The sequence below is a fragment of the Canis lupus genome, chromosome 1 (genome assembly GCF_048164855.1).
Source record: "Canis lupus baileyi chromosome 1, mCanLup2.hap1, whole genome shotgun sequence".
Taxonomy (NCBI): Eukaryota; Metazoa; Chordata; class Mammalia; order Carnivora; family Canidae; genus Canis; species Canis lupus.
In genome coordinates, this window is record NC_132838.1 from 23730287 (window position 1) to 23802375 (window position 72089).

The 72089-nt window shown below is 37.8% G+C and overlaps 1 long non-coding RNA gene across 1 annotated transcript; it reads right to left on the minus strand.

Moving 5' to 3' along the window:
- Nucleotides 1-8976: 8976 nt before the first annotated feature.
- LOC140613203 (uncharacterized) lies at nucleotides 8977-39825 on the minus strand. Its single transcript, XR_012014386.1, has 5 exons — nucleotides 39486-39825; nucleotides 11871-11996; nucleotides 9458-9599; nucleotides 9291-9324; nucleotides 8977-9118 (listed from the first exon to the last, which is right to left on the minus strand). It is a non-coding gene; the product is annotated as an uncharacterized lncRNA (long non-coding RNA).
- Nucleotides 39826-72089: the final 32264 nt, after the last annotated feature.

The following is a 72089-nucleotide window of genomic DNA, read 5'->3' on the forward strand; positions in this document are numbered from 1 at the left end:
GATAACTATTAGTTTGTTCTTTATAGTTAAGAGTCTGTTTCTCGGTTTCTCTATCTCTCTCTCTTTTTCTTTACTCATTTGTTTTGTTTCTTAAATGCAATACAATAACTATTCACAATTGATGGATATTGAGTTGTTTCTAGTTTGGGGCAACTATAGGTAAAATTGCTACAAAATTCATATATAGGTTCCACGTACATATAAATGTACATTTCTATTGAGTATTTCCAGATTATATATAAGTGATTTATTAAATTTTAAAGAAATTACCCAACTATTTGCTAAAATGGCTATATCATTTTGAATTTGCGCCAGCAATTTATGAGAGCTCCAGATGTTCCATATGCCTTTGTCAATTTTTTTTTCTCACCGTATTGCACTGGCTAGAAATACAGCAAATATTGAATAGAATGGAGACAACAGAAACACTTCCCTGGTTCTCAATCTTAAAAGCAAAAACTTTCAGTCTTTCACTGTCAGGTGAAAGGTGGTTTTTAGGATATCCTTTGAGTGAGAAAGTTCCCTTACATTTGTATGTTGCTGAGAGTGATCATAAATCGGTGTTTAATTTTGTCAATTTCTTTAAGCATCTGTTGAGATGATCACATGTGTACATGTATATTTACTTTGTGGATATAAGAGAAATCCACTGATTTTCAAAAATTGATACCAACTTTGTATTCCTGTTATAAATACCACATGGTCATGATGTATTAACTTTTTTATATGTTGCTGGATTTTAATTGATAATATATTATAAAGGATTTTTGTTTGCATCTAGGCTTGTGAGCAAAGATCTTCTGTGGATTTATTTTTTTAAGCTTTTTTTTTTTTTTTTTTGATAGAGAGAATGAGAGCAAGAAGGAGGGGCAGAGGGAGAGACAGCCTTAAGCAGACTGCACGCTGAGCAAGGAGCCTAATGCGGAGCCCAATCTCATAATCCTGAGTCCATAACCTAAGCCAAAACCTAGAGCTAGATGTTCAACTGACTGTGCCACTCAGGCACCCTGTTCTGTGAATTTCTGTTCTTGTAATGTGTTTGACGGGTTTGGAGTTAAAAAATGTTTCTTCTCTTCTGTTTTCTGGAAGAGTTTGGATAAAACTGTATTATTTTCCCCTGAAATGTTTGGTTTAATTTGGTAGTGAAGCCATCTGGGCCTGGAGTTTTCTATGTAGGAAGAGTTTTAACTACATTTCTATAATAGCTTCTTTCTTTTTGAATGAGCTTTAGAAATTTGTGTCTTTCAAGTAATTCAACCATTTCATCTCTATCACAATTTTTATTGACAGAAAGTTATTAATAGTATCTTCTTCATATATATTTTCTGTAGGTTCTGTGTTGTTTCCTCTTACAGATAAATTGTATCTCTCCCACTTCCCACTTTTCGATTTTGATTGTTCTGCCTAGAGGTTCATCAACTCATCAATCATTTCAAAAAGCAAGTTTTTTTTTATTTCATTAATTTAAAAATTCCTATTCAGTTTAAAATGTTACTGATTTCTGATTACATATTTCCTTCTTTCTTCACTCTTTGAATTAACTTTCTCTAGTTTAAGGTGCTACCTGAACAATTAATTTTAGATTTTAAGATTTTTAATAAGTATAAAATTCCTCTAAACTGGCTTTCACCATATTCCACAAATTTTAATGTTTTGCATTTCATTTGTATTCAAAATATTTTTATTTTGATCCATGGGCTAAGTCGAAATGTTATGTTTAACTTCCAAATTCTTGAGGGCTTTTCAAGGATCTTTCTATTACTATTTTCAATTTTAACTTCATTGTAAGCATAAAACATATTTATATGATTTTTTGAAATTGGTGAGATTTTTGTTATGGTCTAAAATATGGTCTATTTCGGTGAATGTTCCCTGTGCATTTGAGAAGATGCAATTCTGTTATTGTGTGGAGTGTCATATAAAGGCCATTTATCAAATTTGTCTGACAGTATTGTTCATGTCTTTTATACTTAATGATTTTCTATTTGTTCCCTCAGCTACTGAGAAAGCAATATTGAAGTCTCCAACTATAGTCGTGGAGTTTTTTTTCTTTCAGATTTCCTTTTCTTTATGTATTTTGAAGTACTCTAAAGCATGTTTATTGTCTGCATACCTATTTAAGACAGTTATGTATTTTTTGATACATGGATACTTTACACATTATTCCTCTTTAACCCAAATAATGTTTCTTATTTTGAAACCTATTTCAGTGATATTAATAAGACATTTCCACTTTATTTAACATTTACAAAGTAGATCTTTTTTCTATTCTTTTACTTTTAATTTAATTATGTCTTTAAAGTGTTGGAGACTCTTTTAATACTGTAGAATTGTCTTGCATTTCTATCTAATCTGACAATCTTTGCCTTTTATTTGCGGTTTTGGCTATTTACAGTTAATGTAATTATTGCTATCTTTTGATTTAAATTTCTGATCTTGCTTGTTGCTTTGTTCTACCTACCCTCGCTTTCCTTTTTTCCTGACTTGTTTTAGTTTTGGGGTCTTGATTTTTTGTTTGTTTATTTAGATGATTCTAATATTGGAATTATTACTTTAGTGGTTGCTCTAGAGTTTACAATGCAATTGTAACTCATCAAAATCTACCTTCAAATAGCACTCTACCTCTTCACATATATTAAAATATTTTAATAGTGTACTCTTTTATTTTGTGCTACTGGATACACACATTTTACCCTGACATTTATTATAAATCACAAACACAATGTTACATTTTTTTGGCTTTAAATACTCAACTTTTCAAAAGATTAAAAATAAAGAATCTACATGTCTTATTCTCATAGCTACCATTCTCTGTACTCTATTTCTTTTATACTTCTATTTCAGGTTCAAATTTCCATCTGGTACCATACTTTTTCTTCCTGAAGGCCTTCCTTTTTAAATATTTCTTTTAGTGTAGGTATGCTGGAATTAAATCTTAGATTTTAATTGTTTCAGAATATCTTTGTCTTTATTGTTAAGGATATCCTGAACAAAAGTGGAAATTTTGATCTGTATTAGATACACAAAGTATCATCAAATTTAAGAGCCTTAAAAGGCCCTTAAAATCCTCTATGACAGTGGTTGTCAGGCATTTCATGTCAGTAGAATGCTAGAATTTGTGAAAACATGCTTGAAAGGAATAAGAAGTGAACAGGAATTTTAAAAATCAAGCTTAGAAACAATGAATGAATCTTTGAAAGTTATTATGCTATTTATTACTTACTCTTTATCGCTGGTTAGCTATTTATATTAAACTGTTTACCACCCTAAGTATTCCATTTTAAATACTGAAAAGGCAAAGTGGTCACACGTTCCAATAAACACAAATTCTACCTTGGACTATGACTTCACACTGAACCATGTCCTTCACTCACAGTAAATTATCCTCCATTGTGGGCTGTGTCAAAAGTCCTGTCAAGCTCAAATTCATACCATTTGTATTAACGTAAGGTGCACATACTCATCAAAATCTAGCAGTGCAGTTCTGACGGATTCTAGTGACCTGACATGCCAGAGTATTCACTATTCTGGTCCATACAATTTATAAATACATAAACAAAAGGCAGGTTAATATTATATTATAATAGAACCAAGACTAAAATTCAGGCCTCATGATTCTAGTGCCATTGGTTTATAAAGCCAGTGTTGTATAGGAGTTAATAGATAGTATCTTTGTTTTTTATTCTGTTCAAAATTTATTGAGTTACTTCTGAAAATGCTATGATGTTTAATTGAAAAGCAGTTAGCCATGAGGCACTAATTATCAACACGTATGTTAACATATGTATTACATATTTCACTATGTTTTTATTTCTTAATTCTACTTCTCTGGAAAAATGGGACTGAATGGAGAATGAGAAAATTAATATGGCATATTAAACAAGCCAACTCAGAAAAAAGTTTATTTTTGTTATTATTCTATTATTATTTTGTCATTTTTCTATCTATAATCAGTCTGTAGATTTAATGAAAACAGGAGACATGTTATCAGCTCTTTTTTCCTTGCATTTCCCAATGAGCCTAGAATATTGTTCACATCAGAACTTAAAAGCAAACATGCTAAACTAGATTAATTTTTATCAAATTAACATAGACCAATTGTATCATGCATAATATGTGCAAGAAGATACATATCCACATATGTTCATTTTCATATCAGTGTTTTGTTAGCACCATCCAACAGAGTTTGAGGATTCTATCCCATTTTGTTTTGTATGTGGGAATCAGAGTGTGACTCTGATCTTAATCAAAGGAAGCAAAGTCTGTGCCTTTGCAAGTATCTGTACGAAACACACTATATTATCAGGTAATTACTTCATATACATCATTTTTAATGATTTAGCACTGACTTAAGCATCCACTAGCTAATAACTCAATCATTACTAAAAAAATAAGGACTGGTTAATTTGGGGCAAAACCTACTTTCATAGATTCATCCCTGACACAAGTATGGTTTTGTCTTATAGTATGAAGTGATGACTTATAATTCCCAGAGAGGATAAACAGTAGCAGGATAGGATACTTTCGACCCCCTCTGCAGTTGTCACAAAGAAAAATCTTGGCCAAGATGCATACTGCCGGGGATTACCTCACACCTCTGCCAAGTGTGGATTATAAAGAACTAACAAAGGAATAAAGTTACAAAAATCACCTCCATTCCTTTTACTAAATACAACTACCACAAATTACTGGAAATCTTTCCAATTATGGCTCTAAAATTGAGCATTCAATTGCAAACTAACAAAGCCTACTCTACTGCTAATCCTTAGATAATTACAAAAATTCTAAATTGCCTGTCATGTGATTGAAGTAGACACTTATAAGGCAACAGGGTGGTCTTGGTCACTAAAGGGATGGAAATTCACATGAAGGATGTGACACTGTGGGTGTTAACAAATGCTTAAAAAAAAGACACCTCTCTTTTTCTGTGCCTATTGACCTTTTTGCTTCAAATGTTTCATTTCTGAGGTTAAACTCATTTACATTTTTTGCCATCTTTTTTGGATTTTGTCTGAGAAATCTTCCTCCTATATGTTCCTCTACTGTCCATGCATCTCCAAGATCAGCAGACTTGATCCTTAAAAAGACTACCAACATTGGCTCAATTCTCCTTACTAATTTTTAAAATATTTTATTTATTTATTTGGTAGAGAGAAAGAGACCACAGAGGGAAAGTGAGAGGGAGAAGCAGATTCCCTGCTGAGCAGAGAGGCTGATCCAGGGTTTGATCCCAGGATCCTGAGATCATTACCTGAGGTTGAAGGCAGGCACTTAACCTACTGAGCCACCCAGGTGCCCTCGATTTCCCTATTTTAAAGATTTACAATCATTGGATAATTATTTCCAAATTTCACTTTAGCAGATGTTAAAAAGAGCACCATGAACTATACATAGGGAGGATTTTATACAGATAAAATAATTATAAAATAACAAACTCATAGAATATGGATCTTACATATCTGATATTCCCACTTGATAAGATATTTACAGAAGCATTACAAGTCAACCAGTTCATACTTCCAGTGCTAAAGACATGAAAACCAGGGCCAAAGAAGAGTTATCCATGGTTACATAGTACATCACTCAGAGTCCAGCCGAAAATAGAATATTTCTATGCATTTTAAACAACAAGAATGTCATATATAAAATTGATTACACTGGTGAAAAAAAGCTGAGAAACCAAACAGGGGATGATTAATTAATCCAGAGATTAACTGTAACAAAAGACTGCTTTCCCCCAAAGGGTGGAGACACACAGGGATGAAATGAGAGGGAGACACGTCCGGACTTCTCGCCCACCCACACTCACCAGTTCTCTACTTGTGTCTGGCACTGGCTGAAGCTAACTGGAAGCTTGTCAGCAAGGCTGTCTGTTAAATTGAGTGTGTAAGGTCTTAGGGCAATCAAGCAGTGATTCACTCACATGGTTAGTGACATAAACAGCCCTGGCTAAGACTGTGATCAGGACACCACAGATCTTCCACAGCTCTTTCAGACTACCAGTATTTCTCTTCTGCCTGACATTCTACCCTTGCAATTCCTATAACTCCAGGACCTTGATGAATCAACTCAAGCAAACATGAGTTTGCTTCTCCTATGGTCCTACTTACAAAAAAGAGTCATTCTAAAATTTCCTTTCCATCCTTTTAATCATACCCATAAAAACTTTCAAAGGTTCTATGTTTCCAGTGTTATCAGTCCTCTTTCAGGCCTACAAAGCCATCCATAGGCTGTCCCCAACCTAATGGTCCAGCAACTTTTACCCTGTACTTCATTGGTAAATCTCTGATACTTCTGACTTCATAAAAAATGTCCTTGTATCCACGCTTACACCATCCCCATCCAAAGTTTCTATATCTCAGAGATAGCCATACCACTTCTGTGAAGGCATCTATGATTTCTCCAGCCTTCTTGGTCTCCTTTCTTGGGAATTCATACAACACCTTAGAATTAGCCACACTATTTAGCAGCTCATCACTTGTTATTACGTAATTATTTTCTAATTGTTTCATATACATTATTCTCGGTACCCCAACACACTTGTAAGCTCTTGATGAAAATGACTATACCTCATTCCACTCCTTATGCCCCGTACTTTTTGAATTTATGTTGATCAGATAACAGGCACTGAATTCTAACTTATTTTCCTCTATTTGTATGTGTCCGCAGCACCTAAAAGAAACATGCTGTCATTTTCACTGTCCCATCAACTGTACTTGAAGAACCTTCACCCCCTTTGTCATGCTGGACTCTCTAATTCTACAAGGTTTAACTCAGTCATCTTCTTAATATCCCAGAGTCACAAGATGTCATATAAGTTCCAGCATTAAGCCAGTGCACCCTTATATTGCCTTATGGATGCAATCTCTTTCTTCTCTTGGTCTATACATCATCTTTAAGGCAGGAAACATATCTTAAGCCACTGCTATATCCCCACATTGCCTAGAACGCCTGAGCTCTTATGAGAATACTCATTGAATTTTACTATTTTTCTGTGTCCTGCACCCAAAGACAGATGGGTTGAAACAATTTAAAAATATTATTCTTTATTAAAAATGTAGATGTAAGAATCAACTCAGTTTTCAAGATAGTGTGGAAATGATAAACACAATCTACTGATAAGTTACTTATACTGCGGTAACCTGATTTTGGTTGGCGGTTTCAAATTCTTTCCTTATCAAAACTCTAAAGGGTTTAAAATTAGCAAACTATATCAATTTCCATTTTTTTTCCCCAGGCTTCATTTTGGGGACTCTCTGGAGATCTCCTTTGAGGAAGTATGGAGAGCAGAGAAATATCTAAAATGCAGGAAACCAGTGTAGCAGGAGGAGAAACAAGAGCCTGGACAATGTACACAGTAGCTAACCACATAACACATGAGATTTTCAAATCCATGTTTTAAGCAGAGTCACTCTTATGGTTAGAAGAGGTACAATTGTTTTTCACTACAAGATCTGTCACTTTCTCCCCATTCTGCTCCCACATATCTGCAAATTAGTCTTTGTGAGATCAGCATTACTCCCAAATGGTAAACAGTGAACAGACAGGAGGCACATGAGAATTTAGAGTTGGCTCTCTCTGGAAGAGAGGAGGATTATGGTGGGAAGGAATGCAAGGGAAGAAGATGCGGAAGAGGAGAAAGAGTGCAAAAATGGGAAATGTGATGCAGCCGGAGTTAAGTGTCGCCAATCTCACAACAGTGTGGCAGAGGCCTTTGTATATGTATTGACATGGCTCAAAATGTCCTCTTTATGACATTTTAAGAAAAAGGAATCTTATTACTTCTTCCAATATAGAATACCTGTGAGGCAAAGACTGGATATAATATCACAGAAGCCATTTATGCTTAGAATATGCTTATATACCAGCAAATCAGCTTCACACTTGGCAAGGAAATCATGAGATGATACACACACAGCACTTAGGAAACCAAAGACATGCCACTTGCCTTTGTTCTGCCACCAGTGGAGCTCTGCTCCCTGGAGGCCTGTCTCCAAACAGCCCCATTTCCCCCCATCTGGACGTTCCAGGGTCTCACTGGGTCCATGGGAACTGCTGATCTCCTGTGGCCTTGTGGAATAAAGCATGCTTCCTTTCTTTAAACAGCCACATGTTCCACCTGTGTTTTACTCTACATTATGGATACATTCACATGTGGCTGACTTCAGCTAATACCTTGTTTCCTTTTTCTTTCCTCAAAACTAAATGATTTTGACCTTTTGGGATCACTTAATCTGGGCCCCCCAAAAAACTCTAAATTCACTCCTACAGAGTCTAGTTGACTTTTGCTGGTGTAAATCATCATGAATTTGTCCTCAACTTCAATGTTTACTTGGGAGCATTTTGATAAAGACTCCAGTCCACAGAGAAAAGCCCCTAACTCTAATAATTCATAATTTGTGGCTCCCATCTTAGACCAAGTCAAAAAAAGAAACCTGTTTAATAAGTGTTCAAAACTCTGGGGGTACATTCTTTTCCTTAAGAAACCACAACTTCATTTAACCACGTCAGTAAGGACTTGAAAGTCAGTGGGTTCTTACTTTGGAGTTTTGAGTGAACTTAAAAGAGATGCTGTAAGAAGTTTATTCCTTGTTACTGAAAAAACTGAAAGTATGTCAGAGTTCATCTATTCCAAACTCCTAAATGAATGCTAGAACTATTTTTATAAATATCCTGATAAATTTTCATGTAAGCTCAAACTCTGTTATTTACACTGTCAGAGGAGGTCATGACCTCAAAAACAAACAAACAAACAAAAAATCTACCCAGCTTTAACTGCTCTCTTTTTGAGGATATTTGCCCTTTGCATTGAAAAGAAATCTGCTTCCCTGAAATCTCCACTCATTACTTCACATCTATGGAATAACACCTACTAAGTCTAATCTTGGTCCTAAATGGCTACCTTCAAAAGATAGGAAGCGCTCTCCCCTTAAATACTTTATCTTCAGTTTATACATTTCTAGTTCCTTTACCGTAGCTTCCAGGCGAGAGAACACCCTCAGCAATCAATACCTCTGGATGAATTGAAATTTGAAAGCACAACTTTAAAATACAACCTTGAAACAGAGTTCAGTAAACACATCAGTTGACTTCTGCCTTCCATGTAGGACACAGAAAGCTGAAAAGAACAAGAGTCTTATTTACCAAAACAACAAGAGAATACACACACACACACGTAGACAATCTGCAAATTGACAATTGCCTTTATTCTATCAGAAAACTGCTGCTAGAGCGCAATTCAAGGCAAACATCACCCAGTAAGGAGAGGAAGGATGCACACATGCGCTTACCTGGAATTGATGATCCTGGACCCTGTACACACCCCTAAAGAGAAACAATCCAAAAGTTTGAATAAATTGCTAAAGGCTGAATGTGGGATAGTATGAGAGTATAATACCCCGGTAGCCACAGACCCAAGGAAAATGTGCACCCACTCACAGGTCCCTTCTCCACGTACCTTAGGGTATGCAGGAGGCAGGTTGAAGTAGTGGATGGAAAGGGAGAAGGCTCACTGCTAGAGCAGAGCAGAACCTCTCCTGAACACTTTCCTACAGAAGAAATGCCTTAAGCCACTGGAGGAAGGGCTGCAAATCCTGTCACTGGAGACATAGAAGAAGACTGAGTCTGGACAAGGAAACAAAAACTGCTCCCCTGGAGGGGCAGGTACATGCTTTGGGTCTTTGGAGATCTCTTGCCATGGGCACTAGAACAAGATCACAGGAATGAGAAACCCCGGGATTTGCAGTCAGGGAACTGTTTATGCTCTCATCATCGAACCATCATTCTCATTACTTGTATTTGTCACCCCAATAAAGAACATTCACCTTCTGATATCATTACTGAATCCTAGGAAATTTTTCTAAGAACTCATTCTTGGTTTTCCCCTAGTCATGCTACAAGATGAAGGGTTTTTGAATGACTGCCAATGAATGGGGTTTAGACAATCTCTTTACTCCGGGGCTCTGAAAATAGATAATAAATAGAGAAGGGGGAGAAAAGTGTTAGGCGATAACAAATTTAACAGCCCACAGCAGCTTGGCTGTTCTTTTCTTTATGCCAGGCTTCCTCTAAATCTACTTTTTGAATATTGAGATGATTGAGACAGAACAGAATAACAAAGAACGTGGAAGAAAGTGCCTCAATCTTCAATAATCTTCCCCCTTCCCAGGTTCTTAGCTGACAGGCAAAGAAGTACAAGGAGGGTAAGGAAAATGCTAGTTTCCCTTCTGCTGTGGAGGCATGCACTGGAGGGGTAAGCTTTCTCCACTGAAACGCTGGTGATTGAGTCTCTAATGAGGGGGGCACAGCCCCAGCTTCCTGCATTGCTCTCATCCTTCCGAATCAGCCCCACCTTGCTATTCCTCATCTACTGATTGACAGAGACTTGAGGGTTTTGTTGTTGCAGTTGTTGTCTCAATCAATCCTGCAAGCTTCTTTTAATCTTGCTTTCCATCCTCCATCCCTCGTTGCTGCAAACTGCAGAGGGATTTTCATGGTGCAAGGCAGACACTACTCCACATGCACTGCACTGCATTGAATGAGGGTAATGACTCTTCTAGAGCCCCATAGGAATGAAAAAAAAGGAAGGAGATAATTATGGTACTGTTAAATGTGTTCGGTTTTCATCTATCTAATCCTCAATGCTTCCTAAGCATGCAAACCCCAAGAGAAGAGGTTTTGAAAGTCACTTAAGAAAAAAGACCAATGTGGAGAAGACAGGTTGAGGGGTCACATCATCAGGGAACACTCCTCTCTAATGGTCTAATCATGCTTAGGCTGTTTGCCAGGGATTTGGGGTTATTTTGTTTTATTTCCTTCTTTCCCCTTATTACTAGATTTCATGTCAGTGTTCCAAGAGTTTGCAGTAGCATCTTTTTTTTTTTTTTAAAGAACAGAAGAAGATCATAAAGTTGATCTACAGTTAGAATCAGAAGCTTTAGTTTGATTTAATAACCAAGAGACATCATTCTCTTCCTCTTTCTCACTCTTTCTTTCCCCTTTTCTTCCTGTTTCCCTCCTTTCTTCTTTCACCAGTTATGTGTATACTGAACACCTCTGTGTGCGAAACAAGTCTTTACCCTTCTACCAATGGTTTATTAATGCTATAAAAATCAATAACAGAAAATGTCATTAAATAGAGTTGGGAGGTTTCAGCAGAGGGAGCTCTCATGCTCACTCATAGTCAGTTGGAGACCCAACAGGATGCGACCTTACGAGAACTTGCACGTGGATACTACTACTCAGCTGGAGGAAGAGACTCTGTCCTTATTCTCCCAAACGCCAGCTCACCCAGCAAGAAGTCACCATACTTTGAACTCCCAGTTTACTCCAGTGGACTTCCAGTTCACGACAGTATTCCTACCTTACCCGTTTTACTCCTCAAAAAAGTGTACTTCTCCTTTGTTGCCCAGACTTGCTATGGTCTTGCCGCAGATTGTCCAAAAGTACATTCTCTTTTGTTCCTGAATAAATCCATCCTTTGCTGGTAAAATAACTGGCAGTTTTTACTTTTAAGGTTAACAATACAAAAGTGAATAAAACACAAATCCTTACCTTTTGTAGCTTGAGAACTAGTCATGTAGCCCCAGAACGGATGCGATCAGCAAAGCTCCACTGAAGCACAATCGTTTTCAGTGCACTAAAGCCCCAAGAGGACAAGTGCCAGAATCTGAGTGCTTACCATGCTAATTCACCGTGCTAGCACAGTGCTTGGCAGAAACCAGACTCCATAAATGTTTGTTGAACTGAGTGGACATATGTTAAAACATCCCATTCACATTTTCTGTCACCAGAACTGTGTTCCTCCAAGTCAACCATGCTAATAACAATCTGCATTCTGAGATTAGACACATGGAAACCTGTTCACTCACCTCCACAAGCACCAAAGAGGATTATTCGGTTCCTGGAGAGTTTTGGAAACTCTCCAAATCATGGTACAACAAAGAGAAGTCACCACATTACAGGTAGAACCACTGTTCTTGAAATATGAACAAACCCTGTGGAAAAAAAGAAGAGAAGACTATTATTTACACAGCATGGGAGTATGTACAGATGTGTTTGCCAGTTTGCAGGGATTGAGATTTGTCTATGAAGTCCTTCCAGAAATGGTAACATTTGAGCTAGTTCTCAAAAGTTGGGTGTAAAAAAAAAAAAAAAAGTTGGGTGTAGTTCGGCTAGAAAGAGGTAGAGAGAGGAAAGTGAATTTCAGCAGGACCCTAAAGCACAGAGAGGTGGCAACGCATTAGAGTGTTTGGAGAATGCACTGCTATGGGGAATAGAAAGTAACAACGGGAGACAGAAGAAAGGATGAGTCCACCCAGATTGAATGACTGGTTGCCACACAGAAAAGTGTACTTGCTACAGTAGGTGAAGTGTGTATGGAAGGATTTTAAATAGAGGAGTAACAGGCTCCAGGGTAGGTTCTTGAAGGGTAATTTTAGGGTGCTAGAGGACTCGGGTGAAGGAAAAAAAGACACATGGATATAAAGCTTCTGTAAGAGTCCAAATGTTTTGTGGGTTATCAGAATGATTGGTTAAAAAATCTCAGCCCCACTTCACACGAGCAAATTCCTCTCCATTAATCTATATTTCCCACTGAAATGATGAAGTTATGGTAAAGGATTGTTATAATCTTCATTGATTCTAATTTACTTCCCAAATAAACATGAAAACCACAAATAGCTTCTAAAGCCCAGATGGTCTAAGCCATCTCTCTACTTGTACTTGACATTCCTCAGCAGCAGTTTTTCCACCTGAGTTCAGGTAATTCTTACATTATGCAAATTATCTTGACCTCCAAAACAATGTGCTGTTGTAATAATGTGTTTGGGAATATCGTGGTTTTCAAGTCTCTCATTAGCATAGAATGATAGCCCCGTGTATCACGGACATGTCTTCTGGTGAAGATATTTGAGTCAGGCAATGGGGCCAAACAGAAGACAAATATGACTCAAAAGAGGAGAATATCACTATTTCCTTGGGAAAACAATTAAGTCATAACTATACTCCACCTATGTACATGGCTTACTTTTTGAAAAAAAAGTTTTAATCCTGGAATATTTATCTTTGAGAGTTGGGCTTAATTCAGAGGTTGATAACCTAGTGTGAACAGGGAAGAGCAACCCAGCAATCAGTCCAAGGCCGTATCAGTTCTCCACTCCCTTGCCAGCCCTTCCCCTCCATACACTAGGAGGCAAGACTGGTTAAGGGTGCAGACAGTGGAGGCTATCAGGATTGAAATCCATCTCTACTACTTTTGTGATCTCATTGACCTTTTTATGTTTTCTCTTTTTAAATTTGTTGTGGTTTTTTTTGGGGGGGTTGGATCTACAAAAATGGCTGTACCTATTTCACAGGGTATATTTATCTGTTGAGAATCAGATGAATTTCTAGGCTTAACATACCATTCGATAACACAAAGATTGCTGTCTTTTTGTTGTTTACATCCTGGCAGAAGGGCAAGACAGTGAACATATCAACCCAACTGATATGGAAACATATGATTGTGAGCCAATGATTAGTACTATGGTAATGCAGAAGCAGCAGAGCATGGTAAAAGGGATGGGGAACACCAGGTAGCTGGAGGGGCAAAGGTAGCATTGAACATGGTAGGTAGGGCAGCCTCATGAGGAGGTAACATTTGGGGAAATACTTTGAGGGAAGGAAATTACCCAAGTAAGTACCTTCCATAAATACCCTGAGACCCTTGCTTCTAAGCCTCTTAGAAGCAAGTGTGATGGTGCACTGGAAGAAGAAGAGGGTTTGAGGTCCGACAGTGTAAGGACAGGTCATGAGAACCTTCTAGGCCATTTTATAACCTTTGGTCTCTTGGATTTATTTTTTATTTTTATTTTTTAAATATTTTATTTTTATTTATTCATGAGAGACACAGGGAGAGAGAGGTAGAGACACAGGCAGAGGGAGAAGTAGGCTCTATGCAGGGAGCCTGACCTGGGACTCAATCCCAGGTCTCCAGGATCATGCTCTGGGCTGAAGGCGGTGCTAAACCGCTGAACCACCCAGGCCGCCCGGTCTCTTAGATTTAATTGGGCTGAACAAAGGAATGACAAGGTCTGATTTACATTTTAAAGGGTGCTCTGGATAAAAGGTTAGTATCCAAAATATATTAAGGACTTATAAAACTCAAGACCCAATAAACAAATAATCTAGTTTATAAGATGGGTAGACGACATGAAGAGACATTTTTCTAAAAAAGGCATCCGGGGGGGATCCCTGGATGGCTCAGCGGTTTAGCGCCTGCCTTTGGCCCAGGATGTGATCCTGGAGACCAGGGATCGAGTCCCGTGTCAGGCTCCTGGTATGGAGCCTGCTTCTCCCTCCGCCTGTGTCTCTGACTCTCTCTCTCTCTCTCTGTGTGTCTATCATGAATAAATAAATCAGATCTCTTAAAAAAAAAAAAAAAAGAAGGCATCCGGATGGCTGACACATGGAAAGATGTTCAACATCGCTCATCATCAGGGAAATACAAATCAAAACTACAGTAAGATAATACCTCACACCTCTCAGAATGGCTAAAATTACCAACACAAGAAATAACAGGTGTTGGCGAGGATGTGGAGAAAAATGAACTCTCCTGTGCTGCTGGTGGGAATGCAAACTCTTCCAGCCACTCTGGAAAAAGTATGGAGGTTCTGCAAAAAGTTAAGAAATAGAACTACCTTATGACCCAGCAATTGCACTACTAGGTATTTTCCCAAATGATTAAAAAATACGGATTTGAAGGGAAACATGCACCCTGATGTTTACAGCAGCAATGTCCACAACAGCCAAACTATGGAAACAGCCCAAATGTCCATAAACTGATGAATGGATAAAGAAGATGTGGTGTGTGTATGTGCATGTATGTATTTGTGTGTATAATGGAATATCACTCAGCCATAAAAAATGAAATCTTGATGTTTGCAATGACATGGATGGAGCTCGAGTGCAGTATGCTAAGTGGAGTAAGTCAGTCAGAGAAAGACAAGTACCATATGTTTCACTCATATGTGAAACTTCAGAAACAAAACAGATGAATACAGGAGGAAAAAAGAGAGAGGCAAACTAGAAAACAGACTCTTAACTATAGAGAACAAACTGAGGGTTCCTGGAAGAGAGGTGGGTGGGGGATGCGTTAAATGCGTGATGAATATCAAGGAGTACACTTGTCGTGAACCAGTAGTTTCTACACCTAAAACTGATGTTACAGTGCATGTTAACTAAATGAAACTTAAATAAAACTTGAGAAAAACAAAAAAGCTGCTGTGTTAAAATCCACCACAGGGGAGCAAAGCAGCAGCAGAGAGGCCTTTGAGGCTTCTGATACAATCCAGGTGAAAGATGGTGATGGACATGCGCAAGGTAGTAGCTGTAAAACCTGTAAAACGTGACCAAATTCTGTACATGTTTTGAAAGGTCAGGATTCTCTAATAGACAGGATGAGTCTTATATTCTTGGGGTGAACAACTACAAAGATAAAGTTGCCACTAACTGAGAAGTCTATGGGTGGAGAAGGTTTAGAAAACAAGATCCAGAGTTCAGTTGTGATGATGTTGAGTTTGAGTGGCCTCTTCATTATCCAAGTGATGCAAGTCACCCAGGAGATACTGAGAAGACACTTACGTGGGATCCTGAAGCTCCAGAGAAAGGAGAAAAGAAATTGGGCTTCGTATGAATACAGATTATACTTAAGACCAGAGACTGAGCTGCAATCAAGGGAGGGAATAAACAGGTCCACCACCACTACTCCTCCAAAAAAAAAAAAAAAAGAGGAGAGAGAGAGAACAAATTGGTTTAAGCTCTGAACCCTGGCACATAGGGATGCTGGAAGATCTGATACTCTATTTTTTATTTTTTTTTTTAAAGGGGGAGAGGGGCAGAAGGAAAGACAGAGAATCTCAAACAGGCTTCATGCCCAGCATGGAGCCCAACGCAGGGCTTGAACTCATGACCCCAAGATCAAGATCTGAGCCAAAATCAAGAGTGAGATGTCTAGCCCACTGAGGCACCCCAATATATGGTACTTTAGAATGTCTGTCATCAGAGGCAGCTTGCTCAAGAAGCTAATAAAGCTTGAGCTCTAGGGCCTGTCCAATAGGCCTAGTAAGCTTAATAATATGTTCACACAGATCTATATTTTTGTAAAATTTTCAACTTAAATGTTTTAATCATGCCTCCATTAAGGGCACTGTCTCTTTCCTGTACAAACTCTACCCCTTGCATGAGGCCTTCCCTTGTGACAAAGTGTCCCTTATTTGGATCCTCTAAGGGAAGGCAATATTGGGATATATTTGGTTCAAGTTTATTGGCTCTATTATATGATTTGTAGTCACCTGATATATAATTATTTGCTACCTGTCACAGTCCAGGAATGGCTTCTAAAAGGAGTCCTAACTCCCATGGTGCCAAATCAGCTGTGGTCATGACACCAAGGTGCAGGGTCAGCTCTCAGTACTGGATGCTAACAGATAATTAAAAAAAGAAATCAAGGTTCTACCAAAACACAGGGAAGTTCCACCAATCATCAAATGTGTGAACTGGAAGTGGAAGATTTAATTCTCTTGGATACCAATTCAAAATAGAAGTTCTAGCTTGTGAAAATATTCTAGAAAATGCAAAGTGCATATAATTATAAATACCTCAGACATTTTCTTTCTTTTTTCATGGGAATTGGGATGAACAAAATTTATCAGAATTCCCGTGGTTGTACAAACTTGTAGCAGTATCACAAACACTGAGCACATCTGTAATACCTTATTTCTAAATGAAACGTGATAGAGGTTTTGCCAAGTTTGGCAACAATCCTAAATTCATAACAATTTGTACAACTGAAAAGACAAATTTTAGAGGAAAAATATTCTTGAGGAAAGAATTACTTTGCTATTCTCTTTATAGAAAATAATATTGCAAAATCACTTCAACCAAATAGGTGATCAAAAATATGCAGCCAAAAATATATAACTTAAAAAAGGATTATAATGGTTTGCCTGGAAGGTAATAAATACTCATTTATGTTTTTTCCCCTAAATTTGTATCTTTATGATATTTGTTGCTTTTATATGTTTACAGTTTGTTGTAATTTTTTCTAATTTCAAATAAATATTTAGTTTTTTACTTACTTATGTATTTACTGTTTTGTATTCTTATTCTTAGAAACCCCTAAATCATATAAGCTTCAAGCACCACAAAAATCTGAATCCATTCCTTCCTGGCAGAGAGAAAGCACACTACAAACTAGACATTTGTCACTTTGTTCACAGCCAACCCTCCTCACAACCCAGAGCTGAAAACTTGTCTTTCCTTCTTTCCCACATGTCTCCTTGGTGGCTATTGGTCAGCCAGACTGATGAGGATGTTGATCTTTGCACCACTCTCAGTTCTTCCCCTTTCTGTTGTCTTTCCTTCAAACATAACCTGTTCTTCAAGGTAACACTACCTTCTACGCCATGAAGTTGACAAGTTAGCATCCATGGGGGTGTTGGGGGTGAAGAAGGAAGGAAGGAAGGGAGAAGGCAAGGGTAGTGGGGCTTCTCTCAATTCAATAATGGCTTCTAAGACGCTAAAAATATACATCTTGTCTCACCATGGCAATATATAGGCTATTTCCCCTTTGTGGACCCAAGATTAAATCCACCACATTTTTTTTTACGTATTTGTATTTGCACTATTTGAATGCCAGTCTGCCCTTAAATGCTGCGCATTCGTTGCTGCAGAAACAAGCACGTGTCCTTTGTGTGGCACAGGGCTGTTTACATTGCAGGCACACACAATAAACACTTCCTGAGGATGAAACCGCAGGTCAAAGTTCTCTAGAAATCAATTACCATAGCAAAGGAAAATATGTCTACTCAACGCTATGAATAAGCTATGTTTAGCAAATAAAAAATGGCATTTTGAAAATCATGATACACTTGCAAGACCTTTGTTTTGCTACATTTTTCAGATGTTGCAGATATAATGAGTAAAAAATTACTAAACACCTGAATAGGCAGTAAGTGAAATCATTTACGAACTCTATGAAATATGTAATCTTTCCCAGTCCTCATTACTTCAGAAACCTTAAAAACCAAACAAACAAACCAAACCTTGATCTAAGTTTTAGCCATCCAAGATGAGCCTGAAAAGAACAACATAAGTATAAAAACTACACAGCATATTGGGTCATCAGACACACATCTCTCTGAGAGTACAGTGATACATTCACAATTTTGAAGGGTGTTAGATCTAAAATGGGACATCTGGGGAGCCTTCTGCAATCTTCCTCTCTGATGCTTTAGGTAAAGAGATCCATGTCTTTTAAAGGCAAAAGGAGGGCAAGATGGAAGTCCACTTGAGAGCACAATGATGAGTAAATTGAGTTTAAATCCATGCTCTGGGGTGAAGAAATACAGGACTTTCAAAGGGAGGGGGGGGATAACTTGAAGACAGCAGGAGATGTTTTTGTTTATTTTGTATAATCTCTACCTGAGGATGTTGTGTTATCTTCCCTCACAAAAGGTGACCTGAACTAGAGATTGCCTTTAGCTTAATAAGATGTTAAGCTTCATTAGAATTTATCAAGAATTTGGGAGAATAGTGATGTGAGAAACAAAGGCAAAGAAAAATTATCAAATTTCCTACTACTTACAGCCCACTGACAAGTTCCTGAAACAGGCAGAGGGGCATTCCTCGAGGGCCTCAGCTGCCTCGATGTTATACTTTGCTAAGGGCAAAAGGCAACCTGAGCCTGACCCCCCCAGGATATTTTAAGTCTACTTTAATGTATACAAATTCTTTTGGAAACTCCCTCTAGCTCTCAGGAAACATGTTGGCAATCATCCCCCAAGCATACAACCCACCCGTATACATCCGAAGTATCTCATGACTAAGACAGTCATAAATGACCTTTCCTCAACAGTAGCTTGGCCCTTCAAGGTCTTGGCAATCTTGCTTCCAAATTCCTCAGAGACATACATCACCCCACGCCTCCACCAACTTGAAAGTATACAATGGGCCACACCTCATGAGCCTTGTGCAGCTTTCTGCCCACTGGTCCTGTCCCTGTGCTTTAATAAAACCACCTTCTTGCACCAAAAATGTCTCAGGAATTCTTTCCTGGCCATTGGCTCCAAACCCTAATATCTTTTCTATATCAGTAGTATTTTGAACCCTGGGTTCCAGTCTTGAATTTCCAAGTACTATGTGGCTTTGGAGTTGGACTTTAACTTCTTTGAGCTTCAGTTCCTTTTTCCATAAAATAAAGGGATTGGATTTCATCAAGAGTTCTCAACCTCAGATCTCAGATTCCCTAAGAGGTTTAAGAATGATATTCAGGGAATCTGACTCCCTGAGAACTATTTGTGGGTTTCTGCATGTCTGTGAATCTTCCTTGTTAAGCTCAAATTTTCAGATCTTCCAAGCATATATTTTATGAATAAAAAGGAAATTAGATGATATCTGAGGGTTGTTTCGATATACATACCTAGAGTTCTTTTTATGACACTGTATTTTACGTGTTATGGTCAAGTATTGTATCAGCAGGGTTTTAGGCACTATGTTAATTATCAATACTGATAAACTGACTTTACCCAATTCTTACTCTGCACCAGGAGACATTGTGCTCTTTTCATAGATTAAGAAAGAGTCCACTAAAGACGGAGCAAGGCAATGAGAAACAAAGAAAGGAGATCATGCTGACTCAGCTATTTGCTCCACCTTCGAGCTCAAGTGATCTTTTCTCATTTTCTGGACCTCTTGGGATGAGCCTCTCAATCACCCTCCTTCCCATCTGAGCCTCCACTTCCTCTTAGATCTATGCATTTAACAAGTCACCTTCCTATTGTGACTATGTATTGCTTTCATAAACTCACATTTCCTAAATGATCTTCCTGAAACCAGTCCAGCTCCTCTTTCCTACTCTAAGGGCAAAGTCACCTACTAAGCACAGACTGGATCACGAATGTGTCTGATCATTCCCCTTCCCGGTGGCTTTTCAAATCTCACTCCAATCAAGTTCATGTCCTTATTGCTTATTAAACCCAACACTCCAAATTTGCCCCCCACACTCTAGGCATCCATAATAGATTTTTAGTACCTCAAATATCCCGAGCACTCCCCAGTCCTTTCACTTTCCCACGGATGCTCATTACTTATACCGTCTCCTTCCGTGTCTACTACTCATGGCCTTCTCCTGCTCATTCCTCAAGGATCAGCTCAGGTGTCATTTTCTCCAAAAGGCCTTCTTATAAAATCCACCAATTTGTTTTCTTACAGCATTCCTTTCATAGTCCTTTCCACAACACATTATGATTAATTATACCCCACACCTCCCAGGACTCTAGAAAAGGAACGATTGTTTGTGTATAGATCCGTGGTGTTTAGTATAGTGTCTGGCACATCATACTTCTGTAATAAATAAATGTGTCAAATAAAAGGAATTCCAGCTCTCTTGCCTATCATCCAGATTTCCCTTCTGCTTAACCCCCAAGAACTCCACAATCCTACTCCTAGTTTGCTATCCTGATTCATGTCAGCTTATCCTGCCACGGCTGCTTATGCACAGACTAGACAAGAATGACCTACCAGGCAGTGACCTCTACTCTGATTCCTGTCCTTCAGATGCCTGTCTAAGGCATTCCAGCCAGAGCTATTCACAGAACACGTTCAACCCGAAACTCCTTATATCCTGTCATGAAACCCTATACCCAATCCTTGTTCTAGAAGACTTTACTGAATCTTCTAATAATAACCAAGGCCTTAATCACTGAAAAACAAATACTTGCTCAGCATTAATGAACTGAGAAGTATCTACTGCAGCCCTCATGCGTGCTAAATTTTTGTGTTAGATGCTGAAGATGCAGTGATGAGCAGAAAGAGTTCTTCCCCTACAGGAGTTTCTAGCTTAGTCAAGAGAATGGCATTAATCAAGTAAGTGCATTAATAAAAGTTTAATTATAAATATTGAAAAGTACCTTCAATGAAATAAAGATAATTCTCTGCTAATTTCAAAGAACTGTACTTAGGAGTGGAGGGGAGAAAGGTTGATGAGGTGGAGGTGAGGGCATTAAAGAAGCATCTGAAGAATGAATAGATACTAACTTGATGGGAAAAGGTGCAATAATGAGAGAAGGAGGAAGGGAGAACACTGAGACAGAGGTAATATTACGTGGAAAGACCCTAGGATAGAAGCACCACCCTACGGTAGAAGGGCTTTCCCCAGACTTCCAAGATGGTGAGGAGGCTCAGAGAACTGGAACACATTTATGACGAGAATGGAGAGGTGACGAGTAGACTTCCTGGTGGACCCCAGTGAAATACATGGATCTGCAGAACAATGAGAACTTGAGGCACTTTCAGGAGATGGGGGTTCAAGGGGGCAAGCACGAGTCCAGTAATTGCCAGACACAAGGAAGACTACCCACGACATGATCTGTAACTTCAATGAGCTTAGAACTTAAAATTTATATATCTCAACACACAAAAATGTAGGTATCAAGTAACGGCTGAACAGTGTGTTAATGATTCAAGGAGCAACAGGAATTTAGAGATGGGCCAAATCCTTCTCTTCCTCTGAAGTTTGAAGCCTGGCGAGTATCAGAATGGTTAAGACTTCTAATAAGAAAATGCACTTTATTTCAACTGTATGTTCATCTCCCCAGGAGATCTTTCATGGGTATTTTTCTTGAATTAATAAATAAATGAAAGAGTTCTAAATGGGAAGTGGGGAATTCTCTGAAAGGAATCATAAAATAGAATGTGTCCCACTCTGAAAAGCCCAAACAGGATTTTTTACAGAAAGATTATGTCTAATTAGCTCCCAATTTGCTTCTAGTAACAGAAGGGATTTAACAGTTTATGGTAATAGTATGCAAAAGGTTGAGATGCTCTTGAAACATATGCCAGAACCTGCCACTGAACAGAGTATGAGAAGATGCTGGCATTATTGATGCACAAGGGGAGTGCAAGAGTGCCCTGCTCTCCTCAAGTCTCCAGAAGGTCATCTGGCAGTGACCTTTAGGGCTCTCTGCCTAGACAAAGGGAGATGACTGTCCATAGTCAGGCTTCTCTGTCCTTGGTGGAAATATCCTATAGCCATGGCCAGGCTCTGCAGGTGAGGATACAATTTTTAAATACACTAAATAATTGTAATAATAACTAATAACTAATGAATGCTAATTATATACCTGGATGTGCTCTGCACAGTTTATATGTATTAAGACATTTAATTCTCAGGAAAATTGTACAGGGTAAGTGTTATTAGCTTCATTTTATAAATGAGGAAACTGAGACACAGAGGGATTAAATAACTTTCTAAAGGTCTCATAATTAGTTAGAGGAGCTAGGATTAGAGCCCAGGCAATCACCCTCCATTGTCCACACTCCTTATAATCACTCGACAGTATTCTCATTCGTGTCCCTACTTCAAATGGCTAATTCCAGAATTAACTGTGTTTATGTGTATAAGGATCTCAGGGCAGTTCCGGGGTATAACAGGACCCAGTCTGCTCTCCAATTCTTTCCATCTCTTCCTTCTGCTCGGGTCGCCTTTCAGTCCAACTGACTCCCAGTAATCACAACATAATCAGTTAATGTTTGTCAACCAGCTGCTTTTTGTCTGATTCTTCCAGACGACTGTGAGGACAGGAAGGAGGAGGAGCAGGAATTTGTCAGCGTGCTAATGATGGAAGACTCATAGGAGTGAACACTTGTGAAAACACAAAAACTCCACATAGCAGCCAACCCCAGGATGGTGCTGTATGGACAGGGAACACCGCAAAAAAGCAAGAAGCTTGAAAGTGTCAAATCCCCACGGGTCACAGACAGGAGTTCCTATACTATTTCCCAGTGGTGGGGGCTCAGGCAGCTAAGATGGCTAGACAGGTACCACAGCATACGAGATGCGGGTTAATGAAGAGGCAATTCAGAGATGTGGGAAGAGAAATCAGAAGCAGGCGTGGGGCAGGTTCACGCCATGACACCATCACCATACAGTTGATGAAAAGGCTGTGGTATGGGTGACAGATGAGGCTGCGACATATTGACTTGAGGACCACGACTTGAAGGCAGGGGATGGTTATCTAACCAGGCTGGATTCCAGGAGGAATGAAATGATCATCTCTCAAATTCAGATACCTGGCTTTGATTTCTCTCTGCCAAGAACCAATTAGTTCAGAGCAACAAACTGCAAGTACAGCTGCTAGAGGTGGGTAACAAAGGATACCTTGGAGACTTGGGATGAGGTCTTCTGAGCCGTGGGGGCCGAGACCTTGGGAAGCCTAGAGTTCTGGGGATAGTTTTTAATAGATTGCCACAGTGCTTTTGTGCCATGTGAGGACAGATTGGTATTCGGCAACGGACCCTGTTGGACACGCAGCTGGAGAAGAAACAGCAGCCAAAACTAATAATAGAGCTGCCTGGAGTACAAGCACAATGGCTGTGGAAGCCGTGGTGAGTGACACAAACCCACAGGGAAGACGTGATTATCACTCCTCATGCCTCTTCGTTCTCTCTCCCGCCCTGATTAGCTGAGATGGCCGTGATCAGCATTCCAGGGAGTTCAGATACTGCAGAGAGAGCTGAAGTGGATCCCTGGCCCAGGTGCACCTCCGCTCCAGCACTTGCAGGAAGGCTCTCACCGTATCTCCTCATAACCTTTTCTAAAAGTGAGAAATCCCATCAGCTAGCATTTATTACGCCCTTACTATGCAGTCGGTACTTTGCATTTCATATCTCCATTTATCTTCCACAATCTAACGTGGAACTCTTTCTTAAGAACACTTCCATCTTATCCATAAATAAGTGGAGATTATGAGAAAAACAAAACAAAACAAAACAAAAAACAGAGACTCCACCATGTCACACAGAACTATAATTGAAATCGAGTCCTATTTGATTCTGAAACGGGAACTCTTGTCCTCTCTGCTCTATTGTTTCTTGGATGGATGTTTTGAATAATGAGTGTGTTGGGGTAGCAGATTTTCTAATCTAGTCTCTCACCAAAGAACGTATAGTCATAATTCTATTCCATCAACGGTTTCTACCCCTGCCCTTTGTATACCACAGTATGTAAATGTTTGCAAACATTTGTAAGCTTACAACCCTCTAGAGAGTAAAATATAAATTTGAGCAGGATTATGCTAGCTAGATCCTATCCAAAGTGACTTATTTTTACCCTCCCGAGGATGATCTCCCTGGACAATTCAGTATTTATTAAAAGCCTACTATTTGCTTGCTGTTGTGCTGGGAGCTGCAGATAAATGACTAACAAGCCATAGAACTTGGACATCATCAGAAGACTAATGTTGCTTAATCACAAACCTTCTTTTAACGCAAATACTTCCCCTCCCACAGCCTCGCCTCAAGAGAGACTGCTGGAGCTTTCTTAACTTTCCCTGCTCCCACTGGGGACACTCAGAATCTTCATTCCTTCACTTATGAAACACAAGGTATCTAAGGCTTGGGGATTGAGCCCCCCAACACTTCCTCTCCTCCTTTCTTCCCTTCAGTCACCCATATCCCTAGGATCTCAGATGCCGTTAACCTCCACTGTGACCTGGTACAAAGGAGAGGAGTTATGCTGGGAATGGGTATGCTCATGAAATGTGACGCTGGAAAATTTAAATGGGTTCTATAAAGAAATAGCATTGTGAAGGAGAAAACAGTTTTTTTTTAAATTTAATTTTATTTATTTATGATAGGCACACAGTGAAAGAGAGAGAGAGAGAGGCAGAGACATAGGCAGAGGGAGAAGCAGGCTCCATGCACCGGGAGCCCGATGTGGGATTCGATCCCGGGTCTCCAGGATCGCGCCCTGGGCCAAAGGCGGGCGCCAAACCGCTGCGCCACCCAGGGATCCCGGAGAAAACAGTTTTAAACAGATTTTAATATTCATTGACATTCTCTAGAGAACCAAAATGGTCTAAATTAATAACCTGCCTGTGCTTTATAATATTTTTCCGTGGGAAAATAAATTTTGAATTCCTAACAACTGACTTCAAGACAAAATAAGTGAGGCTCCTTCATTAATTGTGGACTAGCTACACATGTTACATTTTTGAAAATTTATTTATCCTGTGATAGTACACAATGCCTGAAAGTGGTATAAATAGCCAATTAGAGAATCTAATAGAAAACTAAAACAAAGTTCAGCAAGAATAAGCAAGTTGTCTCGCATCACTGGGAGTCAGGACTGTTTATATCAGGATGAAGTTAGCTTTGTCAGTGGAGCAATGCTCGGGCCCCCATCTTCTACTCTGCAAAAGACACCAAAGCACAGTGCAGCAATTTATGAAGGTCAGCAAAAATGATAAAATGAGCAATGTCTTGTAGCTATTTCTAGAACATCCTCCCTTATTTGCAAAATACAAAATTACTAAGTCAGATTCATTAGGTTGGGATCATTATGCAGTTATTCAAGAGAACTACTTTTCTTTCCACCTTAATTTCTACTCAAATACTGGCCAAAGAGGCCATGAAAATATTTGGTTAGAAGGCTTTGTCAAAGTGATCCTGACACCTCTCCTTTTCAATTAGCAGAAAAGTTGGAATCAGGAGTCCATCTCTTGATTACTTTTTCTTGATGGACAGGAACAAGGTTAATTTGTTTTTTGTTTTGTTTTGTTTTTTGTTTTGGAAAATAAATCATGACAGTACCCAGCACATGATGACTAGGGCCAATCCTCTATAAGAGACAGCAACGGTCTGCTTAAATCCCTAGGATCTCTCCAGAACAAAGGTGATTTAATCCCCTTTCAGTGGATTTGTTCCAGCCTCCTTACTAAAGAATTACATAACAAAATCAGCAAGAACACAATGTCCACCAAAATTCCAAATCATGCAGAGTAGAGAGAAAGGGGTGACAGGTGTGACAATGTGAGAGGAAATAATAAGATAATTTATGTAAAGTGCCCAGGATTCCTCGGGTACTTTAGTCCTCACAACAATCCTGTAAAACAGATATTTTCAAACCCATTTTAAAGGGGAAGTTGAGAGAAGTTCTGAAACTTGTGATAAATCATAAAATTAAGTGCTGGAGCTAAGACTTGAACTCAGATCTTTTTATCTCAAAATCCTAATCTTCCTACAATATCACAGAGAACAATCCAAAGATGCTTGGAGACTTTTGAGTTCCCTACTGGAACTTTATGGTAAAGTTCACTAAGACTCTAATGACAGAAACTGGAAATGCCTCCTCCTGGTCTTTTTCTGTAAAGAGACAAATAGTTTTGGCTTTCCAGGACAGAAGATCTCCATGCCAATTATTGCCATTGTATCATGAAAGCTACCACAGACAAGAGATAAAAGAAATGGGCATGGTTGCATGCCAAAAAAACTTGCTTACAACAGGCAGCCAAGGCGATTGAGCCAGTGAGATGTAGTGTGCAAACCCTGTCCTAGTATATAGTACGTGAAAAAAGAAATTGGAGATGTTTTTCTAAATCAAGGCTTCCGAATAAAGACAGTGAAATGAATGCACTAATTTTCTCAGAAGCAGTGCTAGCAGAAAGAAAATCTCAGGCCAGCCTATGTTCAAGCTGACTAGCCTTTTTCTGACTCTGAGCCTAAGATGTCAACTATTTTGTTCTAACGCCTTAACGGGGGCATAAGAGCAAGAGAGGAGGAAAATCGGATTATAACCATGAACTCTTACCCGTGTGAAGTTACTTTTAGGTGATCTAAAAGAACCTATGGGCAAGAAAATGCTATCCTTCCAGAATTGGCAATGGAAAATGAGTGTTGTGAGTATATATCCGTTTACCAGCACTTTGTACATTTTTACCCTCTGGCTTGTTTTAAACACTTGAAATCACTAGTTTACTTGTATTTTGTTTTCTATCTTCTTTCTATTTTGTATAAATAGGACTCTGAGCTCTAGAAGTCAGGATTTTGTTCACTATCTGCAAACTAAGCGCTCTTCTGAAGAAATGATGTTTCTTGAAAAAAAAAATCTGTCTTATTGCTTCCTCAAAGCTTGTTTTACCCTATGTCTATGCTTCTCCCACATATTGGCTAAAATCTGTCTATCCTCTGATATGCCTGCATAGATTCACATTATTTCCAGACCGTCTTGGTAAGAGATCTCTGAAATAAACTGGTCCTGCTCAGAGTCTAGGCAGTACCCAAACAAATTCCATTTTACAACAAAAAGTCTTATCTTTGACCATGGGATTATCCTCACACAGAGTGCAAGCCAGTAGTACCGAATTATAAAGCCACCTGATGCAACCTAATGAAATTATGATAGTTTGAATTCAGACATCAATGTTGGACTTGAAATAGGAAACACACACCTGAGTTTTTTAAATGTCTTAAAATGATACTTCTGCTCAGGAGAGTAGGAACAAGCCCCAACATGACTGTTAGCTCTTGATATGATAGACAATCTTGACCTAAGCTTGACTAAGAAGAGGCAATTCTATACCCAAATGATCCCATAAGAGGGAGAACCTGAGAAGCATTACTCAGGAGGGCTGAAGGCAACAGTTGCTCATTGTCAGCACAGATTTGCTTTCTCTTCTGGAAATCTATTTCTCCTCTAGTCAAGAAAAGCCCCAGTTTCCTTAAGGACTTGCAGGTTATTGAGATATATTTGCCTGACCATTTCTGCCATTAGAACAAACACCGTACCCCTCCTGGAGTGGGGAAAAAACTCCTCTTTGACAAAGGATCCTTGTGTTTTTCTCCTCACTGAATCTTTAAGGGCTAAGGTGATAATACATTGTACATGCACATTTTCTGTGAGGCTGGCTGACTGTGTCCCACTCTACTAGTGAAAAAAAATCTCCTTATAACTTTATCCTTGTAAATGGAAATGTGATACATAATCAGACTAAAGCAAAGCCCTTCCAATTAATTAGATGCCCCATGTTAACTCCTCCTGGCATAAACTGACCTGCTCTATTAAGTCATGGTATATACGCTAATGGAATCAATGAAACAATCATAAAAGAAAGATATTTTAAAACTTTGTTTGAAAAGAAGAGGGGAGGGATTTAACTAGAAGTTGAGTATTTTACTGCCTGGAGACTGTCTTAGGATTCTTAATCTCCTTCTTATATTGATTATAACTTTGCATTTCATCCTATCACCTTTTCTTTGTTCTACGTATTGGGTAGGTATGTGTTTCATCTTTGGTGAAGAACTTTATATATTCTTGGCACACACATATGAGGAGTACATAATTTCAGGTAATTTCCTAGACAGTTGATTGGCTGAAGCTCCATATCGCATAGACATACTAAAGGAAACGAAGATCTTCCCCTCCTGCCTCCTGTAATAATGGTCCCATGAGTTATCATGAGACAGGAGTCTGACTTGAATCTAGAAGCATCTTGAATCTGCTTTCAATGTGAAAGAGATCTGGACTATACAAATGTTGTGATGGAATCCTTCTAGGAGTGTCTTCCAACTGTTGTAATGGCTACTCATGGGATGCTGATGTCATGGGATCCAGATCCACCTGTTAACCTGAAAGCCAAGTCACTCTCGACCTATTTTTTCTGGCCCTAGAGAAGCCAGGCTTACTGAAAGTATGATCCTAATACCTACAGGTCATGGCACTATACTTCTGGTACCAGGTGGTAACTTAGAAAAAAAGAAACAAAAACAAAAAGGAATGGTGAAGTTAGGAGTTATTTTCCTTCCTTCTGTTTTCAGTATTTCCTTATACTGTCATATTACGGAGTGAATATTTACAAAACATCAAGATCATTGCTCAGAGGGTGTCCATCTGCTCCAGCACCTTATTTCCCACCTGAACTCCTGATCTCCCTATAGTGACGTCACAGGCATTTCCGCCTGGAGCCAGTTATAATTAGGGCTCCAGGTAAAAAATTAACAGCAGAAGCAGATGGGCCTGTAAGAGGTAGAGTCTGTTCAGATGTAAATTTCATCAGTACTGGAAGATTGAAGAAAACTATAGAACATAGCAAAGCACTGTCCCCAAATGAGATTTTCTGCATGATGTGGAGTTGCTGGTGTCACATTCCCTTTCTTGGGCTATCAGGGAACACTCTCCTTCCTATTCATAGGGGAAGGTGGGCTGGGGAAAAACACAACAACTGGGCCATTACAATTTAGAGCTTTGGGTTTTGAGCACAGGGATCTAGATAGATACAGCACTGCCTAGGCATAAAGAAGTGGGTGTTCACTTGTTTACCTCAAGGGAAGAGCAGCAGCCAGGCGCTGTCAATCTCCATTAGCTCCTTTCAAGAACTTTTGTGTGTGACATAAAATAAAAATGATATAGTAGTGTGAAGTAGAAGGAGGCAGTAATTTCAGATTCTTCTCAATGGGTGTTTTGTGTTATTAAGGCCCTGTATTACTGAAATCACTGCATTACTAGTTAAGTGTAAAAAATATATGGTCTTTTATTTGTTAATTTATATGGTTCCAGGAAGCCTGTGGAATCACCTCAAGACTTGTAGGAATGGGAGCTAAGGGAGAGGGATAGAGTTGCATGTAAGTAGGCCCTGAGGTCTTTCTGCATTGGCATAGCCTATCTGAACTCATCATCCTCATCCCACTCAAACTTCTATACAGACTGTCATTATGATTTCTCCCTTACACAGGGTTAGCAGATTCTATGAGCACAGGGTGATACATATCCATACCTTTTCCTCTACTCCATTTAATATATTCTAATCTCTTACTGTCTTCTTTATCTCCTTCTTTCGGTCTACTATTTTTCTTTTAAAAATTTATCTATTTGGGACGCCTGGGTAGCTCAGTGGTTGAGCCTCTGCCTTCGGCCCAGGGTGTGACTTGGAGTCCTGCGATCAAGTCCCACATCGGGCTCCCTTCATGGAGACTGCTTCTCCCTCTGCCTGTGTCTCTGCCTCTGTTTCTTTGTATCTCTCATGAATAAACAAATAAAATCTTTTAAAATATTATCTATTTATTTTAGAGAAAAAGAGAGAGAGAGAGAGAGCATGAGTGGGAGGTAGGGGAGGAGCAGAGGGAAAAGAGAGGGGATCTCTAGCAGAATTCTTGCTGAATGCAGAGCCCAATACGGGCTCCATCCCCAGATCCTGAGATCATGACCTGAGTCAACATCAAGAGTTGGCTGCTTAACCAGTTGAGCCACCCAGGCAACCCTCCAATCTATTCTTACAAAGAATTTCCAAAATTATTTTCCTAAAGGTCAGTCTTGGTCATAGCTTTCCCTGACTCAGATCATACCCACAGCACTGAATAAAAATTAAATTGGCAGTAAAATTTCTTTGAAAATAGTTTTAAAGTAGCTACTGAAACTGAATATATGCTTAACTTCTGACTCAGCAACTCCATCCTTAGTTGGGTAGATACCTAACAAAGATGCATATATTTATTTGTCTGAGACGTGCACTAGGATGTTCATTAACAACCACTATTCATGATAGTCCCAAATCAGTATACAAATGTTTATAATCAGTAGAATGGATAGATTGTGGTATATTTATTAACACAGAAATGAATACTATAACTATACATGAAAATAATGATGATTATAACAAGCATAATTTTGAGCAAAAAAAAAAAGACCAAAGAAGTACATATCATATCATTCCAGTCACATAACAAAAAATGAAAAAAGCTAATATACACTGTTAGAAGTCAAGAGAGTGGTTATTCCTATACTATTATAAGTCAGAGGGTTGGGAAAGGAAGAGGATAAGTGGAAAGCTGATGGATACTGATAATATTATGTTATTTAATGTACATATTAGCTACATGGTTTTTTTCAGTATGTGAGAATTCATTGAGCTATACATTTAAGACATGTGCACTTTTCTATATGCATATCATTCTTACAAAATAATTTAAGTTAAAAAACTAATGACATAGCATTCAAAGCTTTTTCTCAATTTTGCACTAGTACTTCAACAGAGGGGGTAGCACTTTGTTCATTTTATATCTCTGAATTTCTACATTATGGTAGCTATTAAATAACTTGTTTTAATAAAAAATAAATGGATGGGGTAATTCCAGAAATATGACAGTTGTGGTAGCCACACAGTCTCTGGTCTTCCTGAATTCTCACATAAAAAAAGAGAACCTAGAGATAAAAATTAAAAACCTATGTACAACATTCTTAACAAAGCTGGGTGATAAGGTATCTAACATAAACCCACTTAGGGAACAGAAGACTGACAGTGCAAAGATCTTACTGGCTGAATGGAAGGAAGCAGAAGGAACCAATGGGTATGTGATGAACCTGAGAATATGAAAACTCCAACACATGAAACAGGACTTCGCTGAAAAATGTGATGAGTAAATTTAAGGACTCCAACAGTAATGAGTATGAGAGACCCTTAGGAAGAACTGAGGGGGCTGGGACAGTCTAACCCTTATAAACTCATGAAACCCATTTGCCTCACATGGAGAATAATCTGTGAGGAATGAAGACTGAAGAGGACTGGCACAACAGAGAAAAAGGGGTGATAATATTCAAATAAAAGTGAGTGGAAATAATAGCACCAGGAAGTCTCAGAATGTGAGCCATAGTATTTTTGAACATTCAACAACAATAACAGAGGACAGAATTTTGTGGGGAAAAAAAAACTATTTGGATGTACTTCTAAAATTTCAGGAAAACTAAAATCCATTAATCTGAGCATTGGAAAAGCATAAAATCAAATTCCATACAAAGTTACTATGAAAACAAAAGGAAAAAAAAAACAGGATAATATCCCTATATATAATGAAATCATCAAACATGCTCAAACAAAAAGAGAAGGTAGGTGAATTAAAACTGTAAAAATAACTCAAAATTAGCACATATATATAAATTATTAAAACAATAAAAAGAAATAAGAATTAGAAAATTCAGAAATGAGTTATAAACTCAAAAAGAGAAATATAGAAAGGAAGATTAAACTAGAAGGACAACAAAAGAGAATGATCACACCAAATAATGCCTTAAATGAAACAGCAGGTGTAAAGAAAGAAAATGTCAAAAATATAACAGAAAGAGTTAACAAAAATTTGAAAGAAATGGCAATTATTAACGATAAGCAAAGACGCTCCAACATACAAACAATAGCATTTTCTGAAGAAAACAAAAATAAATGCTAATGAACACTAAAAACTTTAGTTCATGAAAAATTTCATGGAAAAAAGAAAAGAGATTCAAGAAAAAAATTATCATCAGATATTCCGAAAGATAGGTCTTATGCCAGAAGAATGCTGAATAATATATTTTACACATACAAGGAAAAAAAATGGAACAAAAACTTTATAACAAACAAAACTGATTTTAAGTTAAAAGACACAGATTGTGACTAGCATGCATGAATTCATGTCGTATTGTCATACTGTCCCCAAAAGACCTTCTAAAGGAATTTACCACAGAAAAAAACCTCAGAGAACCAAAATTACTAGAGACACCAGTATAATAGCTGGTACTATTACATGTATAGCTACTTGTAAAACTAAAGCTAAATGGGGTATAAAGGAAGAAAGTCATGATTATATAATCTGAAAATGTAGACTTACTATGACTTTAATGTAATAAGAGGAGACTAGGGATAAGATATGCAAAAAAAAGGGAACTGTTCTTTGGTAATCACAGTAAGAAGTGATGTCATTACTCCTGCTATTCTAAGACAATAATGTGGGTAAGGTGGATAAAGCAAACCAAATAACTACAGAACATTCTACTATTCACTGTGATTATGTTCTTGAGAACCAAAACTCTTACTGTGAAAGGAAAAACGTAGAGATGTAATGGTCAAGAACTGTGACAGGTCTGAGATTTTGCCCTAACTTGAAAGCTAAGAGGAAAGCCATCACAGCTTCACGGATGCTGATGGAATGCACTTTTAACTCACCACCTATTACTTTATTATTTATAGCAAGAAGCATGAGCGTTAGTGTTACATTTTCATTAATTCTCCTTGTTCCCTAAAACCCATAATAGTGACACAGAGGAGCCTAGATCTTTGCACAATGCAGCAAGTCTGCATCACAGTCAAGTAACCTGGAATTTGGGGAAACTGAATCTTTTACAAACTGGTCTGTAAGCAAACCAGCTTAACATCAGGTGATCATTTTTAGTGATTTAGTCAAATACTAGTGTAGGTGTTGTATAGATACAATTCACAGCTACAGTCAATTCACCGTAAGTAAAAGAGCTCACCCTTGATAATGTGGGTCGGCCTCACTCAATTAGTTGAAGGCCTTAAGAGTAAAAACTGGAGAGCAAGAAATATTGCCTCAAGACTGTAACATCAACTCCTGCCTGAGTTTCTAGCCTGCTCTTGGCCTGTTCTAGGGATTTTGAACTTGCCACCCCCAGAATCACATGAGCAAAATTCCTTATTTTTTTTCTTAATATATCTATCCTATTCATTCTCCTTCTCTTAAGAACCTTGGCTGATTCACTAGCCTTTATCCTAGTGATAAAGATTTTTTTTTTTTATCCTAGACAGTACACAAATCCACCCTTTGTTCAAGAGAGAGACATTATCTTTATCTTTTTTTTTTTTTTATGGTAGTCACAGAGAGAGAGAGAGAGAGAGGCAGAGACATAGGCAGAGGGAGAAGCAGGCTCCATGCACCGGGAGCCCGACGTGGGATTCGATCCTGGGTCTCCAGGATCGCGCCCTGGGCCAAAGGCAGGCGCTAAACCGCTGCGCCACCCAGGGATCCCACATTATCTTTATCTTTTAAAGCTGCGTGCTATACAAATATCCTTTAGAAGATAGTCAAGAACACATATGGTCAGTATCTCTGCTCTCAACATCTTCAAGAACAAAAGAAATCCATGGAAAATTATCTCCTAATAGTAATAGGGAAGTTAAGCAAAAGTATTATAGTCCTAAACTTTAATTGGAAAGATCTGTATGAATTCACAACATATCATATATATATATATTTTTCCCCCCTATTTCTGTCCATGAAAAGGTTAGAAGACTGTGACCAAACTAGTACCAATAGCAAGTCCAGACTCTGTTCTTAAAACTCTATTCCATTAAAGGAAACTGAAGCTTCTTGGATAAGTGGCTCAGCCTTAACTTTGGCCTCCAATATCTTGACATAGCAGAGAACATGGAACATATCAAAGACTACCAGGGTGATTCCAAAAGTACATGGGAACCAATTCAAAAAGACACCTAAATGGGACCGATAATTTGAGCTTTAATAAGAATTACAGTGGATTCATATTCTAGGTAATTGGTTGCCTTTTGAAGTTGACAGGGAGCCAATTCATTATTTTGAAAACTGGATAAATAAAAGGAAAGACAGGACATTACCCTGCTTTTCTTAAAAGAACTGATAGTCGCATTGGATAATCAAGTGATGTGCCACAAGTTACAAAACTAATCACTAGGAGAAGTAGAACTAGGTCCAGTTCCCTTTCTGATGAGTAAATCTGCATCTATATGCTATATTTAAACTTCTGATATGCCCCTGACAGTTTCATTTTTTTCTTAATGGCCTGAGGTAAAATATCTCAAATTCTTTCTATGTTAGAAAATGGCTTTAGTGTCAGGATAGACTAAATTTTGGAATAGTAGTAAATATCCCCCAAACTTCAATGGCTTACCAACAAAGGTGTATTTCTCACTCCTTCTATCAGATTCCCCAAGAGTTCTGTTCATTGTGAACAAACAACTAGAGAAACAACAACCTTGAACAGTGTTAACTAGTTGTACTGGAGGGGAAGAAAGCTTTAACAGTTCTCACACATACAATGCATAATTGAATTCTTTAATATGGAAGTAAACTCATCACTTATATTTTTAAAAAACTAGTTGTACTGGCCCAAATAACCACAAAGAAGCCAAAAATGCAATCGTGTGTGCTCAAAAGGGAGGAAAAATTAACACTATTGGCAAACTGCATTAATGATTCCCAAAATATTTAAATTACCACTTCTACATCTCCCACAATTCTATGTCCAGAAATAGGAAAAAAAGACCAGAGTCATCAATGTAATACATCTCAAACAGGGCAAACCACAATGGTTTGTGAGCAACCATACACGAAAAAATGAAGATCCCACCCCCGTGTACCAGACGAGAGACCCAAACTCTCATGAATTCATATGACATTAAACAAATGAAGATCTGAGGACAATGTCTACTCTCCAGTTAACACCTGTCTACCGTTCTGTTGTGTCTCACTGACAAAATCACACGTTATATGCTTTGCCTGGATCCCATCAGCTTTTCTCTGTGTGCTCCTGGTATTAGAAGACCCAGTCCTTGTCAGCAGCATATTTTCCTCTCAGAATGTGCTTAAAGCATACAGTAAGTAAATATGCCCTTCTAAAGAAATACTATAAAGCAGCTTTCTCCATAGAAGCAAAGGAGGTGAGCTTGGTAGGTCAAAGTTATTTCCTACAAGTGGTTAAGAAAGGCCAAGAGGTAGCTGGCTGTTACGTACCTATTTTGGATTCCTAAGGAGAATCCCACTGTCCCTGTAGCCATAACCTACTTTTTTTTTGTTAGGTCCCCATCTTTGTAATCACACAAAGAACTTGGACACACTGGTAAAGGAACCAAGTTTCACACCAGGACACCAGGATTATGCTGTCCCTCTCTCTCCAGCCTTCTGTGACAATTTCATTCAGCCATTCCCATTTCACTTCCTCTTACACCTCTGTCTGCCAAATAATAATAACCTGATTATGGTGAGGGAATTAACCAGGGCACAAAATAGTATGCATGTAAGATTGTCTATAATCATGCAAAATTAGATATGTGATGGAAGACAAAGGACATTTTTTTTCAAATTTTATTAGGAAACCATTGACATGAGCCACTGTATACACTTAAGGTGTACAGCAGATGGTTTGATTTACATATATTGTGAGGTGGTTACTGCAATAGTTTCAGCTAACATTCATCTTCTCATAGATATAATGAAAAGGGGAAAAAAACAGGTAAAATATTTTCTCCTTATGGTGAAAACTCATAGGATTTACTCTCAACTTTCCTGTATATCATCCAGCAGTGTTAGCTCCAGTAATGTTGCACCTCACATGCCTAGGGTACATTTAGCCTATATCTGGAAGTTTGATACTTCTGACCACCTTCCTCTAGTCCCCACCTCCCTTCGCCCTCTGGCACAAATCTGTGTGATCCCACTGATGTGTGAAAAGGAATTTTTAAAATGAAATGCTTGTCTTTAGATATTTTAAACTTCTTAAATTGAAAATCATTAAAATAATTGAAAAATAATTATGTAATACTAACATGTGTGTTACTTCTCTTAGGAATATTTCCATCTGAACAGATGTTTTCATTTTTCCCCTTTCCTAGAATTGTCAAAACAGCATTATCTTGCTGGTCTCCTCCATTTCCTTCTGGGGATGACACTGTGCTACCATGGGAGGACTCTATTACTGTCTGGAGAAACCCAGAGAGGCACAGCATCAGTGTTTCCTCCAAACATTTTCTCCAACTCCTTCTCCAACCTGCACCTAGAGTATCAGAGGACGCTTTCCTGGGGAGAACTTGCATAGAAACCAGGAGCTTCTATACACGTAAAAGCAATGCCACATACTGAATTCTTTCTCCCTATTCAGAGATTCACAAACAGGCAGAGCTGGGAGAGGTCTTCGAGATCATTTGCAGCACACCCTCTGCCTTTTTGAGGCACTGTAGACACTGTGGGTTGGCTAACTCAACACATAATCACAATCCCTTTCTTCTCCTTGCCTCCACCATGGTGACTGCAACAACTAACTGCTTATGCCTCCCTCGCAGCTGGGCTATTCATGTGATTTTGTCAAATGAGTAAATGTCTTCAGGGAACTTCTGAGATGGCTTCTCCTTTTGCTGATGAAAGGTTCAAAAGCAGAGGGCTGCTTCCCTCCCCTTCTTCCTGCCCTAAATGCAGACTTAAGGCCCGGAGCCACAGCTTACATATTGAGACAATAAGGCCAAGGCCGGAAGAATTGTAGATGTGCTGGCCCTAGTGCTATAAAGCTACTGAAACAGCAGCAGAGGCTACCAATGGTCAGATACCTGGTTACAGGGGAGAGTCACCTCTATTTGATAAAACTATGACTGCTCCATTTTTCTGTTTCCTGCTGCCGAAGTATTCCTTCAGGAAATTAAATTCCAAACAGGTAAAATGATTTAACTAAAGGCATGCGGCTAAGTTATTTGCAGAGTGAGGGTTGGAATCCAAGAATAGAGACTCCCAACTACACCTTCCCTCCACAACACAGCCCCTCTGGAAACACCATTTTGCTGCAACTGCAAGTGAAAATGGGTTAAGCTGATTCATGAGCCCTCTGCCTACCTCGATTTTTGGTCAGAAAAATTGAAGATGCACTTAAGGAGAAGAAAACATAAGAATGCCTAAGTGCGTATCTGACATAAGCTATACTCCCATAATGGGAAACTAGCAAAGATTATTTTCCTTCTTTCCCTCAAAGCCAATGAGGATATTTAATTTTTTTTCAAAATAATTGACTTAAAAATGGAGGAAGTTTAAAATTTGAGTCTAGTCTAAATTCTCTGCTATTTTCTCAGTACAAGCAAAGTGAGAAAGAAAACAGAGACACTTAAACTCATAAATTCCCTTACTTTATATTGGACAGCCTGGTTTATCAGAATGATTTGATAAGGCTACTAGGGATGTGAGGAAACACAAACCTCGTCAAATTTACTAGAACAGAGTGGACTGCCCAGGGAGGAGAATAGTGGGGGCAGGCGAGAGGCTGACATTTGGGTGGAATCTGGACTTTGATCAATGAGTATATGGTAAAGAAAAAGAGCTACAGGGATCCACAGGAGTAAATAGGAATTAGGGCACTTGAAAGAAGCCTTATAAGGGACTATAAGGGATGTGAAGGGACTCTTGATAATAAAACTGGGAAATATCTGGACAATATGTCTGTAGGCTGAGGCTTATTATAAAAAAGACAGTGAAAAATCCTCCAAGGAGGGAGGGCTGAAGGCTTTTTAACAGCATGGATGCCCACTGCTGTGTTCCATTTTTAAGTTACATCACGCTGTGCTGAGAAATTACCACTTGTATCTCACCTGGATATTTGGGAGATGTATGCTACAAACACATCCTTAAATTGATAGCACTTTAAAGAGTTGGGAACATGATATTAACAAAGTCCTGGAAGACCTCAGCATTTCCAAGAACCACTCATTTCTTAACCTAAGGCTGGAACCAAGTCATGAGAGGATATGAGGAAACACAAACACTTTTGCCCAAATACAAGAGAAGGAGAGAAACTAACGAGAAGGAAGATGGTGGAGAGTGGAAGGGAGGCTGACACCTGGGTGTAATCTGCATGACATTGGCCAATCAGACAACATCTCTGGCCTCACAGTCATCATCTTTAAAATAGAGAGTTATTAATGATTTCTAGGATCCCTTTACGTTCTGCAGCTATATAAATTTACTTTTTGAACAGCCCTGCTGTAAGCACTGTTCAGTAAGGGAAAGTTCCAAAAGCTTAGTAGGAACCATAAAAGCCTGGAGATCAAATTCAGAGACAGGAAGCAGAAATAAGCCAGGTCCAGAGGACTGGGTCGTAGTTCAGAGTCCAGGATCTCAAAGTTCAAAAAAACAAGTGTGAGTAAGGAATCTGCCTAGAAAACTGGCACATGGAAGGATCCCAGCTAGGAAGAGTTAATGTCATAATTGGTTAGGAATCCAAGCCAGGGTCTTGGTGACAGCAGTGGGCACTAGATGGGAAATGAATATTAATTTAAGCATCTCTGAAATATCTCCCCAGCTATTCAATAGCTTCTCAAGGGGAAAGGCTCTGCATCAGCTAAAGCAGAACAAGACCAAGGGAAAGAGGAAAAACACTGCAGGGAAAAATAAATGGCCTGAGTCGGTCTCTCATCTCCAGAAAGGTGCCACTGAAGGAGTCAAATGGCAATGTATTCATATACATACATACCCATTCCATACCTATAAAAATATCCCTGTGTCTTAAAGGAAAGGCGTGGGCTGTCTTAGCACCTTGAGTTATCAGGAGACGGAAACAGATGTACAGCAAGTTAATGGGTTGGTTTTGCCGCCTGCATTGTCCTCTCTCTCTTTCTGCAGTTGGATTCAAGGGAATATTTAGCATAATATATAGCAACGACTCTCTGTCCTACAGTACAGCAGCAGAAAGGGGATATTTACAATTGAATAGCAGTCAGTATGGGGCCCTATGGAGCAGAACTACTGCAGTCGGTTCATTATTTACAGTTCCAACAACAGAGCTCATTATTCCCCTTGTGGCTTCTCAGCTGTCCTGGCAAGGAAGCAGTCCCGGAAAGGCTTCAACAGGGACCCTCAAATGCTAATGGCTCCCTCTAAGTAACCAGGTTGACCTTACCTATAGACAGGGCAAGTAACTTCCAACCTGCCATACTCTCAGGGCCCTCCAAAGATCCTTGAATCAAAAATAACCCCACCGCTACCTGCTACCTGACCCCGATGCCTGAAAATCTTCTGTAGCATTGTGTCCCTTTGAGTTCAGATACTCACTGTTCCCTGTTCAAAAGCAAATATATTTCAAGCCAGTATAATCTATTAATATCTCAGTGAAAACTTACCAGATCCTATATAATTTTAAATCATAAATCTTCTGAGTTGGGCAGGTGCACAACGGTCCTGTAGAACAAGGGTTAGCTAGCAAAGTAAGGCCCACAGGCCAAATCTAACTCGCCATCTGTTTTTATGAAGTCGGACTGGAACACAGCCACACTCTTGTCTACATATTGTCTATGCCAGAGCTGAACAGCTGCGACAGAGGTTGTTTGGCCCACAATGAATGGCATATTTACTCTCTGGCCCTTTACAGAAAGTTTGCCAACTTTGATGTAGAACTACCCTTCTGTGGGTAGAGGCTTGGAGAGGGCGGGGGCTTGAGGAAAGCGGAGTCTCAACCCTATCTCTGGACTCCCACCTTTTCCTTCCATGATGTCACATTGTCTCTTAGAGTCATCTATGAAGTCAGAACAAATAGCACGTAAGATGTAGGAAGGCCAGAGGGGCTCTCCTGGGAACAGAGCACACTATCATATGGTTCATGGATTCTGGATTCTGTGAGTCAGTTTGCTTACTGGGTGGGGTTTTGAGCAATTTAGCAGTTGGACACTTTTTGTAGATCATGAGTTTTCACTGCAATCCAGTCAAGGGTTTTGAGACTGGAGAATGATTCTTATATAACAAATTGAAAGGCTGTGCATCAAGGAACCTTGTCTTTAATATCTGATTGTGTTCTCTGATCAGGCCTCATAGAATCAGAAACTCTGCTGGTGTAGAGCGTCTTTTGTGTGTCAGTGTGTGTTTTGTTTGTGAGTATGCATTCTAAGAAGTGAAATTTGTTTTAAAAAATTAAATCTTATGCAGAAGTTCAACAGGTAACACAAATAAAATTAGATATATTTTAGGTTTTTCTTGCATGGATATCCCTAAGCACCTAAACAGAAAAATAGCACCTTATGGGTCACTTTGAGAAAATTCGAACTTATTCTAGTTGTTACCCGAGTCACATCATCCTCAACAATTGGACTTCCAGCCCACATCTGATTGACCCCAGGGAAAATGAACTCATTAATTCATACCCATAGCCACACACAGACATACTATATACATACTATATATACACCCCTCCCCCACATCCTTTTTTATACCAATTTTACTTTTGGAACATTTCTTTAACTTGAACTCAAATATCCCTCCCTATAACTTCTTTAACATTATTCTTGCTTTCATTTCTCTATGTTTTACAAATCACAACGTGATCCTCGGACAAGCAACGTGGGCATCAGCTTAGAACATGTTAGAACTTCAGAATCTTGAACTCTAGCTCAGGCTTAGAGAATACAAATTTGCATTTTAACAGAGGTCTTAAGAAATTTATGCAATACAGTTGAAGAAACACTGCTAAACCACTGTAGATTTAGTCATATTCTCCAAGGAAAATTATGAACAATGAACTTCAAGTACATTTCAATCAAATAAGGACTAAATTATGCAACTGTGAAAAAAAAAAGAGAAAAAAACCTACACAACTGTGAAAACAGCTATTATTCAGAACAATATTTATTGAGCACCAATTCTATGCTGAACACTACCAGAGAGGTACTGAGCACAGAAAAGGTGTTAATAAAATGTTGTGGGATTCCAAATATTGCTTGACCAGACAGCCTTGGAGATCAGAGCAGGAGCTTATGGATGAATTCTCCAAGCAGATCGCTTGGACCAGCCCGAGGGGAAAGCACACACTAAGGCCCACAGCCATGAAGGATCATGCGAGGTTTGCAGAGCTGAGGTAGATAGGTTCTGACATGGCTCCTGGTGACCCTTGCTCCCTAGTATCCATGCCCCTGTGTAATCCCCTCTGTTGAGCATGGGGTGGACCTAATGACTTTCATCTCATGAATGGAACAAGGCACCTGATAGCATGTGACTTCCATAATCAGGTAAGACACCTGTGTCAATCTTCCACCTTGCTAACACCCTCCTCCAGGCACTTCTACTTAGCCTTTCTTCATTTTCTCACTCTAATGAAGCAAGCTGCCATGATGTGAGATGATCTACAAAGAGGTCCATGCCATGTAGCAAGAAGCTGAGAGAGGCTTCCAGCCAACAGCTCATGAAGAACTGAGGCCTCAGTCCAACCACCCAGGAGTAACTAAATATTAAAACAACCACAAGAAGAAAGTGGGACCTTCCAAATTAAGTCCTGAGGTAGCTATGGTATTGTAAAAGACTATGACCCAGAGGCCCCAACTGAAGCCATTCCCATATTCCTGGCTCACCATAAATATGAGTTAATATATACTATTGTTTTAAGGGGGTTATATGCTACTCAGCTATAGATAACTGCAGGAGGCAAAATGATGGCCCCCAAAGATAATTTTACATCCTCATCCTCAGAACCCATGAATGTTATTTCCTATGGCAGAGATTTTGCAGATATGATTAAGGATCTTGGGGTTGGGGAAGAGGGAAGATTATCTTGAATTGCACAGGTGGGCCCTAAATGGAGGCACAAATACCTCTCTGTAAGAGAGAAGGAGCGGGAAATTTGGCACATACAGAAAAGAAGACATTGTGATGGAGGCAGAGATAGAAGTGACATGTCCACAAGCCAAGGAATGCTGGCAGCCATCAAGTGCTGGAAGAGGCAAAGAAGAGATTCTCACTTCTCAGAAGAAGGATCTTCTGACTCCTTGATTTTGGCCCAGTGATACTAATTTAGGACTTCTGGCCACCACCACCATTACCCTATACACATCTGTTGTTTCAGGTCATCAAATCTGTGGCAATTTGTTATAGGAGCCTTAAGAAACTAATACAATAACTGACAACTCACATAGGAACTTTGACAAGTTTAGTGTGGCTGGTGTCCTGGTGTGGACGACTTTCACAGAGAAGATGCCCCTGTGAAGGTAGGCTAAGGCCCGACTCTCAGCAGCTTAGAGTACTGATTTTATATAGTAGGTTATAGACAGCTAATTCCATGGGGTGGACTAGGTGGCGTTAAGCAGAGGAAATGTTCTGGTTATATTTAAAGATCACTCCGGTGGCATTCTGGAGCACAGGAAGGGCAGGGCAGGCTGGTTTTCAGGGAAATTAGTGCAGCAGATTGGGCTGGATCAAATAGAAACCTGAGCAAAAATACTAGAAGGACTTAATTCCCACCAGGTATTTTCTTCAAGATTAGGGTGCAGAGAGAAATACAGTTAAAAAGCAAGGCAGCTGTGGGATGGGTGTGGGGGTGAGAACACTGAGCAGCCTGAAGCAGCCAGGGGCACTTGTAACCTCCAAGCATTCCACAAACAATTATGCCCAGGGTTGGAGCTCTAGACAGAATTTCTGGTCACAACAAAGGAAAAAGGCTTATTTGCAAAGACCCGAAGTAGTGACATTGACTTTTGCTTGCCAGGTCAGCTAAATCAATTTGAGAATTTGTCTTTAAGAGCTTTGAGGAAGCAAAAAATGCACATTAGAATTGCAAGGAATCTCATCAGAAAGACATGGAGAGCACAGTCAGGTAGATGATCTTGACTAAGAGTCAAACAGTAAGTTTGATCCTAGACTGTCATGGGGTCAGATAGATCTTGCTCAGCCAGTCACTAGTTGTGTGGCTTTGGGTTGATGACTAAGTCCTTCTGTTTTTCAGCCATTTAATTTTTGCATCTAACCTGGGACCAATGACAACATAGTGTGATTATAAAGATAAGAGAAAGTGGGGTAAAACATTAAAGAAAAAACAAACCTCTGTCTCAGAATGATAGCTATTGATATGCAGATGAATTCCCAGAAGTATAAGAAAGTCATATAGTATCAATTATTTCTTCATCTAATTCTTTTCTTAATTAGTGAATTCTTAGTACAAAACCATGACTTGCCAAGTAGATATGCACAGTGTAGGATAAGCTACTTATAACAAAGAAAAAAAAGTTTAAATAATTGTTTTCAGACATATGTCTTTCTAATAAAAATATTTATAAATAGTTGTATCTAAATCCCATTTTGTAAGATAAATTATCTAAAATACACAAAGGTTAGATTAATATTTAACTGAACGTTATGATTCTATTCATAAAATGTATATTCATCCCTTCATTCATCTTTGGAAAAAGTAAAATACAGCTATAAAAAGCTTCTAACATACTTCCAATTAAATATAAGTGACTAGCATTTGATAATATTACTCTAATTTAGGAATTTAATCATACAAAGAAGCTTAGGTCATTTTTGAATAAATTATTCAATTCACTGACCTAATGGCTGATTTCAAATAGTTGATTTTTTAAAATATGAAACAGTAATAATAGCACATATTTGCTTATAGTCTTTTCCAATTTACAATACTTGCACAAAATGACAATTCTTAACTCTATGTTATACAAATGAAACTCAATTTGTTTTTTGTTTTTTTTTCCTAAATAGTCTTCTAATGGAGAAACTAGGATCAATAGACAAACATTTCATGGCAGATTTTGGCTCATTTGAGAAAACTATTAATTACTGGAAATGCATCAAATAGGACAGACTACACTGCAAGAGTACCCTGGGAGGGATCAAGTATCACCTGAATGATTGTATCCCTTGGAAAAGATGGATGACAACTCTTCCAGGCTCAAGAACATTATGATTCCATGTCTATTTTTATAATGATAGACTATAAATACATACTATTGGTTTGTACACATAAACAGAAATAGAACATTCCAGATATCAGCCTCTCAAATAAAAATCATCATTTTTTGAAAGAAAAAGAGGAGAAAAAAAAAAAAAACCTCCCCATTCCTACTTTTCTCACCCATTCCTGTAACTTACCTCCACACACATCCCCATTTACCCATTTCACTTTGTAAATCCTAAGCCAATTGTAATTACAAATGCAATTTTAAATTAATAGACTTTTATAAGGTGCTAACAAACACATGGAAACTGCTCAACAGGAAAATTTTCATCTTAAACTGCCTTAAATACCAGACTATTATTACCCCAGTATAGTTCAAACACAATAAAAGAATAAAACGAATGTATACCTCCCGGGGACACTGACATTTTCACAGGAGAAAGAAGGAGATTTCACTGCCTTCTTTGCTTACTAGCTTCCTCTTGTTGCCTTTTGATCCTGCAGTTAATGGCGATGTTTCAGTCTCCTAAATGCCTGAGCTGGCCCACTAAGTAGGCCAGGCACAAGGGAACTGCATCCGAAAAGAGTATGTAAAGATGGGAGGTCCCAGGTGGTATTAAATGCCAGGAAACATCTCGAGGACACTGTGCCACAGGGGACAAAGAAAAAAAAAATTCAGTCATCTACTATTTGAGCTGTCTGAAACTGCCATTTTTTATAGTTCAAAAAGATTGAAAGTTGGCGAGTTCATATGGCTCAAATTAGATGAATGGAAAAACGGTTAGATGATTTGTCTTAGAAGCTACAGTTTGCACAGGATCCACACAAAATTTATTCAGAGAATATGTTAATTTGAGGAGTCTGATATAGTTCACGGGGTGCCACGAATAAGCTTCTTGTTGTCATTTCTCGGGGTAATCAGGAAAGAGCAAAGATCAAATCTCATAAAGCATCAAAATTAGAGATACAAAGGTAACCCTGGGAAAATGTGGTTGAATTCTTAGTAACAAACAGAAAAATGAAGCAAATTCTAAGTAGGTGGAGTGTGTGGTCAAAATCTAAGTTAAGACTTTAACATTTTTTTCAAACTGCTCAGTGACACATTTATCGGCATCCTAGTATATTCGATAAACTAAGTTTCCATGGTACCCTAACTGCATTAACGACCACAATGAAGGGACTTTTTATATCCTCACCTTTTGTGTTGAAACTCTGTGGTCCCTTCACGCTCTGAATCTAGCCTGGCAGACATCATGGTATTGCTCTACACTTTTCTCGTCTTCCTCTTGCTCAACTTGAAATTCTGCTACTGTCTGAGACCGCAGTGAACTAGTCTGCTGGAGGATGAATGACCATCTGGAGCCGAGCCTCGTGTCACAGCCAAACTTTCAGCTAATGGCAGATGCACGAGAATGCCCTTTTAAGAAAACTCAACCCTGGGCAGGATTTACACAAGCTTCTCATGTTTCTGAAATTGGTCCCACAGTCATAGCTGAGTTTTGCTGCTGTTGTTTAAGCACTTTCTTCCATTGCCCATTCCTTATTACCACTGCCTTAAGCAAGCACCTTAGTTGGCCATGTCTCCTTGCTCCTCAAGAGTCTACACATTAGTGATCCTGACTGTATTAAGTTGTCTAGTTTTCCAAGGGCTTTAATCATAGGGCATGGGAATACTAAGTGGCACTCCAGAGATACCATTTGTATTCCAAACAGAGTTCTTCCCCCCCCCATGTGAAGCAGCCGCTCAATTTCCCCATGATAATCAATTACACCAGCCAGTACAAATATCCCTCTTCTTTGCCTATTGATTACTGGTATGAGGAGCCCAAAGCATCATGTGGACAGTCTCAACTTCCAGTTTAACTATTTGGCTGAACCATTGTTGTCTCTTGTGGTGAAAGTATTCTCCACTTGGGAACTACCTTCTAGACCAACAGAGCCCTAAGTTGCAGGGAGGGGAAGAAAAATATTTTGCTCATCTAGCACAAGGGAGTCATAGTGAGAAGATCAATTTCCACAGCCATTCCTTTATAATCATACCCATGAATCTTGTCTATAGTAGAAATAGTACCATGTGTTGGTCACTGATTTGGAACATTAACATCCTATATGACATTGCCAAGCCCTGCCAGGTGATGCCACTCCAAACATTTGAAGTATTTCTGAAACTTCAAAAGCCATCCTACCAATCTGTAAAACCAGCTCCTTCAGGGCTGTGGGGAGCATGGTAAGACCAGTGAATTCCATGAGAATGGACACAATGCTATACTTCATTGTCTTTTAAATAAATGTCCAGGTCAGAATCATCTGTGAAATACAATTAATAAGATATTCCACAAATCCAGGGATGTTGGTTTTGGCAGAAGCATTATGAACAGAGAAATCCACATCCAGAGTATCTATTCCAATGAGAGCAAAGTGCTGCCCCTTCCATGATGGAATTGGTCCTGTATAATCAAGTTTCTTCCAGGTGTCTGGTTTATCCACTCAGAGAATGTTACCCCAATCGGGACTCAGTGTTGATATTTGTTATTGGAAGATTGGATACTCCGCAGTGAATGCAGCCAGTTGGCCCTGGTAAGTGGAAAAACCAGGTTGCTGAGCCAATGCATGATCATCTCTGCTATTATGGCCACTTTTTTCAAGAGCTCATGGGAAGAATGGGTAACTAGGCAAATAGGCTGACTGATGTCCACAAGATGAATCATCTTACCCACTTGATTATGAAGATCCTCGTTGCTCTTTGGTGAGCATTTGAATTGGAAACACATTTATATCTATTTTCTGTCCATTTAGTGATGTCTAACTACATACTTGCCCAGATTTTCTTGTCACCCATTTTCCTCTAGGACTATTTCTAGTTCCAAATTCTGCATTAGATAAGATTTGTTCAAATAAACAAAAATTCTAGTAGATGAAAAGCAGAATGAAAGCAAGGAAAAGAGGAAATTTTTAGGGATCTGACCTATTGCAACTGGCTACACATTCTGTATGAGGCTGTGTATGTACCTCGTGCTGATTCCAAAAAGCAGGCACCTGGGAAAAGAATGTGAATGGGAAGCAAGAGGAAGCAAAGATAGACTGGCGCCTGTGAGGGTGAGCAGGGAGGACTGGGACTCCTCTCAGTTGCTCATCCCACCAAACCTTCAACTTAGAAGATGGGGGTCCCTGAAGGAAGAGCTGAGCTCTTACCTGGCTCAGAGTCAGGAGAGCTGGAGGATAGACCAGCTCGGTTGCCTGTTGGTTCCAATGATGTGATCCAGGAGACAAGGGGGTGTGCTATGGCAGTGCCGTCACATAGACAGCTTCTGACCACACAAAAGACATGGTTCAACTTCTACCTTCTGCATCTGGAGTAAAATGCCTCTCCTTGCCCACACTGGTCTGGAATCACCCAGGAAAGGGAAACATGAGCTACATGCTTCAAGCCTACCTAAGCTCCCCCAAGTTGATACTCCATATAATCCACCACCACAGATTCTGTTGTTTTGTTTGTCTTTTTTCTTTCTTTCTTTCTTTTTCTTTTTTTTTTTCTCACAGCAATTGCTAACTGATGCAGATTCTAATTGATGATGGGCTCTGCTTGGGCCAGAAAGAACAATAAGAAGGAAGATCCTGGTGACAGCATTAATTATTTCCCTCTGAAAATTAGAAACAGAGCTGCAGGTTATTGAACAAAATTCAGTAGTTTTTGGTTGGTGGAAAATGATTTTAAAATTTAAAAATAACAAGGAACTGATAAATTCTAAGAGCAGAAATCAAGAAATTAGATAAAAGCAAATCAGAATCCATGTAATAGTTTACTTTTAATAACTTATTTTCAAGTGTTTCCTCCAAAATTTTTCCTCTATTATTGCCTCCTTGAAAATGATTACTTTCGGTATCTGCTTGTAGCCATGAATAACACCAAATCCAAATAAACGAAGTGATTTTTCTTCCTTTGTGTTAATTTTATAAGTCTCGTTCTTTTTTCTCTCCCATCCCCTTTCTCCTCTGAACTTCAGATGCATGCAAGTTAATTTTTCCTGCCCTTAGTTCATGATATCTCACCATTTTTAAATCTCAGCTACTTTTTATTTTTCTTAGTAATATCTGGGTTTGTTTTGTTGTATATTTCTAAGCTTACCCCTCCTTATGCTGAACTAGCCCCATAAGGAATCCAGAAAAAAGGAGAAAAAAATAATCTAGAGTTGGGAGGAGGCAAAGTATAAGTAAAGAGGGTCATATGAAGAAAGCATGTGCACCAGCATTTAGCATCAGGTGCTTGGGTTACACCTGACAACTTATCTAAGTGACGTTTTATGCTTTTTAAGATTTTAAGATTTTGAACCTTACAAATTAAAAAAAAAAAGAGACGTGGGGGGGTGAAAAGGAGAGGGAGGGATAAACTATAAGGACTCTAATGATAGAGAACAAACTGAGAGGGTTGATGGAGGGAGATAGATGAGGGAATGGGATACGTGGGTGAAGGGTATTAAGGAAGGCACATTCTGTGAAGAGCACTGAGTGTTGTAATAAATGATGAATCCTGGATTCTACTCCAGAAACCAGTTGTACTATATGTTAACTAAAATAAAAATAATAATAATGTGTTTGAGGGGGACAGGGAGGGAGTCAAAAAGAATAGTAATTTTGGAAAAGAAGCTTATTTAGTGGTCTGTAAAAAGGCTTTTCCTGGGGACACCTGGGTGGTTCAGCAGTTAACGTGCCTGCCTTCAGCTCAGGGCGTGGTCCTGGGGTCCCAGGATCGAGTCCTGCATCAGGCTTCCTGCATGGAGCCTGCTTCTTCCTCTGCCTGTGTCTCTGTCTCTCTCTCTCTCTTTCTCTGTGTGTGTGTCTCATTAATAAATAAATAAATACAATAATCCAGCCCTTGAAGACCTTAGATGGTTCTTATTGGAATCAGCTGCCCTGTCAGGGTACGTGTGTTTGCAAAGCATACCCAGAGTGAGCCCTTTAATTCTCACCGCAGAATTGTGTTGTAAGATAAGTATGGAGAGCAACTGGCAGATGGGGTATAGGGGCTGTGGGGTATGCAGCCCAGATTCCTCTCAGGACTGAGGCACTCATTACTCCAACTGCAGATACTTGATAGTTGACAGCTCACAGTTGAGTTCCTCAATGGCATTGGACTTCAGTCCAAGAAAGCCATCTCTGTCTTACTAGGGACACAGCTCCTCCCAGAGGACGACTTTTTTTTTTTTAATTTTATAAAGATTTTATTTATTTATTCATGAGAGACACAGAGAGAGAGAGTGAGAGAGGCAGAGACACAAGGAGAGGGAGAAGCAGGCTTCATGCAGGGAGCCTGATGTGGGACTCGATCCCAGGACTCCAGGATCACGCCCGGGCCAAAGGCAGGTGCTAAACTGCCGAGCCACCCAGGGATCCCAGAGGACAACTCTTATCCAATGCCTGATACATGGTAAAGTAAGAGGATTAGGAACAGTTCTCCCTTACAGCACAGATGACAAAGGTAGAGACCCAAAGGCCTATGAGATTACCCCAAGCACATGCTATGGGAAACTTCTTTTAGTCACTGGTTTTCCTATTTGTATGTAGGTTTTGCATTGCACTGTAGGATATGTTCATTTTATGTGAAGATATTTTAAACTAGGTGTTAAATAACAGTATCTTCCTTCCCTAAATTGTCAACTAAAATTAACACTTCGCAAATACTCATTATGGGGGCTTTCTGGCCCCAATTAAACACCAAGAGGAGGATCCACATTTTGAGAAGTGCAGATCTCAGATCAGGCCCTGTGATAAGTGAGTCACATGGAAGAGGTTGACTGGGAGCTCAGTTCTCCTAGTGACAACTGACATGGGTATTTAGCATCATTAAAGGTTTGCATCAGCCATGTTTTCAAGAACCACACATTACATGATGACACAGAAAAGATGCCTGTGAGTTGTTTCTGGATTATATATGATGGTAAGTGAAGTTGGGTTTGGGTAAAAGTGGCTAGTACATTCAAATCTATTTTTTATCTCTATATGAGCAGTTTGGCCAGACTGGTTTCTGCTTAGATTACACAACTGATAGTTTGTATTCCAACTCCAGGCTCCTTGCATTGTTCCCCTATCAGGCTATGTCTCCAAATTGCTATTGTCCCTTCCTGGGTACTTCATGCGTCTTCCCCTCCCCACCTGCCTCTACTTTGTCCACCCTCGATACACACATGCACACACCCGCAACTCCAAGACAATGGCTGAATAGGAGAAGTTGCAATAGTCTATCAAACAACAGGTAAACCACTCTCCAATTCCCCTTCCATCTGTATAACATCTTAATCTTTGGGGACTAGACGACTTCTACATTTAGATTTAATGCTTCCTGTCATCTTCTAAAAAGTTGGTGGTAACAAGAGTTTATTTTATGACGCGGAATTAATAAAGCAGAAAGATGAGTAATAGGTGTAACCAAAAGCAAAGCAGAGACAAGTGGGAAAATGCTTCTATTTTGTTCTAATTTCACGGTAAACCTGGATGGAGGTGGAGGGCTCACTGTACCCTGTTTAATATACTGAAAATTAAAAGAGCTGTAAGAGATACTGATCCACCCCAGACACAGTCCCACTGTTTTGTAGTATATCCAAGATTCGGAGTCCAGGATTTGTATGTGAGCACATCTCTCACTTCAATTCATCTGTTCCTCGATAAATAATTGATGATGGGTTGGATATGGCATTGGCCAAGTCACTTCCTCACTCTGAATCTCATCTTTAAAATGATGGCACTGGGCGAAATGATCTATGAGATCCCTTTAATGCTAACATCCGAAAATTCTATTATTTTTATAACATAGTTGGGACAAGCACACATATCTCCTAAGTTCTCATTCTGGGTTCATTTTCTACACTACTTACAATTCCTCCTTAGGCTCTACGGAATTCCCCCAAGGCAGTGACGGATGACCATGACACGGAGAACAGATGATGTTCATCTTTTTCTGTCTACATCTGACGGTGACTGATTGCAGGACACACGTTGCTTAAGATCTGATGATGTGAAGGTGGGAACAGCTTGGCCTCTATTAGTTAGTGATAATAGTAGATAGTCTAAAATCTGCTCTGATCTGTCCAGGAACTACAAAAAGTGAGTCATCTCTTGCTCTGAACAATCTTCTAAGGATGGCTGATGTCTCTAAGAAGTAAACCAGATGCTGCCTTCGTGTTGGATATTGCATACATAAAATTTTTAATTTTTAAATTAAATTTCAAAGAATGAAATAGATTTAGAATGTCATTGTCCTTTTAAATATAACCGTCTAGTTATCTCCATGCCCAGAATACTTAATAATAGTTTAACTTCGCTGAGGAGATCACTGACAAAATTATTTCTGGTCTTCCATGGATGTATTTCTTTTAATAACTTTGTCTCAGGTCATAAATCTGCGTGATTTGAAAGTTATTTCATGAATTTTCCTGGGTTCTTAAATAAATTAAAAATTTGTTTCTAAGTCCAATTTTAAAAGCACCCTTTGTATAAAAGATAAGGTTTTATTAGAAATATTAAGCATTTTTAACATCATAAACAAAGTTTGTGCAAAAAATGGATCTTTTAAATAAAATATTCATACTTTGCTCTATTTATTTCAAAACTTAAGTAGAGAACCATTTCCAGTCAAGTTTAAACCTTCCCAGGACCTACTCTCTCTCCCCTCAGAAGTAGCTACGCTTCTGAATTTGGTTTTTCTTCATTAATAACATATGGTCCTGTTTTTCACTGTTAACAACTTAGGATCAATGATGAATTTTCCATACTAAGAGGCACTATTGCTTAGAGCTCAGACTCCAGAGTCAGGCTGCCACCTACTAGTGATGTGACCTTAGATATGGTGCTTAACTTCTCGGTACCAGCCTTTCCTCATTTTCAAATATGGATCTAATTCTATTTCCTCTCAGAGGCTTGCTTACAGAATTAAATGTAGAAACACACATAAAGAATCGTAAATAGTGCCTAGCATACATTGGAGATTCAATAAACTTTCACTTTCTTAAGTAGCATTATATAGCATAGCTTTATCATTCAAAATTATTTTTAACTAAGAGAGATTTACTCACTTTCATTAATTCATTCCAAGAGCTATGCAGTATTCCTTTATTTGGTTCTATTGCAGTTTATCTATTTTCCTATTGAAGGTCAACTATAATAAATTTCCAATTTTATACTATCACAGACAATATAGTCTAAACTTTCGCCTCATGTTCCTTACATGGATCCATGAGTTCCTCGAGGTTTTATACTTTGAACCGTTATACCTTTCTCTTTGGCAGATAATATCAAATAACTTACTAGCTTGTTATTCTAAGTCAGGAACTTTTAGTATGTTTTGGTATCACAACTGGAACGAGGATAAGGGAGTCCTATTAAAACACAGATTTTGTGTCCCTAAGCCATGTTTCTGAATCAGCAGATCTGGGACAAGGCCTGACCATTTGACTTTCTAACAATTTACCAAGTGATGCTAATTCTGTTGGTCTGGGGATAATACTTTGAGAACCACTGCTGTAAGTGAATACATAAATTTATACTTCTGTCACTGTGATTTTATGATATTCTACACCTTTATGAACCTTTGGGACTCTCATACTTTTCAATTTGATGTGAGTTAAATGGCTTCTCTGTGGTTTTAATTTGTATTACTCTGATTATTACTGAGAATATTATTTTATTTCATCATTGGTCATTTGTAGTGTACCTCCTATAAATTGCCACAAATATTACATATTGACTAGAAATGAGTTCAGTGATTATCTTGTCATCATTAACACCACTAGTTAATGCAATAAGATAAGAAAAAGAAATAAAAGAGATTATAATGGGAACTAAAGTTCTTTTTTCTATGTAGACAGTCAGCCAACTAAGATATTTCAGCAAAACGAGTGAATAAAAGTTCTAATATAAAAATTAACAGTTTGTATATACTATAAAATAATTAGAAAATGCAAAGAAATAAAAGATAATAATGGAGCAGTAAAGCTCATAGAAGATGTACAAATTGCTTATGAAAAAGATTATGAAGTTTAATTATTAACCGTGTTTTCAGTAAGATTTTGATATATCACTTTAACGAAGGTCATTTTTTAAAAATGTTGTCATATCTTCATTTATTGAGATACTCTTAAGATTTTCTCCAGAAAACCACTACTGCTGATATGTCTTATGTTTTTTGATGCTAAATCATCATCACATTTCTGGCATATTATCCCCTTAGTAATTAGGTAATATTTAGGTAATATGTTTGTATTTCACTTAGAATATATGCATCACTGCTCAAAAGTAAAATTGCATGTTATTATCTTGATTGTGTTGTCCTGAACAATTTTGTTATCAATGCCATACTAGACAATTACCTCTTTCTGCAATCATTATTCTTATTTTTCAAAGGGTTGGGAAATGAGTTTGTAAAAATGTCTGGAACTAGTCTTTCAGAGAAGTAATTTGATTATCAATTCAATGTCTATTTTTTGGTTTATTTAGATTTTTGATGCTTTTCTTTGGCTGATATCAGTCATCTATATTCTAGAAAATATTTGTTCTTATTTAAATTTCTAAATGCACTTTCATAAAATTGTTAATAGGAATCTCTTAAGATCTAAAAAAAATCTATACTGTAATATGTAACTATGGTTCTCTCTCTTTTCATTTCTGATATTCTTGTGTTTTTTCTATTTATTGATCAGTCTTGCTAAATGTATTCATTGTTAGTGGTCCCTTTTAGTTTTTTGATAATCTATATAATCGACTTGCTTTATATACTGCCAAAATATGCTTTTATTTTTATTACTTTTTTCCTTTCACTTTGTTTTGCATTAAAGGCTTCTTAATATCCTCAATAGCTGAAGCAGAAAGAAGTTAATAATTTGCTCCAGATCTTGCATTTAGTTAGCAGGAGAACCAGGATATGGACCCAGGAAATTTGGTTCAAGAATCCATATTGATGCACATATTTGTTCAATGAAAAAATGTATTGTTTCCTAGGATTACTGTAACAAAGTATTGTGAATTAGGATGGCTTAAAACAATACAGATTTATCTTACATCACAGTTCTAGAGGCTAGAAATCTAAAATCAAAGTGTCATCAGGACTATGTTCTCTTTCGAGGATTTAGGGAAGAATATGTTCATGCCTTTCCCTTAACTTCTGGTGGTCATCATCAACTGTTGGTGTCTGTTGGCTTGCAACTACATCACTCCAGTCTCTGCCTCCATCCTCACATGGCACTTTTCCCTCTATGCCTGTCTGTGTCTCTTCTCTTCTTATAAGGATACCAATTATATTGAATTAGGTCTCATCCTAATCAAGTATAACCTCATCTTAGAGTCATTAGATCTACAAACATCCTATTTCTAAATAAGGTCGGATTCACAGGTACTGAGGGTTAGAAATGAAAAATCTTTGGGGGAGACATAATTCAACTCATAATAGTAAGATTCAGATATTTTTTTAAAAGATTTTATTTATTTATTTATTCATGATAGACAGAGAGAGAGAGAGAGAGAGAGACACAGACACAGGCAGAGGGGGAAGCAGGCTCCATGCAGGGAGCCCAATGCGGGACTCGATCCCAGGACTCCAGGATCACACCCTGGGCCAAAGGCAGGTGCTGAACCGCTAAGCCACCCAGGGATCCCTGATTCAGATAAGATAAATGCAATTACAAGAGAAAATAATCACTTCTTAGTAAAATATACATGAAGGCTAAGACAGACTACCATGGGTTTGAATTTAAGTTTCATCATTTACTATGCACGTGAGCAGTATAAGTTACTACATCTTGTAAGCCTCAATGATAATGATAAAACAAAGAGTTGTAAAGACTAAATGTCAAAAAACACATGGATGAGAGAGAAGTACACCACTTTAGGATAGTGATTCTAAAGGAGAAATGGAAATAGCACAGAAAATGTAAAAGCAGAATGTCCAATAGAGCAGTTTTGCTTGTGTCTGTTTATAAATAAGATTTGAAGCCAAGATGGCAAATGCTAAGGTGGTAATAACTATGTTTGGGATTATACAGCTTTTTAAATTTTTTTGTGCTTTTCTGTGGAGATGAAATATTTCAACTATTTAAAGAAAAAAAAGTAAGACATATAGTAAAGAATTATTGCATTTGTGTCTCAGGCCAACACACATTTCTCACTTTTTCAGTCTATGAACTAAAAAATCAGATTATCTGTTTTTTTTTAACTATTTTAAAATCCAAACACAATTATAAAATATAAAATAAAAATTAAACACCACACCTTTCATGTACTACATTTAAAAATAGAAAGTATTTCAGATTCTTCTATAAAAGAGTTATGCAAACAAACATACAACAAATGACCTTTCTCTTTTCCACCCTTGTATCTCAGCTCTACTTTAAAATCAACTCATAGAAATGTACTCTATTTTAGAGATAGCATGGTATTTCACTGTGTAAGTGTTCCATCATGTATTTAACCTTATATCCACTAACTGATGTTTAAGTTGGTTCTACTTTTCTCCAAGTAAGTAGGTACTTTGCACATATATTTCTTCTATCATTGGGTGGGGACCTTAAAAGCTGAATTATTGGATAAGTATATATGTTAATTTTAAATTTCCATGAAGTACTGATTATTGAATTATGAGGGGAAATTTCTATTTTGTTGAGTGGCTTAGACAAAACAGGGGGAAAAAAACTGTGACAGAGAGTAAGAAAAATTGAGAAAATTAAGAGTTATAAGCACCCTTCAAATGAGTTCAAAATAAGTGATATTAATTTCTGAACTTATTGTGTATCAGATTTTCTACTTAGATGTCCTAATCCAACCCAATCATAATCCTCTGAAATAATTATCATAAATCCCATGACCTAGGACTGCCTCTCAGGGAAGCTCTAGGAGGAAAGCAGGCATTCAGGAAAGTAACTTTCTGTGGAGACTGCCTGACTTTCTGCTCTTCTAATGTCCCCAAACTTAGAAATACGCTTCAGTTTAGTTCTTTCTCTCCCTGTCTGACCCAATTCCAGACTCTAGGCCCTTTTGTGCCCCTAGAAATGGAAATACAAAGAACCATCCAGTAGTTTAGCAAATGCTTACCAAATTAGCCTTTTCTGAAGGAAATGTCTTATGAAAAAGGGAGGATGCAATTTCCTCTCCACATCACTCTGATATTGGTTTTTATTTCCCCAGTCACTGGGTTCTTAACTTAATTATCAGTATACATATCCTTGCCTGGAGCCTCTTCTCCAAAGAACAAGATATCTTGTTGCCAAAATTTGGTTTAATATGCCCAGCTAGTTCCCCATTCCTGGTCAAGCCTTTCTCCCCTCTCTGCCATGTGCTGATGCCACTGCTTTTAAAGTCTGTAGCCTTGAATTAAATTCAGATTGACCTATTTGATACCTTAATAAAACAAATATTTTAAGGGTACCCTATCCAATCATGCTCCAGTTGTTCAGAGGTAGAACCAAATTTCAATACAGATTTTTCTACTTCCTCCAGACCACCTGGCTTTTTGTTTTCTCTTAGGGTTAGTTAAAAATGAAATGATTCTAACTCTGTAAACAAGAAGATATTTGTAAGTCTGAACTAAAGATTACTTGTACACCAGGAACATTAGACATATGAGTAGAGAGAGATCCCAGTTACTGGAAGGATCCAGCAGACTCTTAACTTCCTCTTATTGCAAACCATTTCAGAGTCATCATTCATCAATGTAACCAGCCAGCAGGTAGCCCCAGATTTTCCATACAGAAGGGGCTTAATGTAGAAGGGGAGTCTTGAAAGTGCATTTTCACAGTAAGCAGATTAAGTTTGCTTATATTTTGTATCACAAATCAGTAAAAACCATTTTCTAAATACACTTCTAATCATACTTTGTGTATGATAAAGAAAATATTAGTCATTCATGTCAAGTTATGTTATTGCTAATAATAATATAACCTCAAAATATTCCTCAAAAAAGAATGGAAATTTTAAAGAAGTAGAAGGCCAATTCAACAGGCACTCCTTAGTGGATCACAAGGACCAATATCTGTTCCTCAAAATGTGGCCAAGGAATGGTGCTCACTGGGTATGATTTTACAGAAAGGCGACAAATTCTGAACTCTAATGCATTATTTCAATCTCAATGGCAATTTCTTTGATTTATTCAGTATAATTTTGAAAGGCCTGGAAGGCTATCTTTCAAAATAACCCCTGGATTAACATTCACTGGTCATTTCAACAACAAATGTTGATAAGGTTGTACAGAAAAGAAACCCTCATGCACTGCTAGTGGGAAACAACAAATGTTGATAAGATTGTACAGAAAAGAAACCCTCATGCACTGCTAGTGGGAACGTAAAATGATGTACTTGGCAAATATTATGGAGGTTCCTCAAAAAATTTAAAAAAATATAATTATTACATGATCCAGTAATTCCACTACTGGGTATTTACCCAAATAAAAAACACTAATTTGGAAAGATGCATGCATCCCTATGTTTATTGCATCATTATTTACAATAGCCAAATTTTATAAGCAATCCAAGTGTCCACTGATGAATGGATAGAGAAGATGTGGTGAATATAAATACAATGGAATATTGCTCAGCCATAAAAAAGAATTAAATCTTCCATATGCAATAATGTGAATGGATCTAGAGAGCATAATGATAAGTGAAATAAGTCAGTCAGAGAAAGATAAATACCAGATTATTTCGTTCATATGCAGAAATTAAGAAATGAAATGAACACAAGAAAAAAAGACAAACAAAAAAAACTATACTTCCAGTATGTTAACTATAGTGGAATTAAAAAGTAAAGTAAAAGGAGATGACAATGTGTCATCAATTAGAGAATATCAATAAATATAATTTAAAAAAGAAAAACTAATGGAAATTCTGGATTTTAAAAGTTTAATAATTAAAATTAAAAAAGCACTAGGTGGTTTCATCATTGAACTGGAAGAAGAAAAAAAATAACCAACTTGAGGAGAGATCAACTACATTTATGTACTCTGAAGAATAGAGAGAAAAAATAATTTTATTTTTTTATTTTTATTTTTTTGAAAAAAATAATTTTTAAAAATTATCCTTAGAGAAATGTGGAGCACCATTAAACATACCAACATAGATGTAAAAGTAGTATTAGAAAGAAAAGAGATAAAGAAATATAAAAAGATTAAAAATATAATGATAGAAAATTCTCAAATTTGATGAAGGTCAACAAATTTAAAGCAATAAGTGAAAACAAATAATAAATAAATAAAATATAAGCAGAGATCCACACTCAAACATTATAATAAAAATGCTGAAAACCAAAGCCAAATATTTATAGGCAGCAAAAGAAAACGACTAATCACATATATGAAAACCATTAAGATCAAGATCTTATTTCTCATTAAAACTGGAATCATAGGACAATAGGATGTTATATTCCATACAAGAATTTTATATCCAGCAAAACTATCTTTGAAAAATGAAAGTAAATTACATACTTCCCCAAACAAGCAAAAACTGAGACTTCATTACTAGTCGATCCACCTAGAGGAGATATAACAAGGGAAATTTTTCAGGCAGAAAGAAAGTGACTCCAGACAGAAATTCAAATTTGCATATAAAAAGAAAGAATATCTACAAAGGTAATTATGTAATTATAAAAAAAAAACTCCTTTCTTCTTTAAACTGATATAAAAAATATTGCATAAAATTATTATAATTGTATTTATAGGCCAAAATAACATACAGAAAGGTAATATACTTCATGAAACATCATGAAGGAAGTAGGTGGAAGCAAAGCTCTAGTGGAATAAGGAAGTGACACAAAATTGTAATGCGAATTCACAGAAACTAATAAAAAAGCCAGAAAATGTAAATTAAAAGTTTAACATAACACTAAAATATCTTGCTCCTTTCTATCACTTTTTAAAAAAAGATTAAATTAGGTATAGCAATAATTACAACAATGTATTTTGGAATTATAACATAAATACCCATAATATGTATATCGATAATACCATAAAAAGAGGAACAAAACAGAGAGATGGTAAAGAATAATGTTGTTGTACTTCCTAGAATTAAGGTACAAATCTAAAGTAAACTCAGATGGACTAAGATATATTATAAGCCCTGGAACAACCATGAAGAAAATAGTTGGAAATATATATATATAATTCATTAAAACAATTAAAATGTTACAATAGAAAATATTCACCAAATGCAGGTGAAAATAGTAAAAGAAGAACTGATAAACAACAGCAACAAAAAAATTCCACATCAGATTAATAGGAAAGGTAAAATAAAATGGTAAATGAAAATTCAACTATATTTATAATAACATTAAATGTGAATGGATTATCTAATACAGTATAAAGGCAGAGATTTTAAAAATGAAGGTAAAAATAGCAACCAGCTATGTATTGTCTGCAGAAGACACACTTTATATTGAGCTACAACTTGAAAATAAAAAGAAAAAATATATATTATGAAAGCAGCTAAAGTAGATATACTAATATCAGACAAAATAGACTTTAAAAAATATTCAGGGTGCCTGGGTAGCTTCAGTCAATATCAGGGTCTTGAGTTCAAGCCCCACATTGGGCTCCATGTTGGGAATGGAGCCTACTTAAAAAAGAATAAAAAAGTTTTTTAATTAAAAGTTTTTTAAATAAAATAAAAAGCATTCTTTGAGATAAAGAATGACATTTTATAATAATGAAAAGATCTATCTAACCATCAGAAAAATGTAACCATTATAAATGTAACCACAGAGCCCCAAATTACTTGAAGTCAGAACAGACACAACTAAAGGGAAAGTTAGGCAATTCAACACTAATAGCAGGAGATCTCAGTATCTCACATTCACTAATTTTGATAGATTTAGGCTGAAGATAAAAAAGGAAACAGGAGACTTGAAAAACTCTATAAACTACACTAGCAGGTATCTTAGAATATTCTCCCTAATACCAAGAAAAGACAAATTCCTCTCAATTGAACATAGAGCTTTCACCAGGAAAAACCATATCCTAGGCCATAATACAAGGCTTAATATATTTAAAATGTAAAATAAGTGGAATTATTTCTTTAAAAAGGGGCTCTCTGACTACAGAGGAATAAAGTTAGATATAAATAAGAAATTTGGGAAATTCACAAATGTATGGAAATTGGATACCTTCTAAATAATCAATGATTCAGAGAAAAAATATCACAAAGGAAATCAGAAAATATTTTGAGATCAAAGAATATAAAGATAAAACATACTAAAACTTATGGGACAAAATTAAAGCAGTGCTTAGAAATTTATAGCTGTAAACACACTAAAAAATAAGAATAATCTCAAAGAATATTCTCAAAACAATAACCCAAACTTTCCTCTTTTAAGAGACTGTAAATGAAAAATAAACTAACCCTAGAGCAAAAGGAAAGAAGGAAATGATAAAGATTAGAGTGGCACATTATAAAATAAATAATAGAAAACAATAGAAAAAAACATTGAAACAAAAAGGTTTGTTTCTAATATCAACAAAATTGACATATACTTTGTTATACTTAACAAAAAAAAGACTGAAATTATTAGAACCAGAAATAAGAGAAAAATACTAACAACTTTATAGAAATAAACTGGATCATGAGTGATACTATGAACACCTATTTGCCAAAATATTAGAAAACTTTTAAAAAGTTTAAAAAAAGAGGACAATCTCCTAAAAAGACAAAAGTGCCAAAACTGTCTCAAGAAAGATGCAAAATCTGAAAAGACTTAAAAAAGTAAAGAGAATTATTTAGCAATCAAAACCACTATCCACAGATAAAAACTCAGGCCCAAGTTATTTTGCTGGAGAATTATACCAAACATTTTATGAAATAATACCAACTCTAAAACACCTGTGAAATTTCATAGAACGCAGGAGAAAGTGGGGGCACTTCCCAATTGATTCTAAGGCTAAGATTATCTTGATACTCAAACCAGACAGACATCACACAAAGAAACAAAAACTATAAACCAATGTCTTTTATGAACATAAACACAAAAATCCTTAATAAAATACTAGAAAACTGAATCTGGTGACATAGAAAAAGGATAACACAGCATAAGCAAGTAGGATTAGCCCAGGAATGCAAGATTGGATTAATAGCTGAAAATCAATTAATGTAATAAATCATATTAATACAATTTTTTAAAAAAATCACATGATTATTTCCATGGATACAGAAAAAGTATTTTCTAAATACCCAATAGCTTAAACAACTCAACAACTAGGAGGAGATATTCTCAGTCTGAAAAAGGGCATTCAGAAAAATGAGCTAGCATCATACTTAATAATGAAAGATTGAATGCTTTCCCTCTAAGAAACATGACAGAGATTCCTGCTATCTTCACTTCAATCCAACCTTTTACTATAGCTTCTAGTAAGGCAATTAAGCAAAGAATAATAATGGTAATTTTTTAAAATAAAAAATAAAAGTCACCCAATTTGAAAGGAAAAAATAAACTATATTTACATGCATTGCAATATCTATACAGAAAATTAATAAATTTACTAAAAAAACTATTAAAACTAATAAATAATTTTTGTGAAGTTATGGGGACATATCCATATAAAAAATCAATTTTTATACATAACAAAAAATCCAATAGTGGGATTAATAAAACATTCCATTTACAATAGCATAAAAAGAAGTAAAACACTTTGAAATAAATTTAACAAATAAAGTGCAAAGCTAATACTCTGAAAATTATGACTAAGAGATTTTAAGATCTAAATAAACAGAATTATTCACATTAATATAATAGAGACTAAATATTTGTTAGGATGGCAAAACTCCCTAAATTAATCTATGGATTCAATGCAACCTCTACTAAAATCCCAGCTGAGCTTTTTACAAAACTTAACAAGTTGATTTTCAAATGGCATATGGAAATATCAAGGATCACCCGGAAGAATCAAAGCAAACTTGAAAAAATACAATGCTGAATGTTAATTCATGTCCTAGTTTCAAAACTTACTACAAAGTTTCAGTAATCAAGAAAATGTGGTTCTCTTAAAGGGATAAGCATATACATAAATGGAAAAGAATTAAGATTTCAGAAATATACCCTTACATTCATCGCAAATTCATTTTTAGTAAGAATGCTAAGACAGTTCATTGCGGAAAGTACAGTCGCTTCAACAAGTGGTATTGATACAATGGGATATCTACATGCAAAAAAAAAAAAAAAAACAAATTGGGAAATCTGGATCCCCTACTTCATACCATAAACAAAAATTAACTCAAGATGAGGCACAGGCCTGATGTAAGAGCTACTATTATAAAACATTTAGAAGAAAATAGAAGGGTTAATAACCATGGGTTGAGCAATGGTTTGCTAAATATAACACCAAACATACAAATAACAAGAAAAAAAAGGGATAAATTGGACTTCATCAATATTAAAATCCTTTGTGCTTCAAGACATAGCACCTAGAAAGTGAAAGGATAACTCAGAGTGGAAGAAAAACACCTGCCACCTATATATTTGAAAAGGGATTTCCAATCTATAATAGTATAAAGAATTCCTACAACGCAATGATAAAAAGACAAGTAATTCTATTAAGAAAAGACAATGGACTTGACTAGACATTTTTCCAAAGAAGATACACAAATGGCCAATAAGCACATAAATACCACCAGCCACCAGGGAACTGCAATTCAAAAGCACAAGAGACTCTTTCAGACCCACTAAAATGGCTGCAGAAAAGAAAAGTCAACAAATTTTGCTGAGGATGTGGAGAAATTCAAATGCTATATTTTAATAGTGGGAATGTGAAATGGTACAACCACTTTGGAAAATGGTCTGGCATTTCCTCAAAAGTTTAAACTTAGTATTTCCATGTTACTTGGCAATCCAACTTATCAGATACATTCAAGATAAATGGAAACATATGTCCACACAAAACTTTGCACATAAATACCCACAGTAGCTTTTTCATGGCAGCCCAAAAGTGCTAACAGCCCAAATACCCACAAACTGATGAATAGATAAATAAAATATGCTAGGTCCATGTAATGGAATATTACTCAGCAATAAAAGGAATGGAACATTCATACATGCTCCAATATGATTGGGTCTTGGACTAATCATGCTAAATGAAAGAAGCCAGCCCCAAAGAGGACACACTGTATGATTCTATTCAAATGAAATGTCAGAAGAGGCAAATCTATATAGATGGGAAGTAGATTATGTGTCTTCTAGGGCCGGATAAGTTAGAAATGAGATACGAGCTTCCATTTGCGGATGATGGAAATGTTCTAAAACTGACTGATGTAATGGTTGCACAACTCTGTCAGTACACGAAACACCATGGAACTGTGCACTCCAAGTGAGCGGGTTATATGGGGCATGAATTACATCTCAATAAGGCCGCTTTCAGAAAAACGTCCATGGAGCCCAGACTATTCCGGCTCCACCTGAACTGATTTGTAGCTTATTTTCGCTGACTCATAATTTGGAAACCAGCTCCTAATTTTGGTTCTGTGCCCACAGAGCCCCAGGGAGCTCTTCACAGTATTTGGGGACATTTTAAGGAGGTGAGTGATCATTTGATTCCCTGAGAGTTCTGCTCTCTTGGGGCCATTCCATTCCCTCTGTTCACCCTCATTACTCTTGCACAGTTGTTGATCAGCACACAGTGCTCTGTCCCCACTCACGTCTCTCAAGGCCTGATGGTATTTCATCAAGTGGCATTCTGTAGAAGTTTTCTGGGGTCCTTGGTTTTGTTAACTTAATCCTTCTCATCTTTTGTAACTGTTTGGAAGATTTCAAAACTTCAGCACTGCCACTGAAATCTGACCTTTCTTTCCTCGCGAGTTTTATTTTTTTATTTTTATTTTTTCCTCACGAGTTTTTAAGAGAGTAGTAGTTCATGCAAAAATCTCTGTGGCAACACAAGACCTAATATAACCCTTTGGTCCCAATCTTAAAAGCAGAAAGTAAGCTGAAAAGTCTGTTCGACCCAGACGAAGCACATTCTCAAACACCCGATTCAGCTGTACCCAAGCCGGATGACAGAAAAGGAAAAATTCCTCAGAGTCAGGAACCACAGAGAAGAATAAATTGGGAGCCCCCAGAGGGGCATAAACAATGCCTAAAAAGGGATATTTTGCAGGTCCAGGACACCAGCACATGTGGTGCCTGCACAGTAAGATTTAAGATTGCTACGGACAAGTGGCTGCTGTGTACATTTCTTTCTTCACTTTACCTACAGAGAAGTGTTTACTGTGCTCATCTTGTCTCTCTTCTGCCACTTTATTTTATAAGAGAAGACAGCTTCAACCATTCGTTCAGGTATGTCTGACCCAAAGTAAGTCATACCTGATGGAGAGACCAAAGCATACCCATGATCTTCAGCAAAGAGCTCTCTGCACATGACCCAGAAATCCTGGACTCGATAGTGTAACTGGATGAGCCCCCTAAGTGGTCTCCTCCACTGCAAACTTCTCCATAGAAAAAAGAGAGTGAGCCAATATTGGTGACAAGGAAAAGACTATGGTAGTCGCTGCGACTATCATGTGTTACCAGTCCTTTCTCCATTTCTGGTCACACAATAGGAGTCCACTGTCCTGATCCTTGAAATTAGCTATGGTCAATGTAGATTATTTCAGCTGATACGGTGTGGATGTTTCACATGTGTCAAGACAGGGACTTTGATGGCCAGTGCCTAGCTCATAATTTCAACAATTATGGATGCATGTGTCAGCCTCGGTTTCTGAGAGACTGATTTGCAAACACCCCTGACTATCCACAATGGACACATAACGTGGTAAGAAGTAAACTCTTATTTTTTAAGTAACTGAAATTATAAGGCTTCCTTTCTTTGTTTTGTGATTATAGCAAAACCTAGCATCTACTGTCTGATCACAAAACCTACGTCATAGGTTTCTTATTGAGAGGGAAATGTGTAATGGACACAAAGCACGTAATATGTGAGCTCACATGCAGCATTGTATTAATTGTAGCTTGTGTTACAATTTTTGCAGCCAGCCGATTAAAATTCCTGAACAAATTCAGCAAACTAGTCTCTGGTTTATATTCCCAGCTTTTCTTCTGATAATATTCCATTATAAACATGCACATACACACTCTCGCGCTCTTCTGGGCCAAGGTACCACATCTTGCTTAATATCATATCTTGGTTCCTCTCAGAATATGGAAAATTCAGTGCAAGTTTGGAGCTGAAGTTTGTGTTTTCCTACACAGGGGAAAGACAACCAGAGAGCTGGTTGCCTAACATTTAAATCTGTCTTTAAGGACTATAGGATGACTAGGAACTTCAGAATACCTTTCTTTCTTTTTTTTTTAAGGATTTTATTTATTTATTCATGAGAGACACAGAGAGAGAGAGAGGCAGAGACACAGGCAGAGGGAGAAGCAAGCTCCAGGCAGGGAGCCTGACATGGGACTCGATCCCAGGACTCCAGGATCATGCCCTGGGCTGAAGGCAGGCCCTAAACCGCTGGGCCACTGGGGCTGCCCCAGAACACCTTTCTGTTCTCTTACCTCATGTTATGGAGAGACAATTACAGCTGCTTCTTTTTTAAAGACTTTACTTATTTATTTGACAAACAGAGAGAGAGAGCTAGAGAACACAAGTAGAGAAAGCAGCAGAGATAGAGGGAGAAGCAGGCCACCTGTTGAGAGGGACCCCAATGTGCAGCTCAATCCCAGGACCCTGGGATCATGACCTGAGCCACAGGCAGGTGCTTAACCAATTGACCCACCCAGGTGCCTCCAATTTCAGGCTTCTATTCAAGACTTGGGCTATATAATCACAATTACTCAGGCTTAAATGTGATCTTTATTATGAGTAATATTATCCTTGGACATATTGATTAATCTTGTATTGCCCTAATTTTCTGACATATCAAATAGGTGTAATTCTAGGTGCTTCCTAGAGTGGTTGTAAATATTAAATATAATGAGGAATATAAAACAATCACCAGATTTTTTTGACAGTTAGTGTACATACACCTGTACATTGCATACTTCCTCCCGTTACCTCCTTTTACATATCCTCATGAAAAATGACTGATCTCTCTTCCTGCTTCGCTCTGCTCATCACTTCTCTTCCTTCTAGTGTCCTCCATATAAGACTAGCCACTTTAGCATGAACAAGTACGATGACCCAGAATACTGCTTCCCTGGGCTCTTCCCACCCTGTCATCCTCATTGGTTCAGTATCACTGGGAAGTTCGAGTGTTATTTTTCTGTTTCATCACTACAAAAGTGAGGGGTACCCTAAAATGATACCTCATGAGTTCTGAGATCAGAGAAACACAGTAAGTCTATGCAGTATACAGCACCTATGTAGATTCATATGTAGTTTATAATACACATGCACACACATATTTGGAAGAATTCTAAACACGGAGACCTAAGATACATTTGTCTAGCACATAGGTAATCCAAACTGTAGGAGACTCTAACTGGTGGATGGAAAGCCAGAAATAGTCATGCAAATATTCCTAGCAACATTATGCTTAATAGCCAAAAAGTAGAAACAATTCAAATGTCGATCAGTGGGTGAAAGGATAAACAAAATGTGATATATCCACACTATGGAATACTATTCATTTCTTTAAAAGGAATGAGCTCCTGATTCATGCTATATTGTGGATAGACCTCAAAAACATTATGCTAAGTGAAAGAAGCCAATGCAAAGAAGCCATTCATATGAAATGTTTAGAAAAGGCAAACACATAGAGATAGAAAGTAGGTTAGTGACTGTTTGAGACCAAAGTGGAAATGAGTATCCACTGCAAATAAACATGAGGGATCTTTGGGGGACAATGAAAGTGTTCTAACCTGGTTTGACTTGGTAGTTGCACAAGTCTAAATTTTCCTAAGAATCATTATATTGCATACTTAAAAAAATAGGCATGTATATTGGTATGTATATTGTGTTATGGTATGTATATTGTGTCTCAAAAAAGCTAGTGAGAGACAACTGAAGAGTAAGAGAGTGAGGGGCTCAATAAACATTCATCCAGTTGTCAATTGACACTGTGTATTCTGTGCTGGCTCAGGAACCCAGCCAGCTGAGTTAATGCCTCTCTGTTGGGCTGCTATACTTCCTTAATTTGGGCTCTGAGTCATTTCCACTCCATCCAGACACATGAAATCCATAGCATTCCTGCCAACACACAGTATTCTCACCTGTTGGATAGCAGTAAGTGACAGACGCTGACTCATTCTCTCTCCTTCAATAGACTAATCAGCATTGATGATGATTAGCAATTATAGTGCATTAGGCTCCCAACTTTGTTCTCCAAAGCTGTGGTAGCTCTAATCTCTTTTGCAGCTGTGAGGTGGGGCTCTACCAGAGGCATCATTTTTTGACTTACAGAGATTGGTTGATGGCACCTGAACACCAGTGACAGGACAAGGTCACCAGCAGGGATCCTGGGCAAGGTCAGTCTACAGAGAGTGAAGTCATGTTTCATAGATTGAAATAAGATAAATGTACATGATCTGATGAGTGTAGGGGACTCAGTTTCTCAGCTCTCCCTCTGATTCTTATAAGCCCACCTAGAGACATCAGAATGTATAATTTCCAAATAAAATAAATGCAGAGCAAGTCTCTGCACTATGCGAACCACATAACTTTAACAAATATCTATTTAGTGAGTTTTTTTAAGACTTTGTTTATTTATTCATGAGAGACACACAGAGAGAGAGGCAGAGACATAGGCATAGAGAGAAGCAGGCTCCATGCAGGGAGCCTGACACGGGACTCGATCCTGGGTCTCCAGGATCACGCCCTGAGCTGAAGGCAGACGCTCAACCACTGAGCCACCCAGGCATCCCTATTCAGTGAGTTTTTATAAGATAGTTCTTTCCAGAGAATAAAAGGATGACAAGGAAGACTATTCCTTGTGCAGATTATCCCCCTCCCCCCCTTTTTTTTCAGGAGAAAGAGGGATTTAAGAAAGAATGTCATTTAAGGAAGGAGAAAGAAGGGGCTTTTCCCATGAATTTTCAGCATTGGCTCAAGAGGTCAAAAAGAGTCGAAACACTTCAAATGATATACTTTATTAGATCCATGGGGACCAGGACTTTGTAAGATTCAAAGCTGTACTCTGGGATTAAGAGTACCAAGGACAGAGCAATATTCAATAATATTTTATTAAATCAAATGAAGGGTTAAACATTGAATAACTTAGTGATGCTCTTAAAGACATGGGAAGACAAAGAGAATACCTAAGCCAGGGCAGCTTTCAGAGCAGGGGCATTTGCAGAAGGAAGTGTCAGAACACTTATGGCCAAGAATAAGAAGAGAAAGGTCCAGAATTTATTTGTAGGGACTGAACAGAATTGAGAATGGAACTCATGTAAAGATGACCAGATATGACATAAGCACTTTGGATATGTAGGTCCCTGATATTTCTACTCTTTAAGTGTTTCCTAAGATATTTTATAGGGCATAATGATGTGTAGAGTGCTAGGGTGCCTTGGATTCATATAAGGGAGCAAAGCGAAATTTGATGTACTCTCCTAAAAGGACAGATATGTTCTTTGTGATCTAGAATCTCTAGGAAAGAAGCCACAGCTTAGAACCCTATAGGTAGCAAATGACTTTTCAGGTCCAAATTTCACTGTTTCATGATAAAGACCCTAAAATGGTGAGTAGAGAAGGTATTGCTATTCTCATTTTACAGTTAAGGAAAGTAAAACTAAGAAACTCTCCTAAGCAAACAGTAGTGTGAGGACATAAATCCAGATCTCTTGATTCCAAGTTATGGACAAATTCTTATAACATATCCTAATGGAAAACATACAGCAGGTGGCTCACCAGCCTGAGACACCTCCATCTAAAGGGCCATGCTTATCTATGTTTTATTTCAAGAGTTTTTAGATCAATTACATAAGCAACTCATAAAATGCCTTAAGCTTTTTGAGCAATGGCCTTTTACATCACAGAGTGATGAAGACTCTGAATTTCAGGGCAAGAAAAAGCAAAGTTCTCTGAGCCTAGTCCACCTCGTTCTACAGGTAAGAAAATGATGTCTGAATACAGACATGGATTAAACCAGTATGAACCCAGAGGTTGACTCAAATGACAAAGTCAGATGAAACCTAGTATTCTTTCCATTATTCAGCCCAGTTTTCTAGTCCCAAAGAAACAACATCTGCTTTCAGGAGGGAAATAAGATAGAGTATTTTACTGTACATTGACCCTTGAGCAACATGGGGATTAGGAGCATTGTATCCCTACATATAACTTTGACTCCCTCAAGACTTAACTACTAAGAGCCTACTGTCAACTGGAAGCCTTATCAATAACATAATTGACATATTTTGAATATGTCTTAAATACTGTATTCTTACAATAAAGTAGGCTACAGAAAAAAAAAAAAACGTTAAGAAAATCCTAAGAGAAAATGCATTTGTAGTACAGTATTGTATTTATTGGAAAAAACCCAGGTATATGTAGACCTGCATAGTTCAAACACATGTTCAAGGATAAAATGTAGTCTCTTTCTTGGTATCCTCTATTATTTTTTCTATTACTGCCTTTCTGACTTGTTATGACCACATAATATACTTTTTTTAAAGCTTGTATTAATTTTATAGAGAGAAACAGAGTGTGAGAGTGGTGGGAGAAACAGAGGAAGAGGGAGAGAATCTCAAGCAGAGTTTTTGCTGAGCACAGAGCCCTATGAGGGGCTCAATCCCGTGACCCTGAGATCATGACTTGAGGCAAAATCAAAAGTAGAACACTTAATTGACTGAGCCACCCAGGCACCTTACATATACTCTTTTAAGACAGCCTACATGGAATTCTTCATTTACTTAATTTAGAAATGACTAGCATACATGCAAATTCCTAGCAAGAACTTTCTGAGCAAATCAAAACCTTCACCAAGCATGCCTAGGGTTAAGGGGAATTCTATCGAAATATGAACTCATTAAAAATTCAAATATGGCCAAGCAAAATTAGTCTTTAAAATTATTTGTGGGAGTGCTGCCAAAAGTAATACTGAAAATAAAGCCAACTTGAGCAAAATGAGAGCTTACACAACCATTTTTCTAAACTTGAAAATCTGAATTAATGTGAACCCAAAAGAACTGCAATTCAGCAAGGTTTAGATATATTCAAACACTCAAAAACTGCACTATGCCACTGCATCTGACGTCTTTTAACTCTTTGTGGCTTTTTCCGACAGTAACTAATAAGCATGATTTTTGTTTTCATTTCCAGTGACTCTTATTTCTTCTGTTGAACCAAACTTTTGCTTTTAAAAAATCACTTCTGCATATTCAGGTACTACAACTGGGAGCTTTAAGAACACAATGGAATTCTGTAGGGACGGTTGTCACAGCCTACTATAAACCAAAGTAGATAAATATTTCCTTGTTGGTAAAATGAAGAAGGGGCCCTGACTCATTTAAGGAACCCTCCAGTTCTAAATCTATGATTGAAAATAAACATTGAATCAACTGAGTGACCTTATTCATCGGGCTTATTAAGAAACACTAAGAATCAACAGCTGATGATAGGATTTATTTTTAAAACACATAATCGACACTGTCAGGTAATCTTACTTCAATGGTTTTAGGGGTAGGCAGCTGTGAAAGTGAAATTAACTGCACTTACAGCAATGGATGCAATTGTTGTCCACCTTTTATTTTTAAAAAATATATATTTTTTATTCATGAGAGATACAGATGGGGGAGGCAGAGATATAGGCAGAAGGAGAAGCATGCTCCTTGCTGGGACCCCGATGTAGGAATTGATCCCATAACTTCAGGATCATGACCTGAGCCAAAGGCAGATGCTCAACCACTGAACCACCCAGGAGCCCCTGTTGTCTGAATTTATTTGTTTGCTGTGTGAATCTCATAATTTCTTAGGCTCAGGCCACAGTGAAAATTCTCTTTGATATTCTCATTGGATGCAGAATATGGACACAGAAAATAGGAATGATAATAAACTAAAGAAAAGGAAAGGGGCACACTCTCCCTCCAAAAAGGTAGAGAATGAAATCTAGTATTTTTTATGTCATTATATAAAGAATGACTTGTATATTGACCTTACTCTGTTGTTGCATTGATTTGGATGAAAGCCTGCCCTGTTGCAATGAAACCAAGTGCTGTAAGCACCAGTTTTTTCCATCAGCTCTATTAATTTACAGAAAAATATAAGAATTGGTTACAATGCACACTCCTATTTTTAACAGGACTGGGCTTAATGTAACTCTTGATTCTATCAAGTTTCAAGTAGAACTTGGTCATATAATTAAAATAGTGAACTCTTAAATAACACTCTATACTGAGCTCATTCTTAATTTTCTTTACGCATATTAAGTTTCAGGACAGCTCTATGACACAGGTGTCACTTTTATTCCCATTTTATCCATAAAACATAGGGAATTTTTAAAGATAGTCCAGGGTTGAATAGTATACCCCTTAAAATTTATGTCACCTCAAACCTGTGAACATCACCTATTTGGTAATAGGGTCTTTATAGATGTCATAGAGTTAAGATGAGGTCACACCTGATTGCGGTGGGCCTTCAACCCAATATGACTGTTGTTCTCATTTGAAGAGAAAGTATGGAATCAGAGATGCCTGTAGAGAATGCCAAGTGAAGATAGAGATTGGAGTGATGTATCTATAAGCCAAGGAATACCAAGGAACACCAAGGATTATTGGTAAGCACCAGAACACAGAAGGGAGGTCTATAACAGATGCTACCCTGACACCATCAGAGACAGCCACAGTCCCTTGATTCTGGCTTCCTGAATTATACATAAACACAAAAAAGATTATTTTTCAGTTTTTTCCGAGCATTTCTCTTATCCCATCCCTTACCTGCCTATGCTAGTGAGCCCTTACAAATTCTTTCTTTTATTTATTTAAATTTACTTAAATTTCTATTGTTTTAAGCCACTCAGTTTGTGGTAATTTGTTACAGCAGCCGAGAAAACCAATATAGGGACTTTCCCCCAAGCCTATTCAGCTTTGGTTAGTACTCAGTCAATCTGACTCCAGAGTTCCCATGCTTCATCTCCACTCTTCACATGGTATCAGCACTGGATGGCAGGGGACAGATGGG